This window comes from Triticum aestivum, chromosome 4A (assembly GCF_018294505.1).
Source record: "Triticum aestivum cultivar Chinese Spring chromosome 4A, IWGSC CS RefSeq v2.1, whole genome shotgun sequence".
NCBI lineage: Eukaryota > Viridiplantae > Streptophyta > Magnoliopsida > Poales > Poaceae > Triticum > Triticum aestivum.
In genome coordinates, this window is record NC_057803.1 from 530334248 (window position 1) to 530406336 (window position 72089).

The 72089-nt window shown below is 43.5% G+C and overlaps 2 protein-coding genes and 1 pseudogene across 2 annotated transcripts; 2 read left to right on the forward strand and 1 right to left on the reverse strand.

Moving 5' to 3' along the window:
- Positions 1–19171: 19171 nt before the first annotated feature.
- LOC123086727 (cysteine-rich receptor-like protein kinase 40) lies at positions 19172–29383 on the forward strand. The gene is made up of 7 exons (XM_044508502.1): positions 19172–19421; positions 27142–27287; positions 27366–27627; positions 27746–27968; positions 28058–28208; positions 28292–28468; positions 29199–29383. Exons 2-7 carry the CDS (start codon positions 27150–27152, stop codon positions 29223–29225), a joined length of 978 nt encoding a protein of 325 aa, XP_044364437.1. The 5' UTR covers positions 19172–19421; positions 27142–27149; the 3' UTR covers positions 29226–29383.
- On the reverse strand, positions 19555–25628 carry LOC123086728 (uncharacterized). Its single transcript, XM_044508504.1, has 2 exons — positions 23741–25628; positions 19555–19931 (listed from the first exon to the last, which is right to left on the reverse strand). The coding sequence occupies exons 1-2, from the start codon at positions 24483–24485 to the stop codon at positions 19771–19773; spliced, it is 906 nt and encodes a 301-aa protein (XP_044364439.1). The 5' UTR covers positions 24486–25628; the 3' UTR covers positions 19555–19770.
- Positions 29384–40895: 11512 nt separating the features above from the next.
- Positions 40896–43551, forward strand: LOC123086729 (cysteine-rich receptor-like protein kinase 8; annotated as a pseudogene).
- The last annotated feature ends 28538 nt before the right edge of the window (positions 43552–72089 follow it).

Consider the following 72089-nt stretch of genomic DNA (forward strand, 5'->3'; position numbering starts at 1 on the left):
CTTTCGAAAGCCGTGCCCGCGGTTATGGGCAGATGGGAATTTGTTAATGTCCGGTTGTAGTAAACCTGAAACTTAACTTAATTAAAATGAATCAACAGAGTCTGTGGCCGTGATGGTCTCTTTTCGGCGGAGTCCGGGAAGAGAACACGGTCTCGAGTTATGCTTGAACGTAGGTTGTTCTAGGATCACTTCTTGATCTTAGTTTCTCGACCGTGCCTTTGCCTTCTCTTCTCGCTCTCATTTGCGTATGTTAGCCACCATATATGCTAGTTGCTTGTTGCAGCTCCACCTTATACCTTTTACCCTTCCTATAAGCTTAAATAGTCTTGATCGCGAGGGTGTGAGATTGCTGAGTCCCCGTGGCTCACAGATTTCCTTCAAAACCAGATGCAGGGACCGATGATACCGCTCCAGGTGATTCGACTGAGCTCAAGTGGGAGTTCGATGAGGACTCAGGACGATACTACATTTCCTTTCCAGACGATCAATAGTGGAGCCCAGTTGGGGAGATCGGGGACTTTGTCGCATTTGGGGTTGTTTTTTATTTTGGTTCCATAGTCGGACCCTGATTGTAACTGGATGAATGTATTGACATTTATGCTATTGTGTGACGTGGCGAGTGTAAGCCAACTATGTATCTTTTTCCCTTATTAATTACATGGGTTGTTGTGAAGATTACCTCATTTGCGACATTGCTTACAATGCGGTTATGCCTCTAAGTCGTGCTTCGACACGTGGGAGCTATAGCCGCATCATGGGCGTTACAGTGGTGAACCCCATCCGAGATGGTGTCTAGATTGGATCTGGTGGTTCTGGACTCTGCGGTGGCTGGATGAATATTTCGTCAACGCTTCGAGGGTTTCTGAAATATTGGGGTATTTATAGAGCAAAGAGGCGGTTCAGGGGGGCACCCGAGGTGGGCACAACCCACCAGGACGCGCCTGGGCCTCGTGGCACGCCCTAGTGGGTTGTCCCCTCCTCGGGACTCCCCCCCAGGTGCAACCAGGGTCCAACATGTTCCTTATGGTCCATAAAAAATCTCTGTAAAGTTTCGTGGCATTTGGACTCCGTCTGATATTGATTTTCTGCGATGTAAAAACAGGAACTGGCACTTGGCACTATGTCAATAGGTTAGTGCCAAAAAATGATATAAAATGATTATAAAACATCCAAGATTGATAACAAAACAGCATGGAACAATAAAAAATTATAGATACGTTGGAGACGTATCAACATCCCCAAGCTTAACTCCTACTCATCCTCGAGTAGGTAAGCGATAAAAACAGAATTTTTGATGTGTAGTGTTGTTTATCATGTCATAACATATTATTTTCTTTATAGCATGGACAATTGGACTTTTATGTGATTCAAAGCAATAGTCTAGTTTTGACATAATAATTTAGATACTCAAGCATATCAACAAGCAAGCATGTCTTTCAAAATATCAACGCTAAAATAAGTTATCCCTAGCCCATCATGCTCAAACATTGATCCATTCATGAAACACACTCGAATATTAGCTACACCCAATACCTAAGTACGATCATATTGCCTCCTAGTTGGTGCTTTTATGAGAGAAGATGGGCACTAAAATTCAAAAATAAAAATTGCATAAAGTAAAGGAAGGCCCTTCGCAGAGGGAAGTAGGGATTTGTAGAGGTGACAGAGCTCAGAGCGAAAAAAATTAGAGATAAAAGCATTTTGGAAGGTGTATCCATCCCACCAACAAAAACGACTTAGAGTTCCCAACACTTTCCAAACAGAAAATAAAGTTTATTCCTTTTTCCACCATACTTTCACTTTCCATGGCTAACCGTATCCACGGGTGCCCTCCATACCAACACTTTCCAAGGAATTTATTATTTGACAACATAAAGTAAACTCATTTTTGCATTTCGGGTCTGGGCATCCCTAAGACCTTTGCCTTACTCTCGTGCAATGACAAGTGAATAAACACTCATCGTGAGAATAACACATCTAGCATGGAAAATATTAGCCACCCATTATCGTTCTGCAAGTGAAACAAACACACAAAATAGAAGTTTATTTTGAAAATTAGAGATGGCACATGCAAATTTGCTTAGAACGGCAAAAGAATACCGCATATAGGTAGATATAGTGGACTCATGTGGCAAAACTGGTTTAAAGGATTTTGGATGCACAAGTAGAGATCATACTTAGTGCAATATGAAGGCTAGCAAAAGATTGGGAAGCGACCAACCAAGAAACGAATAATCTCATAAGCAAGCATTAAGCATAATTAACACCAAATAATGCACCATAAGTAGATATAATTTTCATTGCATGACTATTGACTTTCGTGCATGCATAGGGAATCACAAACCTTAACACCAATATTCTTACTAGAGCACAATTACTCATCAACATAACTCAAATATCACATCATCATATCTCAAAACTATTACTAAGAATCAAGCTTATTTTGTCCAATGATCTTCATGACATTTTTTCTTTCTTTATCCTTCTTGGATACTTATCACTTTGGGACTACTTTTCATAAGCTCAATCAAATGTAAGTGAAGATCATGAGCATAACAAATTTTCTTTCTCTCAAAATAATTTAAGTGAAGCAAGAGAGAATTTCTTCAAAATAACAAAGCACACCATGCTCAAAAAGATATAAGTGAAGCACTAGAGCAAGTCCTAGCTCATAAAAATTTAAGTGAAGCATAAAGAGCAATTTCAACAAGTCATGACATAATTTTGGCTCTCTCAAATAGGTGTGTTCAGCAAGGAGTGATGACATAAAACACAAAATAAAACAATCAAAGGCAGATATCATACAAGACGCTCCAAGCAAAACACATATCATGTGATGAATAAAAATATAGCCCAGAGTAAAATACCGATGGTTGTTAGAAGAAAAAGGGGATGCCACTCGGGGGCATCCCCAAGCTTAGTTGGTTGCTCATTCTTGGATAATATCTTGGGATGTCGTGGCATCCCCAAGCTTAGGCTCTTCTATCCTTCTTTCATCCATCGTAAGATAACCTAAAACTTGAAAACTTCAATCACACAAAACTCAACAAAACCTTTGTGAGATCCGTTAGTATAATAATAATAAATCACTACTATAAGTGATGTATCAAACTAATTCATATTTTGTTTTTGTATTATATCTACTGTATTCCAACTTTTCTATGCCAAAAACTCAGCAAAGAAAACCATAGAGCCATCAAAATAAGCACACAACACAAAGAAAACAGAATCTGTTAAAACAGAACAGTATGTAGTAATATGACTATTTCGAATACTTATGTAACTCCAAAAATTCTGAAAAATTAGGACGACCTGAGAAATTTGTATATCGATCTACTAAAATTGGAATGGGTATTTTATCGCTCTCTGGTAAAGGATGATAAATATTTTGGTGAGCGTAAAACTTTCTGCTTTTTCAGCAAGATTAAACAACTATCACCCAAGAAGATCCTAAAGGCTTTACTTGGCACAAACACTACACAAAAAAACACATTCATAACAGTAGCATAATTGTGCTAACACTTAAGAACAGAAAGAAAAAAGCAAAAAATAAATTTTATTCATTGGGTTGCCTCCCAACAAGCGCTATAGTTTTACGCCCTTAGCTAGGCATAAAGCAAGAATTTAAGTTTTGTCATCTTTGGTTAGAGATCCATAAGATGCCCTCATTATTAATTCATAATGTGGCTTAATTCTTGTTCTAGGAAATTGTTTCATACCATTCCTCAAAGGAAATTGGAACTTAATATTGCCTTCTTTCATATCAATCACGGCACCGATAGCGCGTAAAAACGGTCTACCAAGAATAATTGGACAAGACAGATTGCAACCAATATCAAGAACAATAAAATCTAAGGGCACATAATTCCTATTTGCAAGAATAAGAACATCGTTAATTCTTCCCATAGGCTTTTTAATAGTAGAATCCGCCAAGTGTAAATTTAAAGAGCATTCTTCAATATCGGTAAGACCAAGCACATCACATAAATATTTCGGAATTGTAGAAACACTAGCACCCAAGTCACACAAAGCAAAACACTCATAATTTTTAATCTTTACTTTGATAGTAGGTTCCCATTCATCATGCAATTTTCTAGGAATTAAAACTTCTACTTCCAGTTTTTCTTCAAAAGCTTTCATCATAGCATCAACAATATGTTTAGTAAAAGCTTTATTTTGTTCATAAGCATGGTGTGAATTTATCATGGATTGCATCAAAGAAATACAATCAATCAAAGAGGAACTATCATAATTAAAGTCTTTGTAATCCAAAAGAGTGGGTGCATCACTAGTTAAAGTTTTGACCTCTCCAAACCCACTTTCATCAATTTTCTCAACAAGATTTTCACCCTCCGAAATATTGGGACGCCTTCTACCTAAAGTTGACTCTTCTCCAGTCCCTTTTTCATCAATCTTAACTTTACTAAACAAGGAATCAATAGAAGAAACACCAATCATTTTAAGATCTTCATCACTTTTGCCAAAGAAATCACTAGAAAACGCTTTTTCCAAAAATTCTCTTTTAGCTCTATGCATAGTAGTTCTTTTCTTACTTTCATCCATAGAAACATAAAGAGCTTTAATTGATTCATCTACTTTAGGCACAAAAAAATTCATCTTGAGATTTTCCACATCATGAGCAATTCTATCAATACTTCTATACAAATCATCAATCTTATTCAACTTTTCTTTTATGGAAGTGTTGAAAACTTTTTGTGTGTTGATAAATTCTTTAATATTATTCTCAAGATCAGAGGTGTTCCTATTATTATTATAAGATTGATTTCCATAGGAATTACCATAATTATTAGAGGAATTACTAGGAAAAGGCCTAGGATTAAAATTACCTCTATAAGCACTGTTATTGAAATTATTGCGAGAAATAAAATTCACATCAATGGCATCACTATTTTGCTAAGTCAAAGTAGACAAAGACATATCATTAAAATCAATAGGAACACTTTTACTAGCAAGCAATTTCATAAGAGTATCAACTTTTTCACTCAAAGAAGAAATTTCTTCAACCGAATTAACTTTTTTTTACTAGTAGGAGCCCTTTCAGTATGCCATTGTGAATAATTTTCCATGATATTATCAAGAAATTTGGTGGCTTCACCCAAAGTAATTTCCATAAAAATACCACGTGGCGGAATCTAAAATATTACGAGAAACAAAATTCAACCCCGCATAAAAAGTTTGTATGATCATCCAAAGATTTAACCCATGAGTTGGGCAATTCCTTAGCATCATTTACATCCTTTCCCAAGATTGTGCAACATGCTCATGTTCAGGTTGCTTGAAATTCATGATCTGGGTTCTAAGGGAAATAATTTTTGCGGGAGGAAAATACTTAGTGATAAAAGCATCTTTGAACTTATTTCAAGAATCGATACTATTACGAGGCAAAGAAGAGAACCAAATTTTTGCAGAATCACGCAAAGAAAACGGAAATAATTTCATCTTGACCACATCATTGTCCACATATGTTTTCTTTTGCATATCGCATAATTCCACAAAGGTATTAAGATGGAACGCGACATCCTCATTGGGAGTACCGGAAAATTGGTCTTTCATAACAAGATTCAGCAAAGCAGTATTAATATCACAAGTCTCCACACTAGTGGCGGGAGGAGCAAGCAGAGTGCCAATAAAATCATTGTTGTTGTTATTTGAGAAATCAAATAACTTGGTGTTCTCTTGAGTCATGATGACCACACAATAAGATTGCACTCAAAAACAGACCCTACAAGAAAACAGCGAACGGAAAAAGAGAGGCGAATAAAATGGCAATGTTTTGTGAAGTGGGGGAGAGGAAAATAATGTAAATTGCAAGGAGATGAGATTTGTAATTAGGAACCCGGTATATGTTGAAGATCCTCCTCGGCAACGGCGCCAGAAATTTCTTTTGATCGCTCTCTAACTATAGCGCCAGAAAAGCTCCTGTCTGCTAGGACTACGTCGGTATTTCCCCAAAGAGGAAGGGATTATGCAGCACAACGACGATAGGTATTTCCCTCAGTGAAGAAACCAAGGTTATCGAACCAGTAGGAGAACCAAGCAACACAACGTAAACAACACCTGCACACAAATAACAACACCTCGCAACCCGATGTGTTAAAGGGGTTGTCAATCCCTTTCGGGTAATGATGCCAGAAATTGGTAATAGATTGAAATAATGGATCGCAAATAAAATAAAGTGCAGCAAAATATTTTTTATTTTTGGTTTAATAGATCTGAATAAAAATGCAAAGGAAAATTAGATCGCAAGCAAATATATGAGGAAGAAGACCCGGGGGCCGTAGGTTTCACTAGTAGCTTCTCTCGAGAAAGATAGAGAACGGTGGGTGAACAAATTACTATTGGGTAATTAATAGAACCTCAAATAATTATGACGATATTCAGGCAATGATCATTACATAGGCATCACGTCCAAGATTAGTAGACCGACTCCTGCCTGCATCTACTACTATTACTCCACACATCGACCGCTATCCAGCATGCATCTAGTGTATTAAGTGCATGGAGAAACGGAGTAATGCAATAAGAACGATGACATGATGTAGACAAGATCCATTTATCTATTGCGTAGATATAGATCCCATCTTTTTATCCTTAGTAGCAACGATACATACGTGTCGGTTCTCTTTCTGTCACTGGGATCAAGCATCGTAAGATCGAACCCACTACCGGGCACCTCTTCACATTGCAAGATAAATAGATCAAGTTGGCCAAACAAAACCCAAATATCAGAGAAGAAATACGAGGCTATAAAAGATCATGCATATAAGAGATCAAAGAAACTCAAATAACTTTCATGGATATAAAAAGATATGACTAATCATAAACTCAAAGTTCATCGGATCCCAATAAACACACCGCAAAAGAGTTACGTCATATGGATCTCCAAGACACCATTGTATTGAGAATTAAGAGAGAAAGATGAAGCCATCTAGCTACTAACTACGGACCTAAAGGTCTACAAAACACTACTCACGCATCATTGAAGAGGCACCAATGGAGGTGGTGAACCCCATCCGAGATGGTGTCTAGATTGGATCTGGTGGTTCTGGACTCTACGGCGGCTGGATGAATATTTTGTTGACGCTTTGAGGGTTTCTGGGATATTGGGGTATCTATAGAGAAAGAGGCGGTCCGGGGGGCACCCGAGGTGGGCACAACCCACCAGGGCGCACCCGGGCCTCCTGGCGCGCCCTAGTGAGTTGTCCCCTCCTCGGGACTCCCCCCAAGTGCAACCAGGGCTCAACATATTCCTTCTGGTCCATAAAAAATATCCGTAAAGTTTCGTGGCATTTGGACTCCGTCTGATATTGATTTTCGGCGATGCAAAAAACACGGAAAAAACAGGAACATGCACTTGGCACTATGTCAATAGGTTAGTACCAAAAAATGATATAAAGTGACTATAAAGTGATTATAAAACATCCAAGATTGATAACAAAACAACATGGAACAATAAAAAAATTATAGATACGTTGGAGACGTATCAATCCTCCCGGCAACGGTGCCAGAAATTGGTGCGTGGCCGGGAGACTATCTTGACTTGATCCTCCCCGACAACGGCGCCAGAAATTCCTTTCGATGTCGCTTGAAGCTATGTCGTTATTTCCCCAAAGAGGAAGAGATGATGCAACACATCGGCGGTAGGTATTTTCCTCAGATATGAAATCAAGGTTATCGAACCAGTAGGAAAACCAAGCAACACAATGTAAACAGCACCTGCACACAAATAACAACTACTCGCAACCCAACGTGTAAAAGGAGTTGTCAATCCCTTTCGGGTAGCGGTGCCTCAAGATAGGCAAACGAACGTGAGAGAGTTGTAAATATTAATAGATCGAACGCCAAACAAAATAAATTGCAGCAAGGTATTTTTGTATTTTTGGTTTAATAGATCTGAAAATAAAAGCAAAGGAAAATAGATCGCAACAAGAACGATGACATGATGTAGACAAGATCTATCTATGTAGATATACCCTATCGTTTTATCCTTAGTAGCAACGATACATAAACCCACTACAAAGCACCTATTCCCATTGCAAGATAAATAGATCAAGTTGGCCAAACAAACCCCAAATATTGGAGAAGAAATACGAGGCTATAAGCAATCATGCATAAAAGAGATAAAAGAAACTCAAATACTTTCATGGATATAAAAAAAGATAGATATGATCATAAACTCAAAGTTCATCGGATCCCAACAAACACACTGCAAAAAGAGGTACATCATATGGATATCCAAGAGACAATTGTATTGAGAATCAAACGAGAGAGAGGAAGCCATCTACCTACTAGCTACGGACCCGAAGGTCTACAAAGAACTACTCACACATCATCGGAGAGGCACCAATGGAGGTGGTGAACCCCATCCGTGATCGTGTCTAGATTGGATTTGGTGGTTCTGGACTCTGCGGCTGCTGCAATTGATTTTCGTTGACTCCTCTAGGGTTTCTGAAATATTGTGGTATTTATAGAGCAAAGAGGCGGTCCGGGGGGCACCCGAGGTGGGCACAACCCACCAGGGTGCGCCTGCGCCTCCTGGCGCGCCCGGGTGGGTTGTGCTCTCCTCGGAGAACCCCCCAAGCGCAGCCTTGGCACATTAGGTGTCTTCTGGTCCAAAACAATCTCTGTAACATTTTGTTCCATTTGGACTCCGTTTGGTATTGATTTCCTGCGATGTAAAAAACATGTAGAAAATATCAACTGACACTTGGCGCTATGTTAATAGGTTAGTACCAAAAAATGATATAAAATGACTATACAATAATTAGAAAACATCCAAGATTGATAATATAACAGCATCGAACAATAAAAAATTATAGATACGTTGGAGACGTATCAGACCTCCACCGACTTCAACTCCAACTCCATATATTCACGTTCAGGGAGAAAAAATCAGAGAGAAGGATTCATCGTATTTTACGATACGGAGCCGTCGTCAAGCTCTGTTCTTCCTCGGGGGGGGGGGGGGGGGCAGATCTGGAGTCCGTTCTGGGCTCCGGAGAGGGAATCCATCGCCATCATAATCATTAACCACCCTCCATCACCAATTTCATGATGCTCACAGCCGTGCGTGAGTAATCCCATTGTAGGCTTGCTGGACTGTGATGGGTTGGATGAGATTTACCACGTAATCGAGTTAGTTTTGTTAGGGTTTGATCCCTAGTATCCACTATGTTCTAAGATTGATGTTGATATGACTTTGCTATGCTTAATGCTTGTCACTAGGGCCCGAGTGCCATGATTTCAGATTTAAACCTATTATGTTTTCATGAATATATTTGTGTTCTTGATCCTATCTTGCAAGTTATAGTCACCTACTATGTGTTATGATCCGGCAACCCTGGAGTGACAATAGTCGGGACATTTCCCGGTGATGATCGTAGGAGTTCATGTATTCACTAAGTGCTAATGCTTAGGTCCGGTACTCTATTAAAAGGATGCTTTAATATCCCCTAGTTTCCAGTAGGACCCCGCTGCCACGAGAGGGTATGACAAAAGATGTCATGCAAGTTTTTTTCCATAAGCACGTATGACTATATTTGAAATGCATGCCTACATTATATTGATGAATTGGAGCTAGTTCTGTGTCACCCTATGTTATAACTGTTGTATGATGAATGTCATTCGACATAATTATCCATCATTTATCCATTGCATACGAGCTTTTCACATATTGATTTTTGCTTCATTACTTTTCCGTTGCCACTATTACGATTCCTACAAAACTGCTAATGTTATTTTTGCCACCGTTATCGTTATTTCCATACTACTTTGCTACTAAATACTTTACTGCAGATATTAAGTCTTTCAGGTGTGGTTGAATTGACAACTCAGCTGCTAATACTTGAGAATATTCTTTGGCTCCCCTTGTGTCGAATCGATAAATTTGGGTTGAATAATCTACTCTCGAAAACTGTTGCGATTCCCTATAATTATGGGTTATCTCTCTCTCCTCCACCTCATCATTTATCCTACGTGACATTCTTAAGATAGAACTATTGTACATGCCCTAACCATCTTGTGTTGTAAGAATAATGAACACCGAAACTTTGTCACCATTTGTTTTAAATTTCATTTTCTTTTTTTAGAGTAATATAAATACTCCTTCCGTCCCACAAAGTAAGACGTCAGCTTCCAAAAATGTCTTATATCGTGAGACGGAGGGAGTACCTGTACTCAATTCATTCTACCTTAGAAAAACATATGTTTTTATTTTGTTCGGTCCTTGTATTTATTTTAGTTGATGTTTTTGTTTATTTGCAAAGAAAAGAAAAACAGATTGATTTGTAATTTCAGCTATTTGTTTTGCGCCGTGAAGAGAAATAAAAAGAAACATATTATTAGCTCATTTACGGAATATCCAATTCGGCTCCCAAACTCATCTACACCCTATGAAAGGCAAATTGAAAACAAATACTAGCAAAATTTAAAAAATTCCAAAAGAAATGTGGTGAAAGATGCTTGAGTGTGTGATGTCCGTGCCAAGTTTCAGATCATTCGTACTGATATGGTCATAACTAATAGGCATGCTAATTATTGCATCGGCAGAGATCTTGTTGGGATGAAAGAAAGAAAAGAAAAGGACGTGGCGCATGCAAATTCTGGAAGAGACTTGCTAGATGCAAATCAGCATGAGGACGTGGCCTCACATGCGGTATGGAAAAATAATACTCCTCATTTATGTGCTAATGCAGCATGGAGATCAGTCAAGCATTCTTTTTGTTTCAAAGGAATGCACACACATATTTTTTGGGATGAAAGGAAGGAGAATTGCTTTGAACGGAAGGAGATCAAGATGTTACCTATCTTTCTATTTTTACCAAGGAAAGAGAAGGATCAGTCTTACACGTGTTTTGTATGGGATCTGTTGTGTTTAAAGGCTGTTGGGTGGGGTCCACCTACACGCATATTGCACGAGAAAGAGACGCCACGACCAAAATAAGGAGTCTAGTTTGTTATCAGGTTGGCGAATATTTAATTAGTTAATTCTTTGTTAGTTAGGATAAAAGTAAGAGTCCACGTGAGTTTAGCTTTGTTTCTAGGCCGGCTACTACTATAAAGCCAAGTTATGCGTCCCATGTAATGCAGGTTATATTTTGATATGAAATAGACAGATGTGTTTTTAGGGGTAGACACCCGTATCAAGTTTTTGAGGTAGCTTTAGAAAACCTCTTTGTTGCGATTTCTGTGAGGAAATTGTTTTGCGCATGAGGTGCTGTCGTCCAGATTGTTTCTCTCGTGCTGAGCCGCAAGGTTCAAACCCTCTACTTCGGGTACATCGCGTGCGCGGGCGAGAGATTACTGCTCTGAAGGTGGAGTACCGTGAAAGATCGGGCCGCAATAACAGATCGGATCTCGCCATCGAGGTTCGGTGAATATCAGTTGGTATTCAGAGCAAAGGTTGTTCACGGTACAATATTTTTCTTCGAGTTCTATTGAATTTTTTATCATGAGGAAAGATTATAGCTCGCAAATGATGATGTCGGTGGAAAAGGATCCATTGCGTGCCTTGCCGTGGTACCAATGCTTTACGCGCGTGCGTGTCGGGCCGGCGAGTTGTGCAACTTTGATGAATTGTTATTCGAGTATGAATTTAGTAAGTAAGACTATGGTTGATGCTTTGAACCTGTTGTTGATTGAACATCCAGAACCTTACGAGCTTTGGTGGAAGGACAGGTTTGTCAATATCATGCATCGAATCGAGGTACGGTTTACTCTATGCGGATATGGTGATCGGGTCATGTGTGATGTGCTTCCTGTGCACATGCATACATGTTCGATACTGCTAGGAAAACCATGGACAGATAAAAGGCAGTTGACATATCATTCGGTTGGTGAATTTTCTTTTGTTCATGGCGGACAGTACGTACCACTTGAGTTGTACACATCAGAGAACTATATGGCTGATCGTCGAAAGCGAGATATTGCTCAAGCTGCATCAGAAGTGAACACAAAGAAGGTTGAAGCCGCTGAAATTTTTATGGACATTGTTCCGTCTGTAAATAAAAGTACTACAGAAGAGAACGAACCGAAACCGAGGACGGTTTTGCTTCAAGGGGGAGAGGATGATATGGTCATAACTAATAGGTATGCTAATTATTGCATCGGCAGAGATCTTGTTGGTATGAAAGAAAAAAAAGAAAAGGACGTGGCGCATGCAAATTCTGGAAGAGACTTGCTAGATGCAAATCAGCATGAGGACGTGGCCTCACATGCGGTATGGAAAAATAATACTCCTCATTTATGTGCTAATGCAGCATGGAGATCAGTCAAGCATTCTTTTTGTTTCAAAGAAATGCACGCACATATTTTTTGGGATGAAAGGAAGGAGAATTGGTTTGAACGGAAGGAGATCAAGATGTTATCTATCTTTCTATTTTTACCAAGGAAAGAGAAGGATCAGTCTTACACATGTTCTGTATGGGATCTGTTGTGTTTAAAGGCTGTTGGGTGGGGTCCACCTACACGCATATTGCACGAGAAAGAGACGCCACGACCAAAATAAGGAGTCTAGTTTGTTATCAGGTTGGCGAATATTTAATTAGTTAATTCTTTGTTAGTTAGGATAAAAGTAAGAGTCCACGTGAGTTTAGCTTTGTTTCTAGGCCGGCTACTACTATAAAGCCAAGTTATGCGTCCCATGTAATGCAGGTTATATTTTGATATGAAATAGACAGATGTGTTTTCAGGGGTAGACACCCGTATCAAGTTTTTGAGGTAGCTTTAGAAAACCTCTTTGTTGCGATTTCTGTGTGGAAATTGTTTTGCGCGTGAGGTGCTGTCATCCAGATTGTTTCTCTCGTGCTGAGCCACAAGGTTCAAACCCTATACTTCGTGTACATCACGTGCGCGGGCGAGAGATTACTGCTACTGAAGGTGGAGTACCGTGAAAGATCGGGCCTGCAATAACAGATCGGATCTCGCCATCGAGGTTCGGTGAATATCAGTTGGTATTCAGAGCAAAGGTTGTTCACGGTATAATATTTTTCTTCGAGTTCTATTGAATTTTTTATCATGAGGAAAGATTGTAGCTCGCAAATGATGATGTCGGTGGAAAAGGATCCATTGCGTGCCTTGCTGTGGTACCAATGCTTTACGCGCGTGCGTGTCGGGCCGGCGAGTTGTGCAACTTTGATGAATTGTTATTCGAGTATGAATTTAGTAAGTAAGACTATGGTTGATGCTTTGAACCTGTTGTTGATTGAACATCCAGAACCTTACGAGCTTTGGTGGAAGGACAGGTTTGTCAATATCATGCATCGAATCGAGGTACCGTTTACTCTATGCGGATATGGTGATCGGGTCATGTGTGATGTGCTTTCTCTGCACATGCATACATGTTCGATACTGCTAGGAAAACCATGGACAGATAAAAGGTAGTTGACATATCATTCGGTTGGTGAATTTTCTTTTGTTCATGGCGGACAGTACGTACCACTTGAGTCGTACACATCAGAGAACTATATGGCTGATCGTCGAAAGCGAGATATTGCTCAAGCTGCATCAGAAGTGAACACAAAGAAGGTTGAAGCCGCTGAAATTTTTATGGACATTGTTCCGTCTGTAAATAAAAGTACTACAGAAGAGAACGAACCGAAACCGAGGACGGTTTTGCTTCAAGGGGGAGAGAATGATATGGTCATAACTAATAGGTATGCTAATTATTGCATCGGCAGAGATCTTGTTGGGATGAAAGAAAGAAAAGAAAAGGACGTGGCACATGCAAATTCTGGAAGAGACTTGCTAGATGCAAATCAGCATGAGGACGTGGCCTCACATGCGGTATGGAAAAATAATACTCCTCATTTATGTGCTAATGCAGCATGGAGATCAGTCAAGCATTCTTTTTGTTTCAAAGGAATGCACGCACATATTTTTTGGGATGAAAGGAAGGAGAATTGGTTTGAACGGAAGGAGATCAAGATGTTATCCATCTTTCTATTTTTACCAAGGAAAGAGAAGGATCAGTCTTACACATGTTCTGTATGGGATCTGTTGTGTTTAAAGGCTGTTGGGTGGGGTCCACCTACACGCATATTGCACGAGAAAGAGACGCCACGACCAAAATAAGGAGTCTAGTTTGTTTTCAGGTTGGCGGATATTTAATTAGTTAATTCTTTGTTAGTTAGGATAAAAGTAAGAGTCCACGTGAGTTTAGCTTTGTTTCTAGGCCGGCTACTACTATAAAGCCAAGTTATGCGTCCCATGTAATGCAAGTTATATTTTGATATGAAATAGACAGATGTGTTTTCAGGGGTAGACACCCGTATCAAGTTTTTGAGGTAGCTTTAGAAAACCTCTTTGTTGCGATTTCTGTGTGGAAATTGTTTTGCGCGTGAGGTGCTGTCGTCCAGATTGTTTCTCTCGTGCTGAGCCGCAAGGTTCAAACCCTCTACTTCGTGTACATCACGTGCGCGGGCGAGAGATTACTGCTACTGAAGGTGGAGTACCGTGAAAGATCGGGCCGCAATAACAGATCGGATCTCGCCATCGAGGTTCGGTGAATATCAGTTGGTATTCAGAGCAAATGTTGTTCACGGTACAATATTTTTCTTCGAGTTCTATTGAATTTTTTATCATGAGGAAAGATTGTAGCTCGCAAATGATGATGTCGGTGGAAAAGGATCCATTGCGTGCCTTGCCGTGGTACCAATGCTTTACGCGCGTGCGTGTCGGGCCGGCGAGTTGTGCAACTTTGATGAATTGTTATTTGAGTATGAATTTAGTAAGTAAGACTATGGTTGATGCTTTGAATCTGTTGTTGATTGAACATCCAGAACCTTATGAGCTTTGGTGGAAGGACAGGTTTGTCAATATCATGCATCGAATCGAGGTACCGTTTACTCTATGCGGATATGGTGATCGGGTCATGTGTGATGTGCTTCCTGTGCACATGCATACATGTTCGATACTGCTAGGAAAACCATGGACAGATAAAAGGCAGTTGACATATCATTCTGTTGGTGAATTTTCTTTTGTTCATGGCGGACAGTACGTATCACTTGAGTCGTACACATCAGAGAACTATATGGCTGATCGTCGAAAGCGAGATATTGCTCAAGCTGCATCAGAAGTGAACACAAAGAAGGTTGAAGCCGCTGAATTTTTTATGGACATTGTTCCGTCTGTAAATAAAAGTACTACAGAAGAGAACGAACCGAAACCGAGGACGGTTTTGCTTCAAGGAGGAGAGGATGATATGGTCATAACTAATAGGTATGCTAATTATTGCATCGGCAGAGATCTTGTTGGGATGAAAGAAAGAAAAAAAAAAGGACGTGGCGCATGCAAATTCTGGAAGAGACTTGCTAGACGCAAATCAGCATGAGGACGTGGCCTCACATGCGGTATGGAAAAATAATACTCCTCATTTATGTGCTAATGCAGCATGGAGATCAGTCAAGCATTCTTTTTGTTTCAAAGGAATGCACGCACATATTTTTTGGGATGAAAGGAAGGAGAATTGGTTTGAACGGAAGGAGATCAAGATGTTATCTATCTTTCTGTTTTTACCAAGGAAAGAGAAGGATCAGTCTTATACATGTTTTGTATGGGATCTGTTGTGTTTAAAGGCTGTTGGGTGGGGTCCACCTACACGCATATTGCACGAGAAAGAGACGCCACGACCAAAATAAGGAGTCTAGTTTGTTATCAGGTTGGCGAATATTTAATTAGTTAATTCTTTGTTAGTTAGGATAAAAGTAAGAGTCCACGGAGTTTAGCTTTGTTTCTAGGCCGGCTACTACTATAACGCCAAGTTATGCGTCCCATGTAATGCAGGTTATATTTTGATATGAAATAGACAGATGTGTTTTCAGGGGTAAATACCCGTATCAAGTTTTTGAGGTAGCTTTAGAAAACCTCTTTGTTGCGATTTCTGTGTGGAAATTGTTTTGCGCGTGAGGTGCTGTCGTCCAGATTGTTTCTAGCCGCAAGGTTCAAACCCTCTACTTCGTGTACATCACGTGCGCGGGCGAGAGATTACTGCTACTGAAGGTGGAGTACCGTGAAAGATCGGGCCGCAATAACAGATCAGATCTCGCCATCGAGGTTCGGTGAATATCAGTTGATATTCAGAGCAAAGGTTGTTCACGGTACAATATTTTTCTTCGAGTTCTATTGAATTTTTTATCATGAGGAAAGATTGTAGCTCGCAAATGATGATGTCGGTGGAAAAGGATCCATTGCGTGCCTTGCCGTGGTACCAATGCTTTACGCGCGTGCGTGTCGAGCCAGCGAGTTGTGCAACTTTGATGAATTGTTATTCGAGTATGAATTTAGTAAGTAAGACTATGGTTGATGCTTTGAACCTGTTGTTGATTGAACATCCAGAACCTTACGAGCTTTGGTGGAAGGACAGGTTTGTCAATATCATGCATCGAATCGAGGTACCGTTTACTTTATGCGGATATGGTGATCGGGTCATGTGTGATGTGCTTCCTGTGCACATGCATACATGTTCGATACTGCTAGGAAAACCATGGACAGATAAAAGGCAGTTGACATATCATTTGGTTGGTGAATTTTCTTTTGTTCATGGCGGACAGTACGTACCACTTGAGTCGTACACATCAGAGAACTATATGGCTGATCGTCGAAAGCGAGATATTGCTCAAGCTGCATCAGAAGTGAACACAAAGAAGGTTGAAGCCGCTGAAATTTTTATGAACATTGTTCCGTCTGTAAATAAAAGTACTACAGAAGAGAACGAACCGAAACCGAGGACGGTTTTGCTTCAAGGGGGAAAGGATGATATGGTCATAACTAATAGGTATGCTAATTATTGCATCGGCAGAGATCTTGTTGGGATGAAAGAAAAAAAAGAAAAGGACGTGGCGCATGCAAATTCTGGAAGAGACTTGCTAGATGCAAATCAGCATGAGGACGTGGCCTCACATGCGGTATGGAAAAATAATACTCCTCATTTATGTGCTAATGCAGCATGGAGATCAGCCAAGCATTCTTTTTGTTTCAAAGGAATGCACGCACATATTTTTTGGGATGAAAGGAAGGAGAATTGGTTTGAACGGAAGGAGATCAAGATGTTATCTATCTTTCTATTTTTACCAAGGAAAGAGAAGTATCAGTCTTACACGTGTTCTGTATGGGATCTGTTGTGTTTAAAGGCTGTTGGGTGGGGTCCACCTACACGCATATTGCACGAGAAAGAGACGCCACGACCAAAATAAGGAGTCTAGTTTGTTATCAGGTTGGCGAATATTTAATTAGTTAATTCTTTGTTAGTTAGGATAAAAGTAAGAGTCCACGTGAGTTTAGCTTTGTTTCTAGGCCGGCTACTACTATAAAGCCAAGTTATGCGTCCCATGTAATGCAGGTTATATTTTGATATGAAATAGACAGATGTGTTTTCAGCGGTAGACACCCGTATCAAGTTTTTGAGGTAGCTTTAGAAAACCTCTTTGTTGCGATTTCTGTGTGGAAATTGTTTTGCGCGTGAGGTGCTGTCGTCCAGATTGTTTCTCTCGTGCTGAGCCGCAAGGTTCAAACCCTCTACTTCGTGTACATCACGTGCGCGGGCGAGAGATTACTGCTACTGAAGGTGGAGTACCGTGAAAGATCGGGCCGCAATAACAGATCGGATTTCGCCATCGAGGTTCGGTGAATATCACGTACATCTGACTAGCTCTTAGAAAAAAAAATCAAGTCTGAACAGTGCAAAACAGTAAACATTTCTCATAGATCCTAAATTTGTCTTCTTTGCTGAGATCCCATCAGATGTTCAAATGTGCTGAATTTTTGCATGGACAGCACAAACTCAAGCATCTTTCATCACATTTTTTTGATTATTTATTTTTTAAAACATTTTTTGACGAATTTACTGTTCACTACTGGGCTCAGATGAGCCTGAGAGCTAAAACGCCTCGTCCGCTCATTTACCTTCTAATAAAAGATGTTGCTGGTGATGTTGATGGAGGATGACAGATTGGCGGAAATCCTGAATCGTTCATGGACCAAGTCGATTAGATATGAGATCTTGTTCTTCTTCGCTTAGTCATTCGACCCAAATACTTTCTCTGTAATCTAATAGTATAACAATCTGTGTGTGTTCCCATTTTGTTGGTTCATGACATCGAGACCACATCGGTGCCTTTTCTTTTTCTGGGTGTTCTGAGTGGGCTCGTCCGAGGGCGGCACAAACATCAGTTTTTCTTCTTCTGGCGCCCCGATTTTGTTCTTCTGATGATTTTCTTATCGTATTTCTTATGCACCGGATGAGGGCTGATTCTAGCCAGGTTGTTACGAAAAAGGTTTTCGTCCCGCTTTATTATTAAAGCAAACCACCACCACATCCAACAGATACAATAAGGTTCACATCCACATACACAGAAAACGAAACAAGACAAGCAGTACGGGTTCTACTAAGGATATAGCTCAACAAGCCCAAAAAACAAAAACAAAATCACAACAACGCGGGCAAGCCGCTTACCCTCTAGCATTCACTTCTTTCTTCTTTTTGCCAAAAGAAATGTGATTCAGGTACCAGAGACGCACTAAATTCGTCGATCTCAATATGTTGTACCGGCTTAGAATTTTGGAGGTGTTCACAGGAACAAGAATATGATGTGCCTGTGTGTGATTATAGGGGTGAATGTATATATGCGTTGTGACTATCTGCGATTGTATTGTGTTAAAAATAAATTAGCCTACTTCATGGGTCACAAGGCTGTGAAAATAATACTTTTATATTTAATACCACTCCCTCCGCTCCAAGATATAGTGCTTTCTTTATTTCCGTGCTTCAACTTTGATTATAAATTTAACCAACGAGATCGACTGCGGCGCGAGCAAAAGTTATACCAATGAATTCGTATTCAAAAGAAGTTTTTAATTATATAATTTTTCTCCCGCCGCAGTCGGTCTCGTTGGTTAAATTTATGATCAAAGTTGGACCTTAAAAAACGCGGGCATATTATATTTTGGAATGGAGGGAGTGCCTCTGTAACAAAATATAAGACGTTTTTGCAGTTAATTTGGTACAGAGGTAGCAGTGACCTAGGTACGAAGACTTCATTTTTGTATATCGCCTAAATTTTGCGTTTTCATTTGAGCCACGCGCTGCGAAGCTCAAAAAGAAATAAAAGAATCTAGCGCGCTCCGCGTCCAGCGCGTCGTCAGATCTGACCCCAGACCCAGACCAGAGGCCGAGGCAAGGTCACGCTGGAGGTCCTCACGCGCCATACGCGCTAATAGATCCCCCGTTTTCTTTTGAAAGAAAGACTTGAGGGAGAGTCAAGTCAACTCAATCCAGATCTCGTTGGGTTCATTTATATGCACCTTCGGCTATCAACGAACCATTCAACTCACAATCCTCATCCCCATTTCGCTGTTCCCTTCCCAGCATCTATAGCAGCATACCTCAAGTGTTCCATCTTCTCCAGGTCAGTGCTTTCTAATAAGAACCTTCTTGTTTTTCAGATGATTGTAGGCTTGTAGCACAACCCTGTTTATAGTTTTTTTTTTAAAGAAAGGGGTTGCCCCCCCCCCCCCCCCCCCCCCCGCCCCAACTTTATAGATCGAAGCAGCACAAGTAGTTCCAACAGCACCTAAACAAAGAAATAAAACAACTACTTCTAGGCGACTACGCTGCCTAGAATCTCGAGAGCAGAAGTTCTCTCCAACAGAATATGAGAATGAAACTGAGTACTACTTATTACAGAACCAGGTCAGAAGGAAAGGGAACAAAGAAGATTTCTTCCACGCGCGTCTTTCATGCTCCCCTCCCACACCTCACTTCCAGGCTATCCGCATCAGCTCTCCACGTCGCTTGTCCAACAGGAGGATACACCTTTGCAACAGGCTTGCTTGAGCATCGTCGCAGAAACATTCCACTGATGCAAATAAGAGCTTAGTCTTGCAAGAATGCAGTTCACGTTTCTCCATTTTTGCCCCTGAAAACAGAAACTGTTTCTTAGTCTCCATAAGCTCCATAAGGAAGCAGCAATAACCATGTTAAACACATGTTTCTTTTTATGTATTCGCCAAAAAGCAAAGATATCGTCAAAGCTAGCAATTCTATCAATCTAAAAGAAATCGGATACAAATCCCCACACATGTCTAGCAACTACACAGTCAAACATCAGATGCTGTACAGATTCGAGCTCTGCACAAAAGAGACAGGAAGGGTCCTCCACCTCCCTCCTTTTAGACAGATTATCCCTAGTCAGAATTTTATTATAAGCACACAACCACAAGAATACATGTATCTTGTGAAGGCAAACAATTTTCCAAAGATCATCTTTGATAGCAGAAGCTATCCCTCCAAAGTTGATGTTTTTATAAAAAGATTTCACAGAGTATAATCCATTAGGTTCCAAGGACCAGTTCAGCATATCAGGTTCATCTGATAAGATACATTGTTGAACAATTCTCAACAACGAATCCCATCTGTCAAGCCCACTTTGGTCTACACATCTCCTAAAGATAGCTTAAGTTCTTGTCCATCCCATACCTGAGCCACAGAACATTCCGTTTGGTTGCAAATACTATATAAGTCCCATAATTGTACCTTCAGGGAACATTCCCCGACCCAGGTATCGTGCCAGAAACTAATTAACTCACCATTACCCAACTTCCATCTATAGAAGTTTTTAGCAGCAGCTAACGCCCAAGTGATGCTCTTCCAAAAGGTAGAGCCACCATCTCCTTTTGCCCAAAGAAGGTTAGGAGAATTTACTCTATACTTGTAATGAATGATTTTTTTCCAGTCTGCATCAGATTCATCAAAGAACCTTTTGCCCTAGAAAGCCAGCAAGGCCATATTAAATTCTTTGATATTAGGAATCCCCAATCCACCATATTCTTTCCACCTAGTGACAAACCCCCAATTAGCTAAATGGTATCTGTGTTGATCCCCAATATTTCCCCAAAAGAAGTGAGCCATTTGTGAATTAATGGCATTAATAGCCCACTTGGGAAACTTAATGACAGACATGAGATAGGCAGGTATGCTAATCAAGCATGCACACAGCAAAACAATTTTGCCTCTATAAGTGAGATATCTCCCAAGCCATCCAGAAATGCCCTTAATAATTCTATCTATAATGGGCTGGAGATCCTCCATTTTCAACTTGTCATAGTGCAAAGGCACGCCTAAATACTTAATTGGAAAACATCCTTTTTTGCAACAGAAAATCTGGGCAAAATCATTGGCCACTTCCTCATCAATATTGATGGTCATCAGGTCACTTTTATGAAAATTAATTTTCATTCCTGAAAGAGATTCAAAACATGATAAAAACCACTTAAAATTCCTGGCTTTATGAGCTGAATTCTCCAGGGAAAGAATAGTGTCGTCTGCGTATTGTAGACTCACCACACCTCCTGGGATTATATTGGGCAGAAGCCCAAAAATCAGGTTTTGGGAAGCTGCTTTTTTAAGCATTTTTGTAAACACATCAGCTACTAAGTTAAACAACAAGGGGGAGTGGGGGTCCCCTTGTTTAAGTCCTTTCCCACCAACAAAATAGTTCCCATTAGTATCATTAATTCTCACAGCAAATGTACTATTAATTAATGTATTTTTAATCCAAGCAATCCACTTGGGGAAAAAACCCCTAGACTGAAGCATTTCAAATAAGAAATCCCAGCTAACCCGATCATAGGCTTTTTCATAATCTAGTTTAAGCACTAGACCCTGAGCACCAGATTTCTTTACCTCATGAATCACTTCACGAGCCATGACAACACTTTCTAAAATATATCTCCCCTTAATAAACGATGTTTGGTTAGAAGAGATTAATCTACGACCAATAGGGGAAACCCTATTGGTCATGGCTTTAGAAAAGATTTTAATCACACAGTTGCTCAAACTTATTGGCCTAAATTTCTTCAAATCCTTGGCGCCAGGCTCTTTAGGAATAAGGACTATCAAAGCAAAATTCAACCTCTGCAAATCTAGCTTGCCTTCTTCAAAATCTCTCACTAATGCCATAAAATCAGTTTTGATAACATCCGAGAAGGTTTGATAAAAAAGAAATGACAGCCCATCTGGTCCAGGTGCACCATGTGCATATGACCCAAATATGGCCTCCTTAATCTCCTCCTCAAAGAAGTTACTTTGGAGACGTTCATTCTCTTCTTCGGTAACCAGATCATCCTCCTCCCAAAAGGAAGGTCCAAGATGCACATGAGGTTTATTTTCAGCTCCAAATAAATTCTTATAAAAGATAGTAGCAACTTCCAGCATCTCGTTGGTACTATAGACAGGGCCATTGTCCCCATTAAGTTCAGAAATGTGATTCTTTCTATGCCTATAATTAGCTAGCGTTTGAAAATAAGCACTGTTCTTGTCACCATCTACAATCTTACGATCTCTGGACCGCTGCCAGAAAGCAGTTTCTTCTTTACTCCAAATACTATTAAGCTCATTTCTAATCTCTTCCATCCTATGTCTATCCACTTCATTGACTTGATTCCTTTCCGAAAAGACATCAAGGATATCAAATTCGAGCAGAAGCTCTCTCTTCCTCTTCTTAATACCTGCCTCTATATTAATGCTCCAGCGTTTAACTTTCTTCCTAAATAGTCTACTTTTATTCAACCAGATATCTATGGCCGTCCTGCCAGGGACGGGGGTGTTCCAAATCTTGCACACTAGATCTTTGAAATCAGGTTGGTCAAGCCACCACTTTTCGAACTGGAATATCTTGGGGGAGGTAACCCTCTGCACACCCGTGTCAATAACCATAGGGGCATGATCACTCCCAACACGTGGGAAAGCTGTCACAACAGACAGAGGAAATTTGGTATCCCAAGAACCCGAAGCAAAAACCCTATCTATAGTAGCAAAAATAGGATTATTCTGATTATTACTCCAAGTAAATTTCCTATTGTCGCTCTTGATCTCCACAAGGGACCATTTATTGATCCAATCATTAAACAAGTAGGAAAACTGGTTATTAATAATCCCATTATTTTTGTCGTCAGCCGATCTGACCAAGTTGAAATCCCCTCCCACCAAGACTGGGTAAGTGAGGGTATCCATAGTATCATGTAGTTCAGCAATGAACTCAAGCTTCTTATCATTGTAAGAAGTGCCATAAACAGTCACTAAGTGCCAAATAAAACCATCACATTTATTCTTAACCGTAGCCACAATACAAAACTCTTTATTAATAAAACCTATCACCTCAAATAAGTAACTCTTGAGACCCACAAGGATCCCCCCAGCAGTGTTCACAGCCGGTAAAAAATGCCAAACGAAATCCTCCTTTCCAGAAATGTATCTAAGCACACAAATATCAATATTTTCTTTCTTAGTTTCAAAGAAACACACAAAATCCAGACGATTATTATTAATAAAGTCACTTAGGCACTAATTTTTCCCAGTTTGGCCCATTCCCCGAATGTTCCAAAAGGCCCCTATCATTTAACCTTAAACGGGTGCGACAAGCCACAAGGCTTTTTTTTGTGTTCAAGACAGGGCTTTCCATTAATGGTCCAGCAGTGCCATCTGAGCCATTAATGTGAAGGTCGTTGTTATTAGATTCAATCTCATCACCCCCTATTTCTAAGTCAAGATTCTCAACGAGAACAATCTCTGGATTATCATCCGCAAACTTAAGGCAACGGTTTTTCTCCTCATCTATCATATCCATGACAATATCTATTTGTTCTTCAATGTTATTCCCAATGCATAAATCAATTTTACTAGTGTTAGAAATCAGAACATCAGGGTTAAGGACAACAAACGATTTACCTTTGAAGGTAGTAGGAATTTCCAGATTCTTCTTCTTCACGTACGCAGCTGCTTTGTCCATGATCCTAACGTCCCCATGATTCCTGGTATTTGGTTTGTTTGTGAGAACTGCCCCCCAAACAGGAGAGTTTTTGACACTTGGTTTTTTCTTCTGCACCGATTCCACGCTCTCCAGAATTTCCAGTAAGGATCTCTTGACAGATCCCATCGCCAAAGCCAAATCATCAGGTAAACATTGCATTTCATCCACTAATTCTTCCTCTTCTTCATCAGTCTCAGCCATTTCAAACTTGCTTAGTTGTGTAGAGAAATATTCCATATGAGCTGACAAGGAATCAGGTCTTCCAGAAGAAAAGGTTTTTGTAGGTGTGGATTTTTCACTTTCTGCCTCTTCCCTCTTCTCAGGAGTTTTGCATCTAATTTCTTCCACAAAGTCCTCATGAATTGTGTCCAGCATGTTGGGAGGGTGAAAATCCACTGCAGAAGCAGTTCTCTGTGATTTTGGCTGACTAGAGCTTGTAGCCAGATTATTCTTGGAAGGAAAATTAGCCTTGTCCAGCTCATCAATAGGTTCCCCCATGTCTTCTTTCTGAGTTTTATCCTTGCTAGGCATGTCTTCATTGTTATCTTCTTCCTCTTTCTCCATACTGTCAACATCTGGGTCTAGATCATCTCCATCAGAATCCTCCCCCAGTTGTTCAAAACCCTCAACAGTGAAGAACAGAATGTATAGCTTCCTTTTCATTTCCACTAACCTCTCAAAAGGGATTTTCCTGGGGTCTCTACAAGCCACTTTCACTCTGATATTCTCATAAAAACTCTTGAATATACCATTCCAGTCTACATCAACCAGGATCCCTAAGCAAGTTGTAATCTGTGCAAACACCTTCTAGGCACACCACTTTGGAGGAATCCCTTCAATTTGAACCCAGGCCTCAGTAAGTCCTCCAAATTCATCCAACATCCCAACCCATTCACAAATCTTGACAGAAACACCATCAATTGGGAGCTCAAATGCAGGAAACTCAATCAGGTCTTCCACATTCTTCCAAGGTGGAAATCTCAGCAAGAATTTCTTCTCTCCCAAGTCCCTAATATGCCAAGGCCATTCCTTATTTTTACAAAAAATTCCCATTGAGCTGAATCAGTAACTCTGAGGCAGAAACTTCACCCTTCACAATTTTGAGAACTGCACAGTTCTTGTAGTTGAGCCAGTTCAGTTCTGATGCAGTAGGAACATCAATGTGGTAAAAACCTAGACCAGCTGCTACACTACCAAAGTACGTCGCTGTAGGGTGTGGTTTCGCCCAGGCAGCACAGTTATTGACGTTATGGCCTCCCATGCAAATAAAGCATTTCTTCGGCTCAATGCAGTTCCCCACATAATGCCCTGGCCAGCTACAGTTAAAGCAGATCATGTCTTTGTACCTGGGATCCAGTGCTTGAACTATAACAACAGGAGGAGGAGGAATTGGAGCTGGGACTGTCGCATCGGCTATTTGCTGCTGTTGGATCCCCCGCGACGCCTGCTTGGGGGGTTGCTGCCCCTGCTTGACAGCACTTGCCACCATAGCCGCACCTCCGGCCGGCGGGCCCGTGGCTTTCCCATCCTAAGGCGCCGACTTCTTCCCTGGCAGTGGACGGTGTTGCCGCTGCCCTCCCTGCCCTCGCTCCATCCCTCCCTTGACCACCTCAACAAACGATCTAGGAAAATCTAGCTTCTCGGTGGAAATTTTAAAGATGGTAGGAGTCGGATCAAATCTACCCACTGCCCGAATAGGGAAACAATCTTGAGCAGAGAAATTTCTATCCCTAAATAGATCTTTTCTCACCCAAAACAATTTGGGAATCGCAAAGCTAGGGTTCGGCGGTGACCGCTTCTCTTTTTGTAGGCGCTGGCGGCGGCTGGGGGAGGGAACCACCCATAGATGGCCATAGAACTCCGTCACTTCCTCCCCGTCCCCGCTAATAGAGGTAGAAAGCGTATTCTTACGGCACGTTTTCTTCCCAACCACACAACCCGAAATCAACGGTGGTGGTTGAGGGATCGGTCCTGGTTGTGGGACCAACGAATTCGAAACCAGTCCCGCCCCTCCCGCAAAAGCGAGCTCGTCGGCGGCGGACTGGCTCGCCGGAATCACAGATTCATAAGAATCTCTCACTGATTCAGGGAAAATAGAAGTAGATTCACACCAATTCTCACAAGGGACAACCCTATCTTCCTTAACACTCAATTCAACTCCAAATCATTATCAGATCTCGAACAAACATGCAAATTGGGTCTGGATTTCCTCACCTTATCAGGGAGATGTGGTATCTCCCCGTGGTCGCCCGGCCATGGTGGAAGGTTGAGGAAGCGCGCCTCGCTCCTCCCATGCCGCGCCCGCAGGTTGGAGAGGCCCCGCGGGGCGTGCACGCCGGGCATCCCACGATTCAGGGGACCCGTGGCAGGACGGTCCCCGGCGGCAGGTACTCCGGGGGGATGCTGGCGATCTGCACCACCGACGGTGGCCGGATGTTGAGTCGCGACGGATTCCTTGTCCTGAATCTCGCCCACTTTGCCGCCTGCCTTGGATTCGCTGACTCCGCCTCCTGGATGGCCCAGAAGATGAGCTCGTAGTCCATCCCTCCATCGTCGCCGGCGAACCGCGTGCGTTCCTCGAACGTCGTGTGCTGGATGACCTCGATGAAGATCGTTAGCCAGTTGTCGCGGTTCGGAAATCGCTCCTCCACCACGCGAACCATCTCCGCATGTGCCTCTGGCGATCCCCGCTCGGTCACCGGCAGTTGCGACACCGGCACCGGTGGCGGAGGAGCCATCGGCGCCGCCACCTGGTGGTTGGGGCGCACCCGCCGCGCCCTTGCACCCCTCCGCGGCCCCCCACCATCTCTCTCACTCAACTGGCCCGTGGGAGCTGACGATGAGAAGCCGCCAAGGGAGGAAGACGATGTGGTGAGGGGGGGGGGGAAGGACTAGATAAGCCCGCGCGGCCATTAATGGCGGCTGCGGCGCCATTACTCATGGTAGGTGAGACGAGCGGGCGTGTGGTAGGTGAGGAAGCTTCCATTAATGTAAATAAAGTTTGTTAAAAAGAAATATAAGAAATGTTTGTTCAAAACATCATGGCTTACCGACATGAAATATAGGTTTGTTAAACACTAGCACTCCCCCTGTTTATAGGTTTGTTAAACACTAGCACTCCCCCTGTAAATAAAGAAATATAAGAGTGTTTGAATCACTACTTTAGTGATCTAAACACTTTTATATTTCTTTACAGAGGGAGTATATGTTATGGCTTTACTCATGTTTCTCATTTCTTAAAAAGGAAGATTTTGTTCCCCTTGTTTTGATATATCCGTAGCCTATAGCAATTCACATCCATTACTTCTCATATCATCAGCATCAGAAATGAATACTGAAGATGACAAGCAGACTGTTCTAAGCACGTTACCCAAGGACCTACCTCTAGACTTCTTGAAGACCATCACAGATCAGTTCTCAGACAACCGGGTTATCGGTAAAGGTGCATTTGGAACAGTTTATACGGTATGTTCATGCCTTACATTTTCTGCCATTTCGAAAAGTGGTGCATATTTCTGAATAAGTGTCTGTGTGGCTGAACAGGGAACTATGCCTGATGGGCAAACGATTGCTGTGAAGAAGCTTGCGGAAAATGCGCCGATTGCACGCGATAGAATATTTAATAACGAAGTTCAAAACATCATGGCTTACCGACATGAAAATATAGTCAAGTTGGTTGGGTTTTGCCATGAAGGACAGAAGAAAGTAGTACTGAACAATGGGCGATATATTGTCGCAGATGTTTACGAAGGTCTACTTTGTTACGAATATTTACCTAAGGGAAGCCTTCAGAGGAACCTCTTTGGTATGTGACGCTTCTGATATAGTTTTTATCTTAGTTTCATCAAATATTTATGTTCTTCTGTTCTCTTCCTTGAGCTATTAAATCTTAGGTACTGAAATAACTTGCTCCCTAACTTCAGATAAACCCATCGATATGGCATGGGACGTCTGCTTCAAGATAATTAAGGGGATATGCGATGGTTTACATTTTCTTCATAGCATTCCTCTTATCCATATGGATTTGAAGCCTCAAAATATATTGTTGGATGATAACATGACGCCGAAAATATCGGATTTCGGACTTTCCAGGCTATTTGGCAAAGAACAAACACGTGCGAATACACAGAATGTTGTGGGATCATAGTAAGCTAACTGGAGCTGTCATGATATTCTGTGGTTAATTGCATTTTCACCTTCTAGTAATGCTTATTATTACTGCCAACTGTATGCAGCGGATACATAGCTCCAGAATACCTATACAGAGGTGAAATCTCCACTCAGTCAGACATTTACAGTTTAGGCTTATTAATCACCGAGACTACCACTGGCGAGAAGAATACCCCCAAACAGAACGAACCATCAGCAAGGGAATTTATTGAAAGAGTAAGAAAGAATACTAGATGTTGATTTATGTGAGAGTTTATTTTTATAGTCACCTAGGATAACAGTTCGAATTCTTAACATAGGTACGTCAAAATTGGACAGAAGGGCACATAGCATCCATATACCAGTTAAATCCAAATGCCCTCCAGGAAGTAACAGTATGCATTGAAATTGGTCTAGAGTGTGTGGACGTTGATTGGAAGAAGAGACCTTCCATCGAAAGCATTGTTGAGAGGCTCGGTAGATGCTGTGCAAACCTGGTATGAAAATTAACTGTGGACTGGATCAAAGGCTCTGTATAGTTTCTTGCAAGTGAATAGGAGGAACTTCTGTCTTCTGATTTCTTTCAGTAGTTTGGCTACTTTTGAGAAACCTACCACTGAAATTGTTCGCTTGATGCCTATATACTAAAGTTTCAAATGGCGGAATTCCACAAAAGTCCATGTGTACATTTTGAAATCTAGGTAGTTATTATGTACCCTCCAAAATATATATTAATTGTTCAAATTGGACTATGGATGGGATCGAGATGGATCGTGACAATCCGTTTGTCTAGCCAGCCAGCCAATTTTATTCAATTTTTGCGGCTAGTTTTTCACAACGGATAGTAAAATACATTCACCACAACAAAAAACAACCGCACAATCTGAGCATTAAGGTTCTGCGAACTTTTTCTCGTGATGTTACCTGATGCATTCACATTATCTGCCTGTCATGGCCAGTTAGGTTGCATTAGGCTTTCAAAGAATAGATTCTCGTGATTTGCAGCCCAAAATGCTTCGATTAAGATATTAGTAACCCATATTTTTCTAGGAGGGAACATAATCACATGTGCATGCTTCGTTCCTTTGGTTTTTGTCGGCTATCCATATTTTACTTATAGTGTAGATTTTTCACTGTTACTATGTTTTTTACCATGTTTACATAATTACATATAGCTTATGTTGCATTTAAGCTATTGTTGGTAACATATCCTCTACAAAAATTCAGGTCTCCACCACTTCCATGCGAACGTGAAACTAGGGTCTTCTATTGATGAAAGAAGGGCAACATGGAAGAAAAGAACTTTCTTCGTCATTACTATAATGAATTTATTTCTGAAAGAATCATTTGTGTTGTCACGTCACCGTGGAACTTGTTAAATTTATTATGATAAATGATATTCCATTATCTCCTATAGTCCATTGTTTTATACTCCAAACAAATGCAATGTTGTTTTTTCTGTTCAGTGCGGTTTGAAATAAGAATTGAAATTTCTCCAGTTGATCAAACATGAGATCCCTCTGATCGATCAAACATGAGATCCACCTCGGTATCAACGTCTCCATAGGCAAAGAAGAAGGGCATATTCTGGCTAGCCTCATGGCTTGGTAGGGCTCCTTTACGGGCCAAATTCCCTAGCTTGTTTGTGATTTGCTTGGACCCAATGCTTTTGGTAGCCTCTGGCGCCTACAATTGGGTTTGGAACATCCTGTTCCGACGAACATTTGGCCCTGAGGAAACCTCGGCCCTCACAACGGCATTGTCAGGATCTTTGGATGTTGTGTCTTGGCACCTGCCCCATTGGCGTTTTTCTCTACTGGTTCGGCACATTGGGCCTTATGTGGTCTGCCAAACCTTATGTGGAGCATTCTCTTGTGGAAAGCATCACTTCTGATGAAGATCAAGATTTTCGTATGCTAGCTTCTGCGCGACAGATATGGAGGTGGCCAAACAGCATGGACCCGACGATAGTCTGTGCCCCTTTTGTGGTGTCCCCGATTTCGAGGCTAACATTTTCTTCTCTCGTCCCGTTGTTCACTTCCTTTGGAGCGTTTCCATGATGGTCTGGGTACTAAGTGGCAGGCTCTGTACTTGGGTGAGTTATTGGAAGCTCAAACCAACTGTGCAAGTAAGAGGAGGCATCTCTTCTGGCTAGTGTCCGCGGCAGTGACCTGGACCCTTTGGACTACCCATAACAAGAAAAGTGTTCCGCCTTAGAGGGAAACAACTGCGCTCACTGAGTGGTTTAACCTTTAAACAAAGTAGGAAAGGGATTTGTGTCTGAAAGCTTTGACCAAGAGTTTACCTCCAAAATGAATTTTTTTCACTGTGGGCAGGCAATGTATATGTGTTTTGCTTGATCCCCAACTTCCTCGAACTGTCTTGACCCCTCCTAATAGTGTAGATGTTCTATGACTCAAATTAAACGGAAAGACCTTCAAGTATTCAAAAACTGATGTCTTTTTCCTTTTTGAAATAGGGGGTCAAACATGTGCGTAGAAAATCACCTAGAGATTGATAGACGACTTTAGTTCACTTTCAATCACCAATGGTCATGTTGACATATTTTCAACTCTGTCCAATATCCTTTTTCTGGCCATGGCAGCATGGACATTGAGGAGCCCCATGATTTGTTTCACCGCAAACCCAGCAAGGACCCTTCTCTGTGTTGCTCCTTTTTCGGTCATTCTTCCTTTTGAAGTTGGTAGTTGGAGACTTTGCTCTTTCTCTTGAACTTGTGGGAATGTATGTGCACCACATTGGTAACAACATGTCCCTCTACTCCTTAGGTCGTGTATCATTTGCCCTTACCTTCTCTTCAACATCCAAAGATCCAATGAGGCTCTCAATAGAGAAGTGGAAAAGATCCTTCAAGGAGGAAGCTTAGCAACAATGCTCACATCAACAAAATTGTTGGTAACACACACTTAATGAGCTCGGATTCCTTTGCCACCCACTGCAGCTCATGAATTTGTTCGACCATGGAACAGTTCTCAACCATTCTCTATGCCATACTGTTCACCACCGACATCAGTGGAGCCAAACTTGGGTTCAAATGCAAACAACAACTTTTTGACACCCCACGTATGCAAATATGCATCAACTAAGTTGTCACCCACCACATTGGTGACAACACACACGCAAAGATTACAATGGCCCCAAAAAATGCTTTGTCCTATTCAAGAGTAAGCGGCCCTCTTAGAGTGCTAGCCAAAACCTAGTACATGTTCATTGCAACGAGCCACAAGAAGGTTTCGGTCTGCCTTCTTTTGAAACAAGCACCTGTAAACGGGCTCAGTTTCACCACATGACATATGTGGTAAGCAATTCAAACTATTCCAAAAATGGGCTCAGTTTCAAAGCAACAACAAAGCCGGTCAATGTTAGGAAATTAACCAGTTTTTGGTTAAGCTTAATCCATATTAGCACCAACACAAGATTACTTACATAACAAATCACATATGACAAACTAGGAACATCCAACATATACTCATATGGGCCAAAGGCATGATACGTCTCCAACGTATCTATAATTTTTGATTGTTCCATGCTATTATATTATCTGTTTTGGATGTTTAATGGGCTTTAATTTACCTTTTTATATTATTTTTGGGACTAACCTACTAACCAAAGGCCCAGTGCAAATTGTTTTTTTCCTATTTCATTGTTTCGTAGAAAAGGAATATCAAACGGAATCCAAACGGAATGAAACTTTTGGGAGAGTTATTTTTGGAACAAACATGATCCAGGAGACTTGGAGTGGACGTCAAGAAATAAGCGAGGAGGCCACGAGGCAGGGAGGCGCGCCCAGGGGGTAGGCGCGCCCTCACCCTCGTGGGCCCCTCGTAGCTCCACCGACGTACTTCTTCCTCCTATATATACCCATATACCCCGAAAACATCCAGGAGCACCACGAAACCCTATTTCCACCGCCGCAACCTTCTGTACCCGTGAGATCCCATCTTGGGGCCTTTTCCGGCGCTCTGCCGGAGGGGGAATTGATCACGGAGGGCTTCTACATCAACACCATAGCCTCTCTGATGATGTGTGAGTAGTTTATCACAGACCTTCTGCTCCATAGTTATTAGCTAGATAGCTTCTTCTCTCTCTTTGGATCTCAATACAAAGTTCTCCTCGATTCTCTTGGTGATCTATTCGATGTAATTCTTTTTGCGGTGTGTATGTCGAGATCCGATGAATTGTGGGTTTATAATCAAGATTATCTATGAACAATATTTGATTCTTCTCTAAAATCTTTTATGCATGATTTAAATATCTTTGCGAGTCTCTTCGAATTATCAGTTTGGTTTGGCCTACTAGATTGATCGTTCTTGCAATGGGAGAAGTGCTTAGCTTTGGGTTCAATCTTGCGGTGTCCTTTCCCAGTGACAGCAGGGGAGCAAGGCACGCATTATATTGTTGCCATCGAGGATAAAAAGATGGGGTTTATATCATATTGCTTGGGTTTATCCCTCTACATCATGTCATCTTGCCTAATGCGTTACTCTGTTCTTATGAACTTAATACTCTAGATGCATGCTGGATAGCGGTCGTTGTCTGGAGTAATAGTAGTAGATGCAGAATCGTTTCGGTCTACTTGTCGCGGATGTGATGCCTATATACATGATCATGCCTAGATATTCTCATAAGTATTCGCTTTTCTATCGATTGCTCGACAGTAATTTGTTCACCCACCGTAGAATTTGCTATCTTGAGAGAAGCCACTAGTGAAACCAATGGCCCCCGGGTCTATCTTCCATCATATTATTTTCATATCAATTTGCTATTTCTATTACCATTTATTTTGCAATCTTTATTTTCCAATCTATATCATAAAAATACCAAAAATATTTATCTTATTATCTCTATCAGATCTCATATTCGTAAGTGACCGTGAAGGGATTGACAACCCCTTTATCGTGTTGGTTGCGAGGTTCTTGTCTGTTTGTGCAGGTACTAAGTGACTTGTGTGTTACCTCCTACTGGATTGATACCTTGATTCTCAAAAACTAAGGGAAATACTTACACTACTGTACTGCATCACCCTTTCCTCTTTAAGGAAAAACCAACGCATGCTCAAGAGGTAGCAAGGCACATGTCAACAAAGAGAGGTTCAGATCATACAAGTTCGCCAAAACTCGGGTACAACAACATCGTCGGCCATGCATGGTGGTGAAGACAAGGTGGTCGTCCGCCGTAGAGGAGGTAGTAGAATCAGGCAGATGGACAACGAGGACATAGTCGATTAGAAGCAAGCAGTGGTGCCGAGACGGTCCCCAAAAACCTTATGGCCTCTCACCCGGTTCAGGTTTTCTAGGTACGCGATTTTGGAGGCCTTCTCTCTTGGATGAATGTGCATGGAGTTTCCGAGATGGTTTCACCGGAGAAGCAACTTAGGACAAGAAACTAGCCCAGTGTGTGTGTTTGTTCTAATGCTATGTCTTCTCTGTAGCCTCTCTCCACGGTATTGCCTCTACATAGAGTGGACGCGTGGGAGAGTGGAGAAATGCAACTCATGAGTGGTGAAAGAAAATTGTGGATGTAAAAATTGTGTCCATGATGTGCTCGATTATTGACACGTACACTTAAGAGTTAGGCAGTGCACTACCATGTCAAATTTTAGTTCTTCCAACAAGGCACATAACATTAGTTTGAACTTAAACTTGATTCACAAAATGTGATGCGTGTGTGTTGCATGGCATGAAGTGAGCGATTGAGCATGCACTTTATTGCTCTATTTTCTCATGCACAAGGAGTACTGGAACAATCCACCTTACATGTTGGTGTTTCTTCAACTCAACTAGCAGTATGAGACTAAACTTACACACAAGTCATGTATTTGAATGAGCCTCTGAGATTTTTGTATTTTTTTGCAAAAAGAGATTTCAAAACTTAAGTTGGGCCGAGATACAAGATTTAGTTAGATGAGATCCATAAAATTTTAAAATGTGTCCACCAACATGCTTTTGTTGGGCGACAAGCTGGCGGTGTTCTAGCTCTGCACTCTTTCTTCCCTTTGGCAAAAACAATGCGGCTCTGAATTCCTTCGGCCAAAACAATGTGGTTCTATGAGAACATCTCCAACAGATGATGAAAAAAATCATATGTTCGCGAAACGGTCGTTTAGGGCATTTTGGGCCCAAAACAATGCTCTAGCAGATGATATATCTTTAAATGTTGATGATTTTCTGGGGGAGGGGGGATAACCCAAAATTTTGGCTCATGTTGTTGCATATTACTGAAAAAGGCTTTCGTGCCGCTTTATATATAAAGAAACCTACCAGATCACAAGGTTCGACAAACGTTCACACCGCACACACACACACAAAAGTACCAGACAAATAGAGTACACATGGTTCTGCTGAGGGCACAGCTCAACAAGCCTTATAAGAAGATGAAAAGAAAAGCGGCGGCACAGGCCTCGAGGCCGCTAATACGGCTCAGGTGGTGATGGAGGAAGCGACAACGCCAAGCGGGCAGCCATCGAGCGAAGATCTGCAATGATGATGTTGATGACGTCTTGATCCTGGGCCGGCTAAGTGGCCACCAAAGCTGCAAGTAACCACACATTTTGAAAATAACGTCAGTAACATGTCGTAGAGGAACACGATGGATCATAAGTTTATTACGCACGGTCCAAAGAGTCCAAGCAAGGACCCCAATACACAACCACCTAATATGGCGGTCATGCTAAGGGGTGGCCTGGATTTCCGCAAAGAGGTCGAGGAAGTTGTTGTTGCATGATATCTACTACACAACCTTCTTCTTGTAGACGTTGTTGGCCCTCCAAGTGCAGAGGTTTGTAGGACAGTAGCAAATTTCTCTCAAGTGGATGACCTAAGGTTTATCAATCCATGGGAGGCATAGGATGAAGATGGTCTCTCTCAAACAACCCTACAACCAAATAACAAAGAGTCTCTTGTGTCCCCAACACACCCAGTACAATGGTAAATTGTATAGGTGCACTAGTTCGGTGAAGAGATGGTGATACAAGTGCAATATGGATGGTAGATATAGGTTTTTGTAATCTGAAAATATAAAAACAGCAAGGTAGCAAATGATAAAAGTGAGTGAAAATGGTATTGCAATGCATTGAAACAAGGCCTAGGGTTCATACTTTCATCAGTGCAAATTCTCTCAACAATAATAACACAATTGGATCATATAAAAATCCCTTAACATGCAACAAAGAGTCACTCCAAAGTCACTAATAGCGGAGAACAAACGAAGAGATTATTGTAGGGTACGAAACCACCTCAAAGTTATTTTTTCTGATCGATTTAATATCTTTCGTGAGTATGATGGAAAGGAAAATTGTGCCAAAGTGTTAGAAGAAGAATGCATTAAAATGTTCGGCACTAAATCTTTGAATGATGAGCATGATTGCAATGTTGTTAGTATGAATTCTTTGAATATCCATGATGCTAATGATATGCAAAGCAACAACCTTGGCGAAGCTATCTTTGATGAAGATGGTATTTTTTGTCTCCCAAGTTTTGATGAGCAAATTTATTATGATGATAGCATGCCTCCTATTTATGATGATTATATTGATGAAAGTGGGTTTGGAAGAGTGTCAACTTTAGGAAGTGAAGATCCCACTATTTTGGAAGATGTTGAATCTTCTTGTGATAGTTATAAAAGTGGATTTGGAGAGGTCATGATTTTATTTAGTAATGATTCCACTATCTCGGAAGAGGTTCCAATTGATTATGAGAATAAAGTTGCTATCTATGATGATTATTGTGATGACTTGTATGCTATTAAGAATAATGATAACCATCAAACTTGTCATCATGATTTTAGTTTTCAATTGGATTATGCCTCATATGGTAATTATTTTGTTGAGTTTGCTCCCACTATTATTCATGAGAAGAAATTCGTTTATGTGGAGGGTAATACAATTTATATGCTTGGGGATCATGAAAAGAATGCTTTATGTGATAGTTATATTGTTGAATTCATTCATGATGCTACTAAAAATTATTATGAGTGAGGAATAAGTGCTTGTAGGAATTGCAATAATACCAAGTTTCCTCTCTATGTGCTCAAAATCTTGAAGTTATGCTTGTTTTGCTTTCCTATGCTAGCTGATTATTGTTCTCATAAATTTTTTGCTCATAAAATACCTATTCATAGGATGTGGGTTAGACTTAAATGTGCTAGTCATATTCTTCGTGATGCTCTCTTCATGTTTCAGTTCTTATCTTTTATGTGAGCGTCATTGAAATCATCATGCCTAGCTAGGGGCGTTAAACGATAGCGCTTGTTGGGAGGTAACCCAACTTTATTTTTATTCCTTGCTTTTTGCTCCTGTTTAGTAATAAATAATTTATCTATTCTCTGTTTTGCTTGTGTTTTTGTGTTTAATTAGTATTTGTGCCAAGTAGAACCGTTGGGAAGACGTGGGGAAAGTCTTTTTGTTCTTGCTGTAAAAAACAGAAACTTTAGCGCTCACGAGAATTGCTGCCATTTTTATTTAGATAGTGCTATTTAGTTAATTATTTTTGCAGATGATTAATATATAAATTCCTCACGTCCATCAATGTTTTTTAGAATTTTGGGGGTTCCATAAGTATTCGAAACCTACATATTACTACAGACTGTTCTGTTTTTGACAGATTCTGTTTTTCGTGTGTTGTTTGCTTATTTTTAATAGATAAATTCTTTATTTTGATGAATATATAGTGTTAAACCTACTATATTCCAACTTTTCTATGGTTCATAAACTCTATTACTAGCCATAGATTCATCAAAATAAGCAAACAACACACGAAAAACAGAATCTGTCAAAAAAAGAACAGTCTGTAGTAATCTGTAGGTTTCGAATACTTATGGAACCCCCAAAATTCTAAAAAACATTGATGCACGTGAGGAATTTATCTATTAATCATCTGCAAAAATAATTAACTAAATAGCACTATCCAAATAAAAACGGCAGCAATTCTCGTGAGCGCTAAAGTTTCTGTTTTTTACAGCAAGAACAAAAAGACTTTCCCCACGTCTTCCCAATGGTTCTACTTGGCAAAAACACTAATTAAACACAAAAAACACAACCAAAACAAAGGATAGATAAATTATTTATTACTAAACAGGAGCAAAAAACAAGGAATAAAAATAAAGTTGGGTTACCTCCCAACAAGCACTATTGTTTAACGCCCCTAGCTAGGCATGATGATTTCAATGACGCTCACATAAAAGATAAGAATTGAAACATAAAGAGAGCATCACGAAGAATATGACTAGCACATTTAAGTCTAACCCACTTCCTATGCATAGGTATTTTGTGAGCAAAAAATTTATGAGAACAATAATCAGCTAGCATAGGAAAGCAAAACAAGCATAACTTCAAGATTTTGAGCACATAGAGAGGAAACTTGGTATTATTGCAATTCCTACAAGCACTTATTCCTCACTCATAATAATTTTTAGTAGCATCATGGATGAATTCAACAATATAATTATCACATAAATCATTCTTTTCATGACCCCCAAGCATATAAATTGTATTACTCTCCACATAAGCGAATTTCTTCTCATGAATAATAGTGGGAGCAAACTCAACAAAATAATTACCATATGAGGCATAATCCAATTGAAAACTAAAATCATGATGACAAGTTTGATGGTTATCATTATTCTTAATAGCATACAAGTCATCACAATAATCATCATAGATAGCAACTTTATTCTCATAATCAATTGGAACCTCTTCCGAGATAATGGAATCATTACTAAATAAAGTCATGACCTCTCCAAATCTACACAGACGAGGAGGATTATTGGCGCCAACAGGGGACCCAAAAGTGGGTCCTCAAAGGTGATGCCAATACAGCTTACCTCCAGGCCATAGCTAACGGCCGGAGACGCTGGAACACCATCCCTCTCCTTTGGGATGGCGACCGCCTCCTCCAGCGGCCGGTTGGCATTCGCACCCACGTTGATGGCATCGACAAAGTGCTCTTCTCCGCCTCCCCTAGGGGAGGGGCGACCTTGGCCCTGGACATTTGGGCTGATCACTGGCATGTGTCGACGGCCTACAATGAGGCCCTTATGGCTCCATTTTCCGAGGAGGAGGTCTAGATGGTCATCAAGGGCATGAATCCAACATCCGCCACGGGGCCTGATGGCCTCCCGCTGAAGTTCTTCCAAACTTTCCGGGACATCGTCAAACCCAAGGTGATGGCGATCTTTGAGGAGTTCTACGTGGGCTCCATTGACCTGCCCGGCTTAACAACGGGATCATCACTCTCATGCCCAAACTGCCGGGGGCCTCAGACATTCGCCAATTCCGCCCAATCACGATGATCAATGTGATCTTCCGCATTTTGGGGGAAGGGGGTACGCCAATAGGATGACCCAGTTTGTAGAACACATCACCCATCCGAATCAGTCGGCCTTCATTAGAGGAAGGTACATTCTCGATGGGGTGTTGGTGTTCCATGAAGTCCTTCATGAGGTACGCCGAGGCAACTGAAAGTGGTATTTCTGAAGATTAACTTCCATAAGGCCTACGGCACTGTTCACTGGCCCTTCTTGCGGGAGGTCCTCCTCCGTCAGGGCTTAGACGATAGATGGGTTATGCGCGTGATGCATATGGTATCTTGCGGTCGCACTGTGGTTAACATCAACGGGGAAATCGGGCCCTTCTTCCCCACCCTATGTGGGGTCAGACAGGGTGACCCCTTCTCCCCATTCTTGTTTAACATGCTTGCCGAGGCCTTGGCCACCTCCTTGATAGAGCTAGGACCGCGGGCCATATCCACGGTGTGGTGCCCCATCTGGTAGATGGAGGAGGGGTTTCCCTCCCGCAGTATGCCGACGATACCATTATCATGTTAACCGGCTCAGCGGAGGACATCAGCCCCCTCAAATTCCTCCTCCTATGTTTCCAACAAATGTCGGGTCTCGCCATCAACTTTGACAAGGGTGAAGTGATGGTTATGGGCTACTCGCCTGATGATAACCAGAGCATCGCCGATCAGCTTAGTTCATGCATATTTGCAGCGCCACTATGATTACCACAAAAAACCAAAATGCATGCCCCAACTTGCAACTGCCCATGAATTTTTTCTAGCCTCCAGCCGCGTCATCACCCTCCAGCACCACCATCGATTCTGACTGTTCCCACTCCCCAACTGCCACGATGCCGCTAAGATCCATCCCTATTTCAACCTACCTCGAGTTGCATCCCCGCATCACCCGCAACAGCCGCCGCCCATTACCGTCCAAATTCAGCCTCCCCCATTATCGTCGTCAATGGATTCATTGCCCCCATCCGCGATCTATCGGTTCCAGCTGTGGGGTGGTCGATTCGCTGCCACTCCATTGGGATTCGCTCAACGTCACCTCCAGCTTTGTTTCTTTCAAAATGCCGTTGTGCCAGCCGCCGCCGCCTCCGTGCAAAACCATATCGCGGCATTCACGTCTATAGTCTTTCAGGCAATCGGCTAGAGATGCTCTAATGAAAAAATTAACTAAACCCTAAACCCTAAACCCTTAGGAGTACTCTCAATTTACGTGGACTTGTCGATGGCCAAGCCTAGAGTGTGGAAATATACTACTCCTATTTAGTACTCTACTGACCTACTAGGTACCGAAGACCCCGTTTTTTTACATAAGCTAGTCAAGTACTATCGAGGCAGACGTACACCAAATATGGTTTTTCCCTTTGGAGACACGAGCGACTAGAAAGCCTAGCAACCCTCCGCCAATGACCTCTCGGTCATCGATGGTAAGGGGGTCGCTGGATGCCGCGCGTGCAGATCGTTTGGCTTTATGTTTAGGCCCTAGTAGCTTAGGTTTTTGGGTCCTTCATCATCTTGACTTCGGTGATGGCGATGGCGGCGCTGAATAAAGAAGCTTCAAATCCTTCCCTGACGAGGCGATTGTCCCATGGTTATAGATGGATTTGGAAATCAGTATGTTCAAGTAAGGATGGTGTGGCGACAACATCCTCGTGGTGGATTTGTGTCCTCAGACTCCGTCGTTGCGAGGAGGTTTGCTCCAACGCCGACGAGAGCTTGGGAGGTAGTCCAGGAGCAGATGCAAATTGTGGTCTGCATCAGTGGCATATTGAAAATAGCGGATCATGTGATGGGTTCGTAGTTCGTGGTTCGTGGCTGGTAGGTATGGCTTCCTCCTCTGAGGTCTTAGTCGTGCGGGGTGTTAGATCTGGAGTTCAATGGCGTGTCCGTTGTGTTTCCCCGGTCTGATTCGTTCAACGGCGATAGCTTCGCCTTTGGTGAGGTACCTTGAAGGTCTGCAAAGCTGCATATCAGCGATGCAGTCGCGTTGAGCTTGGGTGATGAGGTGATTCGTCATTTTTCTCTTTGGTGGTGCCGGAGGCAGGTGACGGACGTTGGTGTCAAGCTCAAGGAATTTTTCGGTCCTGATTGTAATTTTCTTTCTTGGCTGATGTTTCTTTGTGCAAAGACTAGCGTTTTGCTCTCTTTTCAGTTTTGTCATATCGGTGTATACGTGACTTGTAGTATGGTCTTTATGATATACTAAATGAGACATGTATTATCATGAAAAAGAAATAGTCAAGTAGTGCTACCTAAGCAAACCAACATGTTGTTGGATGGTTAGAGGGTCAGTGGTATCCACATTCTACTAGGGTTCAAGTCTTGTTGCTCGCATCCTCGGCAATGCGCTTTTAGTGGCGGAGATGTTCCCGTCGACGACGAGACGCTCACGGTGACTTTGTAAGAGATATGTCGTCTTAATCTCTTGAAGGTGATCATAAGGATAAGATATGCGTGTGTGCCTTCATAGGGGTGAGTATATAGACATATGTAAGAGCGCTTGCGTCTGTACTGTGTTAAAAAAAAGTAGTAGTACCTAAAATTTGTACGTACTATTTTCTTTTGAGCAGTATAATCCAGCGCGCACCGCGTCCAGCCGGCTCGGTCCAGCGCGTCGCCGGATCTGGCGGCCAGCGGCTAGCGGTCCTCACGCGCTACAGATCCCCCGTCTTCTTTGAAAGTAAGACTTGAGGAAGACTCAAATCAACTCAACCCAGATCTCGTTGGGTTCATTTATATGCGACTCCGGCTAGCAACGAAACCATTCATCTCAGAATCCTCATCCCCATTTCGTGCTTCTGTTCCCAGCTTCTAGCATAGCTCAAGTGTTCCACCTTCTCCAGGTCAGTGCTTTTCACTAACATGCTTGTTATCTTCAGATGCTCGTAGCAAAACTATGTTTATAGCTTAGTTCAAAGGAAGGTTTTGTTCCCCCTTGCTTAGATAAATCCATATCCATAACTTCTTATATACAGTACTATATATATCGTCAGAAATGAACACCGAAGGGAACGGGCAGAGTGTTCTAAGCACATTACCCAAGGAACTACCGTTAGACTTCTTGAGGACTATCACAAATCAGTTCTCAGAGGACCGTGTTCTTGGTACAGGTGCATTTGGAACAGTTTATACGGTATGTTCATCCCGTACCATTCTCTACCATTTGCAAAGTTGCAGAAAATGCCAGTAGTTCTTGAAGAGGCTTGCCGAAAATGCTCCCCTCCCACGTGACAAAGCAATTACCAATGAGGTTCAGAATATCATGGCTCTCAAACATGACAACATAGTAAAGCTGGTTGGGTTTTGCCATGAAGGACAGAAGAGAGTGGTACTGAACAATGGGAGGTATATTGTTGCAGATGTTTTTGAAAGCCTACTCTGCTATGAGTATTTACCCAAGGGAAGCCTTCTGAAGAATCATTTTGGTGTGTGACGCTTTCCGATACATTTCTATTTTAGTTTCATCAAATGTTTGCAATGTTATAGCGGATTGCATGAACCTGTTCTATGTTCCTTCAACTGTTAAATCTCAGACACTGAAACAACTTGATCTTTAACTTCTTCAGACAGATCCAATAGCATGGCTTGGGACACACGCTTCAAAATAATCAAGGGGATCTGCAATGGTTTACTTTTCCTTCATAGGATTCCCATTATCCATATGGACCTCAAGCCCGAAAATATATTGTTGGATGACAACATGAACCCAAAAATCGCGGACTTTTGACTTTCCAGGCTCTTTGGCCAAGAACAAACGCGGGCGAACACAGAATGTTGTGGGATCATAGTAAGCCGGTTACAACTGTGATAATATTTTGTAGTAAATTGCATTTTCATCTTCTACTAGTGCTTATATTGAATTATTACTGCTAATTATATGCAGCGGATACATAGCTCCAGAATATTTGTACAGAGGTGAAATCTCCGCCCAGTCGGACATATATAGTTTAGGCCTACTAATCATCGAGACTACCACTGGTGAGAAGAATCAACCCAAACAGAACGAACCGTCAGCAAGAGATTTTATTGAAAATGTAAGAAAAATATTACATGTTAAAATCTGGAAGCTTATGTTGGAGTTTACTTTTATATTATCAAGGATAACAGTTTGAAATTCTTTTACACAGGTACGTCAAAATTGGACAGACGGGCGCATAGCATCCAGATACTCAACGTTAAAAGCAAATGACCTCCAGGAAATAAAAGTATGCATTAAAATTGGTCTAGAGTGTGTGCAGATTGATCGGAAGAAGAGACCTTCCATTGAAAATATTGTTCAGAGGCTCGACGGACGCTGTGCAAACTGAATGGCAAACCAGGTATAAGATTAACTGTGGGCTGGATCAGGGGCTCTGTATTGAAATCACTTAGTTCCATGCAAGTGCACAAGGGGAACTTCTAATCTCTTTCAGTAGTCTGGCCGCTCTGGAAAACCTACCGCTGAAATTGTTAGCTTGCTTCCTATACACTAATGTTTCAAGTGGCAAAGTTCCACAAAAGTCCATGTGTATATATATTTTGAAATGTATGTAGATATGGTGTACCGTTCAGAATTCTTTATTGATTGTTCAAATTAGACTATGGATGGGGTCGAGGTGGATGGTGATAATACATTTGTCTAACTAGCCAGTGGATTTTATTCATTTTTTGCGGTTAGTTTTTCACATCAGCTAGTTTTTGTAGAGTACATTCACCACAACACAAAACAACCGCATTCTATTCTTTGTATGCTGCAAACTTTTTCTCGTGAAGTTACCTGATTGCACTCAAACTATCTGCCCGGCATGGCCAGTTAAGTTGCATCATGCTTTCAAAATAATAGATTCTTCTCTCACTTGCACCCCAAAATGCTTGGATTAAGATATTAGCAACCTATTTTTCTAAAAGGAGGGAATATAATCGTATTTACCTACTTGGTTTCATTTATTTTTGTTGACTATCCATAGTTTATTTATAGAGTAGATTTTTCATTGTTATTATGTTTTTACCTTGTCTATATATTTTACATCTAGCTTATGCTGCATTTAAGCTGGTGTTCGTAACATATGCACTACAAAATTTCAGGTCTCCAACGCTCCCATGCAAGCATGAAAGTAGGACCTTCTCACAAAACAAGGGCACCATGGAAAGAAAAGAACTTGCTCTGTTATTACTATAATGAATTTATTTCCGAAGCAATAAGCTGTGTTGTCACGTCACCGTAAAAAAAACTTATGTTGCATTATCTCTTGTAGTCCATGGTTTTATACTCCAAAGGCAATGTTGTTTTTCTATTTAGTGCGGTTTGAAATTTCTTGATGCAATGATATTCATTATCTCTTTCAATGTCAGTTTGAAGAAAGAGTTTTATTTTTCTTCAGTAGATGATAGCATGGGTATATGCGTCGGAGCCTTATCGATCAATCATTTTCCAATATGTAGTTTTATTGATCAATTGAACAAAGTATATCCAATAAGAGGCAATTCACCACAAAAGTTTTGTTGGGTCCAATTTTAATCTTTATTAGCTGAAGTGATGTGATACAAAACATAGGATGTGACATCTGATAGGCGGTCAATGGGCACCAGAAATGCCATATGGTTAAGTGGACTGATATCTGTTTTTGTAAGGACCTAGGCAGTCTAGGTATTCTGTCGCCACGCTAGATATGTGGCCCTTATGCTGAGATGGGTGTGGCGGATTCTCAAGGATGAGGAGGGCCTATGCTTGCCGATTATGAAAGCTAAATACCCGTAGGTCCGTCCTCTCCTCGACTATTATCGACGGGAGGGTTCCCAATTCTGGAAATCCCTTCAACTGATCAAACATGATATCCCTCTTAGTATCAATGTCTCCATAGGCAAAAGCGAGGGGGCTGATTCTGGCTGCCCTCATGGCTTAGGGTTCTTTTATGGGCCGAATTCCCTAGCCTTTTTGCGATTTGCTTGGACCTGATGCTTTTGGTTGCCTCGGTCGCCTTCAATGGGGTTTGGAACATCCCGTTCCGATGAACATTTGACCCTAAGGAAACCTTAGCTTAGGCTGATTTGCAAGCTGATAGTGCAATACATTGGGGGTGGCCCATCGGCTAGGAAGCCCGGTGTTGAGTTGGCCTCGGGGCCAGGAGCCCTGATGGCAGCATGGCTCCAGGAGGCACTCCAGGGGCCGGCTTGAAACAAGAAGTTTATCTTGGTGTGCAAGCCGAGAAGCCACCGGCATGAAGTCGATTAGGGACCCTGTAAACCTTACCTCTCGCCCCCTATATAAGGTGAGGCTAGGGGTAGCCATTCCAATCTATTCCATAGACCACATTGTCGACAGTGATATCCATCATCATCTTGTACCCCCCCCCCCCCCGCACGAGGTGCTCCCACATCAATACCAAACAAAGCAGGACATGGGGTTTTGCCTCACCATGAGGGCCTGAACCTGGGTGAACTCCTTGTGCGAACTCCCTTTTGGTGCTTCTGGCCATGTTCGCCACCCTACCGAGGGTACTGGCGGTTTTTTGTACCGTCAGTTGGTGCGCCAAGAAGGGGATGCGTCGGTCCAACCAACTCTCAATCGTATCTTCCATCATGTCTGGGTACTTCACGCTAGGAGAGAGCTTGACCTTCGGATCCCTTACCTTCATCATGGACAGGGCATACCGGTTTGACATCAACTCGACGCCCTCCCCTGCTCGCACCACCTTCTTCAGGTCACTTGCATTCATCATCGACCTCTACAGTGATCTCCGACTCTGTGTTCCACCGCCTTGTTGGGCCATGGATGAGGCCCCATTGAAGCTCGTCTCACCTACACCATTGGCCTCCTACTTGAAGGAAGACGACCCTGTATCAACAACCCTTGCGGTCGAAGCCTGTATTCTGACCTCGAGATCGGAATGCTGCATCGATTTCCCTAATCAAGGAGGTCTTCTAACTAGGCAAGGTTCTTCTCCTAGAAGGGAGGAATCCCATTAGCGGAGATACATAGAGCAAAGCTCTCTCAAGATCTATTTTATGCCTTTCTTACCCTAGAATGGAGGAGGATTATAGTTTATATAGTTTAGCCACGAAGAGGTAGGTGGGAGGCGAAAACTAAACGTGCCCGCGGCCGCCTTCACTACGAGTAGGAAGATCGGGCATTCTAACTTAAGTCAGACGTTCCGAGGTGTCTACCAATTGGGCGAAATGTCCATTGCAGTCCATAGAGCTTCTACATAGGTCAAACATTTGGTTGGAAATTTGGGCCGGACATTTGGACAGAATGTCCAACATTTCCGCACTTGTCTCTCTGGTCGTCATCTTCTGGTTCCTTCCCTGCTTCCATGCTTCCCTCACGCAAGGTGTAGGCATTCTCTTGTTCTTGACCGTCATTTGGCTCAAACCTATAGGTGCAAGGGCTCAGTGGGTCAAGTAGAATACCACCCAAGAAAGGACCAAGAAGACACGCATAAAGGATATAGTTCACCTTAGTATGTGCGATGTGAAGGAAATATGCCCTAGAGGCAATAATAAAGTTATTATTTATTTCCTTATATCATGATAAATGTTTATTATTCATGCTAGAATTGTATTAACCGGAAACATGATACATGTGTGAATACATAGACAAACAGAGTGTCACTAGTATGCCTCTACTTAACTAGCTCGTTAATCGAAGATGGTTATGTTTCCTAACCATGAACAAAAGAGTTGTTATTTGATTAACGGGATCACATCATTAGAAGAATGATGTGATTGACATGACCCATTCCATTAGCTTAGCACCCGATCGTTTAGTATGTTGCTATTGCTTTCTTCATGACTTATACATGTTCCTATGACTATGAGATTATGCAACTCCCGTTTGCCGGAGGAACACTTTGTGTGCTACCAAACGTCACAACGTAAATGGGTGATTATAAAGAAGCTGTACAGGTGTCTCCAAAGGTACATGTTGGGTTGGCGTATTTCGAGATTAGGATTTGTCACTCCGATTGTCGGAGAGGTATCTCTGGGCCCTCTCGGTAATGCACATCACATAAGCCTTGCAAGCATTGCAACTAATGAGTTAGTTGTGAGATGATGTATTACGGAACAAGTAAAGAGACTTGCCGATAATGAGATTGAACTAGGTATTAAGATACCGACGATCGAATCTCGGGCAAGTAACATACCGATGACAAAGGGAACACCGTATGTTGTTATGCGGTCTGATCGATAAAGATCTTCGGAGAATATGTGGGAGCCAATATGAGTATCCAGGTTCCGCTATTGGTTATTGACCAGAGACATGTCTCGATCATGTCTACATTGTTCTCGAACCCGTAGGGTCCGCACGCTTAAGGTTTCGATGATAGTTATATTATGAGTTTATAAGTTTTGATGTACTGAAGGAGTTCGGAGTCCCGGATGAGATCAGGGACATGACGAGGAGTCTCGAAATAGCCGAGACATAAAGATCGATATATTGGACGACTATATTCGGACATCGGAAAGGTTCCGAGTGATTCGGGTATTTTCGGAGGTACCGGGGAGTTACGGGAATACGGGGAAGAAGCAATGGGCCTTAATGGGCCTTAGTAGGAAGGACCAGGAGGTGGCGCGCGCCCCTCCCAAGCCCAGTCCGAATTGGACAAGGGGTTTGGGGTGCGGCCCCTCTCTCCCTTCCTTCCCCTCTTCCCCCCTTTCCCCCCTTCTCCTAGTTGGACTAGGAAAGGAGGAAACCTACTCCAACTAGGAGTAGGAATCCTACTCCCCTGGCGTGCCTCTCCTAGGGCCGGCCTCCTCCCCCCTTTCTCCTTTATATACGGGGGCAGGGGGCACCTCTAGACACACAAGTTGATCTTCATGATGGTTCTCTTAGCCGTGTGCGATGCCCCCCTCCACCATAATCCTCGATAATATTGTAGCGGTGCTTAGGCGAAGCCCTGCGACAGTAGAACATCAAGATCGTCACCACGCCGTCGTGCTGACGGAACTCTTCCTCGACACTTTGCTGGATCGGAGTCCGGGGATCGTCATCGAGCTGAACGTGTGCTAGAACTCGGAGGTGCCGTAGTTTCGGTGCTTGATCGGTCGGACTATGAAGACGTACGACTACATCAACCACGTTGTGCTAATGCTTCCGCTGTCGGTCTACGAAGGTACGTAGACAACACTCTCCCCTCTCGTTCCTATGCATCACCATGATCTTGCGTGTGCGTAGGAATTTTTTTGAAATTACTACGTTCCCCAACAGTGGCATCTGAGCCTAGGTTTTATGTGTTGATGTTGTGCACGAGTAGAACACAAGTGAGTTGTGGGCGATATAAGTCATACTGCTTACCAGCATGTCATACTTTGGTTCGGCGGTATTGTTGGATGAAGCGGCCCGGACCGACATTACGCGTACGCTTACGTGAGACTGGTTCTATCGACGTGCTTTGCACACAGGTGGCTGGCGGGTGTCAGTTTCTCCAACTTTAGTTGAACTGAGTGTGGCTACGCCCGGTCCTTGCGAAGGTTAAAATAACAGCAACTTGACAAACTATCGTTGTGGTTTTGATGCGTAGGTAAGAACGGTTCTTGCTCAGCCCGTAGCAGCCACGTAAAACTTGCAACAACAAAGTAGAGGACGTCTAACTTGTTTTTGCAGGGCATGTTGTGATGTGATATGGTCAAGACATGATGAGATATAAGTTGTTGTATAAGATGATCATGTTTTGTTGAAGTTATCGGCAACTGGCAGAAGCCTTATGGTTGTCTCTTTATTGCATAAGATGCAAGCGCCAAATAATTGCTTTACTTTATCGCTATGCGATAGCAATAGTTGCAAGAGCAGTAGTTGGCGAGACGACCATGTGACGACACATTGATATAGACCGAGATGATGGAGATCATGGTGTCATGCCGGTGACGATGGAAATCATGACGATACTTTGGAGTTAGAGATCAAAGGCACAAGATGATGATGGCCATATCATGTCACATATTTTGATTGCATGTGATGTTTATCTTTTATGCATCTTATCTTGCTTTGATTGACGGTAGCATTTTAAGATGATCTCTCGCTAATTATCAAGAAGTGTTCTCCCTGAGTATGCACCGTTGCGAAACTTCTTCGTGCTGAGACACCACGTGATGATCGGGTGTGATAGGCTCTACGTTCAAATACAACAGGTGCAAAACAGTTGCACACGCGGAATACTCAGGTTATACTTGACGAGCCAAGCATATACAGATATGGCCTCGGAACACGGAGACCGAAAGGTCGAGCGTGAATCATATAGTAGATATGATCAACATAGTGATGTTCACCAATGAAGCTACTCCATCTCACGTGATGATCGGACATGGTTTAGTTGATTTGGATCACGTGATCACTTAGAAGATTAGAGGGATGTCTTTCTAAGTGGGAGTTCTTAAGCAATATGATTAATTGAACTTTAATTTATCATGAACTTAGTCCTGGTAGTATTAGCATATCTATGTTGTAGATCAATAGCTCGCGTTTAGTTCCCTGTTTTATTTTTGATATGTTCCTAGAGAAAACTAAGTTGAAAGATGTTAGTAGCAATGATGCGGATTGGATCCGTGATCTGAGGTTTATCCTCATTGCTGCACAGAAGAATTATGTCCTTGATGCACCGCTAGGTGGCAGACCTATTGCAGGAGCAGATGCAGACGTTATGAACGTTTGGCTAGCTCAATATGATGAGTACTTGATAGTTTAGTCACCATGCTTAATGGCTTAAGAATCGGGACTTCAAAGACGTTTTGAACGTCATGGACCATATGAGATGTTCCAGGAGTTGAAGTTAATATTTCAAGCAAATACCCGAGTTGAGAGATATGAAGTCTCCAACAAGTTCTATAGCTAAAAGATGGAGGAGAATCGCTCAACTAGTGAGCATGTGCTCAGATTGTCTGGGTACTACAATCACTTGAATCAAGTGGGAGTTAATCTTCCAGATAAAATAGTGATTGACAGAATTCTCTAGTCACCATCACCAAGTTAGTAGAACTTCGTGATGAACTATAGTATGCAAGGGATGACGAAAACGACTCCCGAGCTTTTCATGATGATGAAATCGATGAAGGTAGAAATTGAGAAAAACATCAAGTGTTGATGGTTGACAAGATCACTAGTTTCAAGTAAAGGGACAAAGGGAAGAAAGGGGAACTTCAAGAAGAACGGCAAGCAAGTTGCAGCTCAAGTGAAAAACCCAAGTCTGGACCTAAGCCTGAAACTAAATGCTTCTACTACAAAGGGGCTGTTCACTGGAAGCGGAACTACCCCAAGTAATTGGCGGATAAGAAGGATGGCAAAGTGAACATATGTATATTTGATGTGTACTTTACTAGTGTTTATAGCAACCCCTCAGTATTTGATACTGGTTCAGTTGCTAAGAGTAGTAACTCGAAACGGGAGTTGCAGAATGAATAGAGACTAGTTAAGGGCGAGGTGACGATGTGTGTTGGAAGTAGTTCCAAGATTGATATGATCATCATCGCACACTCCCTATACTTTCGGGATTAGTGTTGAACCTAAATAAGTGTTATTTGGTGTTTGCGTTGAGCATGAATATGATTTGATCATGTTTATTGCAATACGGTTATTCATTTAAGTAAGAGAATAAATTGTTGTTCTGTTTACATGAATAAAACCTTATATGGTTACACACCCAATGAAAATGGTTCGTTGGATCTCGATAGTAGTGATACACATATTCATAATGTTGAAGCCAAAAGATGCAAAGTTGATAATGATAGTGCGACTTATTTGTGGCACTGCCGTTTAGGTCATATCGGTGTAAAGCGCATGAAGAAACTCCATACTGATGGACTTTTGGAACCACTTGATTATGAATCACTTGGTACTTGCGAACCGTGCCTCATGGGCAAGATGACTAAAATGCCGTTCTCCGGTAATATGGAGAGAGTAACAGATTTGTTGGAAATCATACATACTGATGTATGTGGTCCGATGAATATTGAAGCTCGTGGCAGGTATCATGATTTTCTAATCTTCACAGATGATTTGAGCAGATATGAGTATATCTACTTGATGAAACACAAGTCTGAAATATTTGAAAAGTTCAAAGAATTTCAGAGTGAAGTGGAGAATCATCGTAACAAAAATAAAAGTTTCTACGATATGATCGCAGAAATAAAATATTTGAGTTACGAGTTTGGCCTTCAGTTAAAACTATGTGAAATAGTTTCACTACTCACGCCACCTGGAACACCACAATGTAATTGTCGTGGATTTGTCATGGCAAATGTCCTAGCGAAAGGACTTAGTCGTGGAGCCATCGCTACGAGTTTACTTGAAGGGGTTAAAGCGGACACAAAGACACGAGGGTTTATACTAGTTCGGCCCCTTCGATGAAGGTAAAAGCCTACGTCTAGTTGCAATGGAATTGATGTGGTCTCGATGGCTAGGGAGCAAACAAGCTTCGCCTATACTCGAGTTGTCGTTCTCCTCCTGAACCGCCGCCGGGTCGTCCCCTTATATACACGGGTGACGCCCGTCGGTCCATAGAGTCCCAACCAGTCCATACTCGTATCCTGGTTGGTATCTCTCTGTTCCTAACTTACAATACAAGTTGCACATCAGGCCGGTTTACGGCTACAGGTTCTAAACTGGCTACAGGCCTTGGGCCTTCATCTGTTCATACCACTAATGAAGTTATCCCGGCCCAAGCAGGCCGGTTCACGCCTAGTGGTAATATCCCCAACATTAGGCCCCAGATTGATTTGAACTGGTTCATGTCAATCCCTCACAAAATCTGGTGTCTTGGACATCTTCGGGTAATTGGTAAACCGCCGTGTCGTCATCATTTCTGGTTGCTGTAAGCCGGCATGACGTCATCATGAAATTTTATCATTTATAACGCCCTCTTTTAACAATAGCTCCTGGATCCGCGCGCTTGACCTAGCTCTGTTGCCTTATAAATAAGACCGAAGGGTCATTTCTTTCCCTTTCCCTTCGTCCCTTCTTCTTCGTCTTCCTCGCGTCGCCAGCCTTGGAGCTCCGCCACCGCCGTCGACCTCTGCCTCGTCTTGGGCCGCTGCATCAACCTGAACGTACCAGAGCATTGCGGCATCTTTCCGCATCTTCTCCGTTCCCGGTAAGCTTTCTCCTCTTCTTGACCTAGATCTGTTCTTAGGGTTCCATGTTCGTGCTGTGTTCGTCGCATGCTCATACCTGTTTTCTGACCTTGAATGAATCTGTGAATCCCTGCTGCGTTTAGTAGTAGTCTTTAAGCATCCACCTGTAGTTTCTCATCTAAGTCCATATATCTCTCGCACATACCCGCTCAATGGTTCACTTCTGTTTCTGCCTTACTCTTCGGAATATTTTCTGTTTTTGTGAGCTCGCGGTAGATCCGCGGCTGTGATAAGATCATGTGAAACTTGTTTCTGCATACCTAGTTATCCATAGCTTCAATTTCTTCCGATGCTTAGGTCAGGCGGTTTAACTTATCATAGAAAAAAGTTACTAAACCGGTATATACCATTAGTCCCCTGGTTGAACCGCCAGAATCCACATGATGCCGCATTGTGGAAGACCGGTTTATAGGTACTGTCCCCGGTTTATCGTAGTTTAGATCAACACCTTCTTTTACCCAGCGTGTTCTTGAACCGGATCACCTATTTCTTGTAGATCTCGCCATGGCCAAACAAGTGTATGAGTGCAATTGGGTTCCTTCTCGCGTCACGGAATCACAGTTGGACGATCTAGTCTTGATCGGCGCTTTAGACAGTAAAGATACGATCCACTGGAGGGTTCCTGGAAATGAATGTCCTCCCACCCCCCAGGAAGGAGAGGTTGTGGTCTTCGCAGATCACTTGGCTCGGGGCTTCAAACCGCCCGGCTCTAAATTTTACCGGGATGTGTTAGCCAATTTTCAGCTCCGTCCACAGGATATTGGCCCCAACTCTGTTACCAATCTATGCCACTTTCAAGTGCTCTCTGAGGTATACTTTCAAGAGGAGCCTTCAGTTGAGTTGTTTAGAGACCTCTTCCATTTAAACCGTCGCACTGAATTCACCGATGGCCCCAACACTGAATTGGGCGGTATGGCCATTCAGAAGAGGAAGGAGATCACTTATCCCCACGTCAAACTCCATACTCACCCCAAGGAGTGGAATGCAACTTGGTTTTATTGCAAGGATACCTCCCCTGACAATGAAAATCCCTTGCCTGGCTTCCGTCCGGAACGGCTCAGCAACACGCACCCTTTTCCACAAAGACTAAGCGCCAAGGAAAGAATTAAATACGCTCCGCAACTGTCCAAGCTCCGAGCTTTTATGGCCAACGGCTTAACGGGAATAGATCTTGCACGCTGTTGGATATCATGGAGCATACTGCCTCTGAGCCGGCGCTCCAGTTTGATGTGCAAGTATACTGATAGTGTCGATGACCCACTCCGACACACTAAAATCCAACTCCCCGATGATGAAGTCACAGAATCTGTAAAAAAGATGCTGAATGAACCGGAGCACCTCTGTGCTCAAACCGGTCTGCCTCCTTACTGCACCACCAACAAACCGCCAGCGGTAAGATTTTAATTGCTCTATTGTTGAACCGGTTACTGCTTTATCTGTTTGACATTTAATTACTGCTGATCCAGGGCGATAATCCGTTTTGGAGCAAGAAGCTTTCTCAAGACAAAACGGAGAAAGCAGGGCGGCCAATCCGTCCCAAGACCAAGGTTATCAAGAAGCCAGCTCACAAGAGAAAAACCACCGCTTCATCTGATCCAGCTATTGATGACGATGTGGGTAACCCGGACCTTGAGGTAGAACTTGACTCGCTTGGCTTATTTTTTACACGCCTTATTGATGATGATGCTTGTCAGGACGACGCTGAAGCCAGCAATGCGGAATTCGTTGAGGTAACTATTCTCTCTTCCGATTCAGAAATCTTGCCTTTGCCAAAATTTCGACAGGCAAACCGGAAAGTTAAATTTTCTCATCCTCTTGCTTATTTGGATCCTAAATTTCTTATGAAGACTCAGCAACATGAAGCTCGCCGCACAACCCGGCACAGTGGCCAGGTAGTTACCTCCACCGGTTTACCAAACAGTCCGGTTCGAAAACGCCGCTCCGAGGTCTCTGACCTTTTTGTTGATTTACATCCTAAAGCGGGTTTCTTCCGTCAACCTCTTAACCCATCCGACTCCGATTATCAGGTTACTTCTCATTCATCTTCTGGTGAATCGTCGGCCACTCAGCTGCCACCGTTAAAAACGGTTCTTGGGTAAGCTAAGCTGAACATATGCTTCCAGTACACTATGTAATGGCTTATGCTTTTCCTTGACTCTTTGATTTTCTTTCAGGGCCAAACCTAAACCGAGCAAGAAAGCCCGCCTGGATAAAGCGGCTGAAGAAGATGTAGCCCCAGAACATGACAAAACGCCAGATCTTGAAGCATTTGCTCCTGAGGATATTCCCAATGATCCTCCTTTACAAGACGATGCTATCCCCGAAGAGAGGCCTATTAATACTTCAGTCTCTGCTGACCCGCCTGTCAGCTCCGTCCGGATTGAGAAATCCCACAGTCCTGCTGACAAACCGATCGCACTAACACAAACCGGCGAGTCCAAAGATGATGATGTTGTGATTACCGGTGTAGGCCGCTTTGAACCCGGGAATCCTGTCACCTTAACCAAGTATACCATAAAAGAGGATTTTTCCGCTCTGAATAAAGAAAAATGGGATGTTGAACTGGAGACATATGCTGCTCTGAGTGCCCAAGATCTTCATTCCGGCTATCTAAACCGGCTTTATACTAGCCGTGACTGTGAAGCTGGTCTGGTAAAAATGATGAGGGATAAATTTGAGGTAACTTCTTTACTGATTGCCTTTGCATCAATCCTCCTAGTCCCCAAGGGTCGGTTTGTAGCCTTCGTCAAACCGGGACTTGAATATGATCCTCAACACTTTTGAAATCCATTAATATAGCCCCCAAGTGCCAAGTTGAATACCTGTATTGAGCTTGGGACTTTGCAATCTAGTAACTTTTGAAAACTGAAGGTTCATTAGCCCCCAAGTATCAGGCGTATAACTTTGTTATGTGGTTGATACTTCAATTTCTTGGACCGCTTGTTTAAAGCTAAATGCTGTCTGTATGCAGGCTGAGGTGAGAATCAAGGAGGACCGGATTGCTGATTTGCAGGAGGCCTTGAAAACTCAACAAGCTGAAACAGACAAGGCAAAGGAAGAATTAACCAGCGCCTTGAGCACCGCTGAACAGCTGAAGGAAGGCTTCAAGAAAGAGCGGGCTGATTGGGCCACTGAGAAGGCCGCTTTAACCAAAAGAGCGGAAAATGCTGAAGCTGCCCTTAAACCGGTGGCGGATGAACTGACGTCCGTAAAGCGGCAAATACACTCCATGACCGCTGCGATCTTTGGTAAGCTCCTTTTAACTTTTGTGATAATTTGAACCTGCTGCAGCGTAAATCCGGTTTGAAACCGTCCCTATATTGTTGTAGGCACACGCATCGGGCACTTGGGAAACGATGTGCGGAAGAAACTGAAGGCTGCCTACACCTTAGTGGAACAATTATATACCGGAGCCCAGCGGATCATCACCACAGCCTCTCATAACAACCCGGCACCTTCTTTAATCCAGGACACTCTTAACATGTTGTCGATGCTTCCGGCCCGGATGGAGGAGCTGAAGAAATCTGCTGCTCGAACCGGAGCTATTAACGCCTTGATCCGGGCAAAGGCATGGGTGCCAGATTTCGACCCTGTGGAAGCATCTCAAGGCTATCCCAGCCTGAAGGAAGATGGCTCTGAATTCAACGAAGAGGATTTAAGGGCAATAAACCGTGCAGTGCGCCCTCTGGCTTGTCAGCTAGCTGAAGAGGCAGACTTGACGCATTATCAAGCACAATACAATGACCAGAACAAGCGAGTGCCTGCCCCAACTCTTGAAGCGGAGAATCTGATCCCTCCAATCCGTAAGCACACTTACGCTCCTGATATTGAACCATCTTCCCTGATACATGAAGAGGCTATTTTCCAAGCTTTAATGGGAATCGACTGGACCACTGTTGATTTCCAGCCAATGGGTAGGGACGAAGAAGCTGAAGCGGATGATGACGAGGAGCAGGCCTAAACCGGGAGCCGGTTTGTATAGCTGTCCTTGGAATCTTTCCAAAATAACAAATGATCTTTATTTGGGCACCGTGATGCCTTGTAATAGGATAGTTAATACTTCTATCTTCAATATGCCTTCGTGCATAAGTACTGAAGCTTTTTTTCGAAAAAACCTCCATTCATATTTCCTGCCATGTCTTGGCATGAAGCTGGTTTAGCCAAGCTTTGAAGCGGAGGTTTTATAAACCATTACCGTCAACAAGGGGGGAGAAAACAGCTCCCGTATAGACCGTACTGGGTCAATATAAACCCCCTTGTTACTCCATGATGTTAACAGGAAAAAATAAAAATAAACCGGGCATACTTCTCCGGATTAAAGGTGTTTGTTGACATAAAAGGAATCCAACAAAAAACTAAGAACAAACAAGCCATGAAAATACCATGGAAACCAAGGCAATGATAAAAACTGTTTGCAAAAATATGCTATACTGAGCTGATCAGATGGTATTACGATGGTCGGACAGGACCAAGCCCCCAATAGGAGTGACAATGATTCAAGTCAGCCAGGTCCCCAAATGATTCGTGGCATATATGCCAGATCAAGAGGCGTGGCAATGGTTCGGGTTCGACCAAGCCCCCAAGTGATTTTGTGGCCTTAGGCCGACCAAGAGGCGTGACTGGTTCAGACTTGACCATGTCCCCAAGTGATCTGGTGGCTGTCGCCTATCAAAAGGTGTCGCGTTGGTTCGGACACGACCAAGGCCCCCAGTGATGTATAAAAAGCAAATGTCAAGGGGTAAACCGGAGTCCGCTTTAAAAACAGAGCCACTCCATGTAACCACGCATGATAAGAAAGACAGAGACCCCGCTTTAGCTGAGGCTCCGGTTTTATTATATCAAAGATAATATATACACTGTCATGATATGTACATAGATAGAGCCGATGGCTCAAGTGTAGTAAGGCCGAAGATGAGCTATATTCCACGGCCTGTTAGTCTCCTCCTCTGATGTACGTGAGTCTTTATGCTCTCGAATATCAATCAGATAGTACGACCCGTTGTGCAGATTCTTGCTGACCACGAAAGGTCCCTCCCAAGGTGGGGATAACTTGTGTATATCTGTTTGGTCTTGGATGAGCCGAAGCACCAAATCTCCTTCTTGAAAAGTTCTGGTTCTAACCCGGCGACTGTGATAGCGACGAAGATCTTGTTGGTAAATCGCCGAACGGGCAGCTGCTATATCACGCTCCTCGTCCAATAGGTCCAAAGCGTCTTGCCGTGCTGTCTCATTGTCCGCTTCGACATAAGCTGCCACCCGAGGCGAATCATGCCGGATATCACTAGGGAGAACTGCCTCTGCTCCGTAGACCATGAAAAATGGCGTGTATCCTGTGGATCGGTTTGGCGTAGTATTGATACTCCATAGCACAGATGGTAGCTCTTCAACCCAACATCCTGGTGTTCTTTGCAATGGGACCATAAGCCGGGGTTTGATGCCTCGCAAGATCTCTTGATTAGCTCGTTCTGCCTGTCCATTGGACTGGGGGTGTGCCACTGACGACACGTCAAGCCGGATATGCTCTCGTTCACAGAACTCCTTCATAGCGCCCTTAGATAAATTGGTACCATTGTCAGTAATGATACTGTGTGGAAAGCCAAACCGGAAAATCACCTTTTTGATGAACTGCACCGCTGTTGCTGCATCACACTTGCTGACAGGCTCCGCTTCAACCCACTTGGTAAATTTGTCAACTGCCACCAAAAGGTGGGTTTTCTTATCCTTGGATCTTTTAAAAGGTCCGACCATATCCAGCCCCCAAGTTGCAAACGGCCACGTTATTGGGATCATCCTCAATTCTTGAGCCGGCACATGAGCACGCCTTGAAAATTTCTGACATCCATCACACTGTTTAACCAAGTCCTCCGCGTCAGCATGCGCTGTCAACCAGTAGAACCCGTGACGAAACGCCTTTGCCACCAGAGACTTTGAACCGGCGTGGTGTCCACAATCCCCTTCATGGATTTCTCTTAAGATTTCACAGCCTTCCTCAGGAGAAACACAACATTGAAACGGCCCTGATACACTGCGACGATGCAATTCACCATTGACAATCGTCATAGACTTGGATCGCCGGACTATTTGCCTGGCTAGAATCTCATCCTCTGGTAACTCCCCCCGGTTCATGTACATAAGATAAGGAACTGTCCAATCCGGAATGGCATGCAATGCTGCCACCAATTGAGCCTCCGGATCAGGAATAGCCAAATCCGCTTCACCTGGGAGCTTGACTGACGGGTTGTGCAGCACGTCCAGAAAGATATTAGGCGGGACTGGTTTGCGCTGAGAGCCCAAACGGCTTAAAGCGTCCTCCGCTTCATTCTTCCGACGGTCCACATGATCCACTTGATAACCCTGGAAGCAACCCGCAATATTATCCACTTCCCGACGATATGCAGTCATGAGCGGGTCCCTAGAATCCCAAGTGCCAGACACCTGTTGAACCACGAGATCCGAGTCACCGAAGCACTTAGCCCGGCTTAAGTTCATATCTTTAGCCATCCGGAGACCATGGAGCAAGGCTTCATACTCAGCTGCATTATTAGTGCAAGGGAACATTAAGCGGAGAACATAACAAAACTTATCGCCTCGTGGGGAAGTTAACACGACTCCAGCCCCCGAGCCTTCCAGTTGCCTGGATCCATCAAAATGAATAGTCCAATATGTGTGATCCGGCTTCTCCTCTGGTGCTTGTAGCTCCGTCCAGTTATTGATGAAATCAACAAGTGCTTGAGACTTCACCACCATCCGAGGCACATACTTCAGTCCGTGTGGCCCAAGCTCTATAGCCCACTTGGCAATCCGGCCAGTCGCCTCCCGGTTCTGTATGATATCACCCAAGGGAGCTGAACTGACCACTGTGATGGGGTGCCCCTGAAAATACTGCTTCAACTTCCGACTGGCCATGAAAACACCATAGACCAGCTTCTGCCAATGCGGATACCTTTGCTTGGATTCAATAAGCACCTCGCTGATATAATAAACCGGCCGCTGAACCGGATATTCCTTGCCTGCCTCCTTGCGTTCCACCACAATAGCCACGCTAACTGCCCGAGCATTGGCTGCTACGTATAATAATAGTGGCTCCTTGTCGACCGGAGCTGCAAGAACAGGCGGATTGGCTAACTGCCGCTTCAAGTCCTCAAATGCTTCATCAGCAGCTGGACTCCAAATGAAATGGTCTGTCTTCCTCAGCATTTGGTACAAAGGAATGGCCTTCTCTCCGAGGCGGCTGATAAACCGGCTTAGTGCAGCGATCCGGCCCGCCAAACACTGAACATCATTGATGCACTTCGGTTTAGCCAGAGAGGTGATAGCTGTAATCTTCTCCGGATTAGCCTCAATTCCTCTATTAGACACCAGGAAACCCAGTAACTTGCCTGCCGGAACACCAAAGACACACTTGGCCGGATTAAGCATCATCTTGTAAACCCGCAAGTTGTCAAAGGTTTCCTTCAAGTCATCCACCAGCGTCTCCTTCTGCCTTGACTTTACTACAATATCATCCACATAGGCGTGCACATTGCGGCCGATCTGTTTATGCAGGCAATTCTGTACACACCGTTGATAGGTGGCTTGGGCACTCTTGAGTCCGAAGGGCATAGATACATAGCAGAAGGCTCCAAAGGGAGTAATAAACGCTGTTTTCTCCTGGTCCTTAACCGCCATTTTGATCTGATGATATCCAGAGTATGCATCCAAAAAACTCAAACGCTCACAACCCGCCGTGGCATCAATGATCTGGTCAATGCGGGGGAGGGCAAAAGGATCCGCTGGACAGGCCCTGTTAAGATCTGTGTAATCCACACACATACGCCAAGTGCCATTTTTCTTAAGAACCAGCACCGGATTAGCAAGCCACTCTGGATGGAACACCTCAATGATAAAGCCAGCTGCCAAAAGCCTGGCCACTTCCTCTCCAATGGCCTTTCGCCTTTCTTCGTTAAACCGGCGGAGGAATTGTTTCACCGGTTTATACCTAGGATCCACATTAAGAGTGTGCTCAGCGAGTTCCCTCGGTACACCTGGCATGTCGGATGGTTTCCATGCGAAGATGTCCCGATTCTCAAGGATGAACTCGACGAGCGCGCTTTCCTATTTGGGATCCAAATTGGCACTGACAGTGAACTGCTTAGATGAATCGCCGGGCACGAAGTCAACAAGCTTGGTCTCAGCTGCCGATTTGAACTTCAGATCTGAATCATGCTCCGTAGTCGGCTTCTTCAAAGGAGTCATATCCGCCGGATCAACATTGTCCTTATAGTACTTCAACTCCTCCGTGGCACAGACCGACTCTGCATAAGCCGCATCACCTTCCTCACATTCCAAAGCGACCCTACGGCTCCCATGAACCGTTATTGTCCCCTTGTAACCCGGCATCTTGAGCTGCAAGTAGATATAACAAGGCCGCGCCATGAACTTGGCGTAAGCCGGCCGGCCAAACAAGGCATGATATGGGCTCCGGATCTTCACCACCTCAAATGTTAGTTTTTCCGACCGGGAGTCGTGCTCGTCCCCAAAAGCCACGTCCAGGGCTATCTTACCAACAGGATATGCAGATTTGCCAGGCACCACACCATGGAACACCGTATTAGACGGTCTGAGATCTTTGTCTGTTAAACCCATGCGGCGGAATGTCTCATAGTACAGTATGTTAATACTGCTTCCTCCATCCATGAGTACCTTGGTGAATTTATAACCCCCCACCTGAGGGTCTACCACTAATGCTAGCTGGCCCGGATTATCAACCCGGGGCGGGTGATCCTCTCTGCTCCACACGATAGGCTGCTCCGACCAGCGCAAGTAACGTGGTAAGGCCGGTTCAACAGAATTCACCGCTCGCTTGTGGAGTTTTCGGTCGCGTTTATCCAAGCTAGTTGTGAAAACATGATATTGCCCATTGTTCAACTGTTTTGGCTGGCTCTGATAACCCGACTGCTGCTGCTGCTGCTGCTGGCCGTTCTGATTATTCTGGTGATTGTGACCGCCCTGATTGCGACCTGAACCGGAAGCTCCATCGTGATCCGGCCCATGAAAACCGGATCCTGAACCGCCACCTGACCCGTGATCATACCGGAAGGCATTAGAGTTTTTAAACTCCTGCATGATATAACAATCCTTCCAAAGATGGTTAGCCGGCGCCTCCTTCGTCCCGTGCTTCGGGCAAGGCTGATTCAGCAAATAACTCAAGCGGCTTGCGTTAGGATTGGGAGCCCCATTACGATTTGCCGCTTTACCTCTGCGCCGCTGCCCCCTGTCCTGTGCATTAGTGTTGGCCACAAAGTCCATGCTGCCATCCGCCTTGCGCTTGCCTCCGTTTCCATGACCCGCCGGTTTGTACTGCTGCTGTTTGGAGTTGCTATTCTTCCTTCCCTTCCCTGCTTCATCATCATCAGTCTCGGGATCCTTGGTACTGTCCGAATCAGCATACTTCACTAGAGCGGCCATGAGGGTTCCCATGTCATTACAGGAACCGCTTCATGCGTCCCAATTTCAATTTTAAAGGCTCAAACCGGCAGTTGCCTTCCAGGGTTAAGATCGCAGAGTCAGCATTAATCCTGTCGGACGAGTGCAAAATTTCCGAAACGCGGCGCACCCAATGGGTCGTTGATTCTCCTTCCCCCTGGACACAAGCCGCCAGGTCTACTATGGACTTGGGCTGCTTACACGTATCCTTGAAATTCTGGATAAACCGGGCCCGCAACTGGGCCCATGAGCCGACAGAATTGGGCGGTAGGCTCTTCAACCAGGTACGAGCCGTGCCTTCAAGCATCATGGTGAAGTATTTTGCACACGCGGTCTCATCCACGTCTAACATCTCCATGGCCATCTCATAACTCTCTATCCACGCTTCAGGGGATAAATCAGCGGTGTAATTCGGCACCTTGCGTGGACCCTTGAAATCTTTGGGCAGGCGCACATTGCGTAAAGCGGGGATTAAACAAGGCACTCCCAAAGCGGATGCGACTCCTGGTCCGGCGAAGGTGGTAGGGCGAACCGGTGTAAGTTGACCCGCATCATCCTGTGCTGCTAACTCGGCCTCCCTCCGTGCCCGGGCCCGGTCCACCACATCCTGAGCATCGCGAACACCACCTGCCAGGTTATTGCCACGGGCCGCTTCACGGCCTCGCGCATTGCTCGATATGGCCGGTTCATCCAAGCGCCTGCTATAGCTCCGGCTTGGACGGGGCGTAGAGTGAATCCGATCACGGCTGTATGAATATGCTTCCTGCTGAATCAGCGCGGTCCGGAGAAGCTCCTTAACCCGGCGCGTCTCTATCGCTTGCGGAGAGTCCCCTTCAACTGGGATAGCCTCTAATCGCGCGGCAGCTGCAACAAGGTTGTCCATAGGATTAGAATAATGACCTGGGGGCGTCTGGACCGGCGGAAGAATCACAATGTTCTGCTGAGGAGGTTCCATCAGGCGAGGTTGGACCGTCCCCCCTGGTCCTGGTGCCTCAATCCGGTTTGTCTCCAGGTGCTGCGGCGAATTACTGGGTCCAGCTCCTGGAGTGTGAAAGAGATTCCGGGGATCAAACCCTAACGGCAGGCGTGATCTGTGCTTCCGCTTTAAGACCTCCTGTGATGCGTTCTGGTCAAGCATGAGCTTATAAGCCTGGGCGTCCAAAGCGGCCCGCTCTGCGGCCATCCTGTCTTTTTCTGCGGCCAGATCCGCTTTGGCTTGCACGATCTGCTCTCTCACCTTTGCAATTTCTACATTATGGGCCTCCTGATCCGCCGGATTATCCTCTGCCATAAGCGCGGCTAGTGCATCAAACAGATCAGATAGAACTTGAACCGGCGGGTGCACGAGGCCTCCTGCCCCTGCTGATCCGGAGAGCATCGCTGCGGCGGTCGAAGAGTGATTCGCCGCCTGTGTGCCGGCCATGAATATTCCAACCCGGTTGACCTGGCATGGGGGGTCCGGAATACTGTCGCCATCGGAACAGCCCCTAACCTGGTCGTCTTGTAACTGGTATAGTGATTCGGTCTCTCCGGTCGAAGACTCGTCGCCGGAATAGACGACGATCTCGCAACCGTGTTCTGACTCGTCCTCACACCCTCCTCCGTGGATGACTCCAACGAAGGCACGCTTCACGGCCGGTTTAGCCTGGGTAGATCTCGCACGCTGAGCTGTCTCGACGAGGTCGATGCAGATGTCCGGCTCAGGCCCCGGCTCACCGATCTTGCCGATGAAAACGTGTATGCCACCAAAGGGGACCCGGTACCCGTACTCAATCGAATCGGCCTCGGGACCCCATCCTGCGTCGTCGATGTAGATCTTGCCACGACGACTCTTGGTCATCTGGCCCACAGCATAGCCTTCGAGTCCTTTGAGCTTGCCCTCCAAGATCGTCAAACCATCGTGCGATAGCCCCACGGTGGGCGCCAACTGTCGTGGATTTGTCACGGCAGATGTCCTAGCGAAAGGACTTAGTCGTGGAGCCATCGCTACGAGTTTACTTGAAGGGGTTAAAGCGGACACAAAGACACGAGGGTTTATACTAGTTCGGCCCCTTCGATGAAGGTAAAAGCCTACGTCTAGTTGCGATGGAATTGATGTGGTCTCGATGGCTAGGGAGCAAACAAGCTTCGCCTAGACTCGAGTTGTCGTTCTCCTCCTGAACCGCCGCCGGGTCGTCCCCTTATATACACGGGTGACGCCCGTCGGTCCATAGAGTCCCAACCGGTCAATACTCGTATCCCGGTTGGTATCTCTCTGTTCCTAACTTACAATACAAGTTGCACACCAGGCCGGTTTACGGCTACAGGTTCTAAACCGGCTACAGGCCTTGGGCCTTCATCTGTTCATACCACTAATGAAGTTATCCCGGCCCAAGCAGGCCGGTTCACGCCTAGTGGTAATATCCCCAACAGTAATGGTGTGTCCGAACGTCATAACCGTACTTTATTAGATATGGTGCGATCTATGATGTCTCTTACCGATCTACCACTATCGTTTTGGGGTTATGCATTAGAGACAGTTGTATTCACGTTAAATAGGGCACCATCTAAATCTGTTGAGACTACACAATCTGAACTATGGTTTGCCAAGAAACCAAAGTTGTCATTTCTTAAAGTTTGGGGTTGTGATGCTTATATGAAAAAGTTTCATCCTGATAAGCTCAAACCCAAATCAGAGAAATATGTCTTCATAGGATACCCAAAGGAGACTATTGGGTACACCTTCTATCAATCCGAAGGCAAGTTATTCATTGCTGAGAATGGATCCTTTCTAGAGAAGGAGTTTCTCTCGAAAGAAATGAGTGGGAGGAAAGTAGAACTTGATGAGGTAACTGTACTTGCTCCCTTATTGGAAAGTAGTTCATCACAGAAATCTGTTCCTATGACTACTAAACCGATTAGTGAGGAAGCTAATGATGATGATCATGTAACTTCAGATCAAGTTACTACCGAACCTCATAGGTAAACCAGAATGAGATCCGCACCAGAGTGGTATGGTAATCCAGTTCTGGAGGTCATGTTACTTGACCACGACGAGCCTACGAACTATGAGGAAGCGATGATGAGCCCAGATTCCGTGAAATGGCTTGAGGCCATGAAATCTGAGATGAGATCCATGTATGAGAACAAAGTATGGACTTTGATTGACTTGCCCAATGATCGGCGAGCCATTGAGATTAAATGGATCTTCAAGAGGAAGACGGACACTGATAGTAGTGTTACTATCTACAAAGCTAGAATTGTCGCAAAAAGGTTTTTGACAAGTTTAAGGTGTTAACTACGATGAGAGTTTCTCACTCGTATCTATGCTTAAGTCTGTCCGAATCATGTTAGCAATTGCCGCATTTTATGAAATCCGGCAAATGGATAAACAAAACTGCATTCCCTAATGGATTTATTAAAGAAGAGTTGTATATGATACAACCAGAAGGTTTTGTCAATCCTAAAGGTGCTAACAAAATGTGCAAGCTCCAGCGATCCATCTATGGACTGGTGCAAGCATCTCGGAGTTGGAATATGCGCTTTGATGAGATGATCAAAGCATATAGTTTTATACAGACTTGCTGTGAAGCCTGTATTTACAAGAAAGTGAGTGGGAGCACTACAGCATTTCTGATAAGTATATGTGAATGACATATTGTTGATTAGAAATAATGTAGAATTATTCTGCAAAGCATAAAGGAGTGTTTTGAAAGAAGTTTTTCAAAGAAAGACCTCGGTGAAGCTGCTTACATATTAAGCATCAAGATCTATAGAGATAGATCAAGACGCTTGATAAGTTTTTTCAATGAGTACATACCTTGACAATAATTTGAAGTAGTTCAAAATGGAACAGTCAAAGAAAGAGTTCTTGGCTGTGTTACAAGGTGTGAAATTGAGTAAGACTCAAAGCCCGACCACGGCAGAAGATAGAAAGAGAATGAAAGTCATTCCCTATGGCTTAGCCATAGGTTCTATAAAGTATGCCATGCTGTGTACTAGATCTATTGTATACCCTACACTGTGTTAAGCAAGGGAGTACAATAGTGATCTAAGAGTAGATCACTGGACAGCGGTCAAAATTATCCTTAGCGGAATAAGGAAATATTTCTCAATTATGGAGGTGAAAAAAGGTTCATCGTAAAAAGTTACGTCGATGCAAGTTTTGACACAGATCTGGATGACTCTAAGTCTCGATCTAGATACATATTAAAAGGTGGAGCAATTAGCTAGAGTAGCTCCGTACAGAGCATTGTAGACATAGAATTCGCAAAATACTTACGGATCTGTATGTGACAGACCCGTTGACTAAGATAATCTCACAAGCAAAACATGATCACACCTTAGTACTCTTTGGGTGTTAATCACATAAATGATGTGAACTAGATTACTGACTCTAGTAAACCCTTTGGGTATAGGTCACATGACGATGTGAACTATGGGTGTTAATCACATGGTGATGTGAACTATTAGTGTTGAATCACATGGCGATGTGAACTAGATTATTGACTCTAGTGCAAGTGGGAGACTGAAGGAAATATGCCCTAGAGGCAATAATAAAGTTATTATTTATTTCCTTATATCATGATAAATGTTTATTATTCATGCTAGAATTGTATTAACCGGAAACATGATACATGTGTGAATACATAGACAAACAGAGTGTCACTAGTATGCCTCTACTTGACTAGCTCGTTAATCGAAGATGGTTATGTTTCCTAACCATGAACAAAAGAGTTGTTATTTGATTAACGAGATCACATCATTAGAAGAATGATGTGATTGACATGACCCATTCCATTAGCTTAGCACCCGATCGTTTAGTATGTTGCTATTGCTTTCTTCATGACTTATACATGTTCCTATGACTATGAGATTATGCAACTCCCGTTTGCCGGAGGAACACTTTGTGTGCTACCAAACGTCACAACGTAACTGGGTGATTATAAAGGAGCTCTATAGGTGTCTCCAAAGGTACATGTTGGGTTGGCGTATTTCGAGATTAGGATTTGTCACTCCGATTGTCGAAGAGGTATCACTGGGCCCTCTCGGTAATGCACATCACATAAGCCTTGCAAGCATTGCAACTAATGAGTTAGTTATGAGATGATGTATTATGAAACGAGTAAAGAGACTTGCTGGTAACGAGATTGAACTAGGTATTAAGATACCGACGATCGAATCTCGGGCAAGTAACATACCGATGACAAAGGGAACACCGTATGTTGTTATGCGGTCTGACAGATAAAGATCTTCAGAGAATATGTGGGAGCCAATATGAGCATCCATTTTCCGCTATTGTTTATTGACCGAAGACATGTCTCGGTCATGTCTACATTGTTCTCGAACCCGTAGGGTCCGCACGCTTAAGGTTTCGATGATAGTTATATTATGAGTTTATAAGTTTTGATGTACCGAAGTGTTGGGGAACGTAGTAATTTCAAAAAATTTCCTACGCACACGCAAGATCATGGTGATGCATAGCAACGAGGGGAGAGCATGATCTACGTACCCTTGTAGACCGACAGCGGAAGCGTTAGCACAACGCGGTTGATGTAGTCGTACGTCTTCACGGCCCGACCGATCAAGCACCGAAACTACGGCACCTCCGAGTTCTAGCACATGTTCAGCTTGATGACGATCCCCGGACTCCGATCCAGCAAAGAGTCGGGGAAGAGTTCCGTCAGCACGACGGCGTGGTGATGATCTTGATGTACTACCATCGCAGGGCTTCGCCTAAGCACCGCTACAATATTATCGAGGATTATGGTGGAAGGGGGCACCGCACACGGCTAAGAATATGATCACGTGGATCAACTTGTGTGTCTAGGGGTGCCCCCTGCCCCCGTATATAAAGGATCAAGGGGGGGGGTGCGGCCGTCCAGGAGGAGGGCGCGCCAGGAGGAGTCCTACTCCCACCGGGAGTAGGATTCCCCCCTTTCCTAGTTGGAATAGGATTCGGGAAGGGGGAAAGAGGAGAGAGAGAAGGAAGGGGGGGCGCCGCCCCCCTCTCCTTGTCCTATTCGGACTAGGGGGGGAGGGGCGCGCGGCCCAGCCCTGGCCACCTCTCCTCTCTTCCACTAAAGCCCACTAAGGCCCATATACCTCCCGGGGGTTCCGGTAACCTCCCGGTACTCCGGTAAAATCCCGATTTCACCCGAAACACTTCCGATATCCAAATATAGGCTTCCAATATATCAATCTTTATGTCTCGACCATTTCGAGACTCCTCGTCATGTCCGTGATCACATCCGGGACTCCGAACAAACTTCGGTACATCAAAAAGCATAAACTCATAATATAACTGTCATCGAAACCTTAAGCGTGCGGACCCTACGGGTTCGAGAACAATGTAGACATGACCGAGACACGTCTCCGGTAAATAACCAATAGCGGAACCTGGATGCTCATATTGGCTCCTACATATTCTATGAAGATCTTTATCGGTCAGACCGCATAACAACATACTTTGTTCCCTTTGTCATCGGTATGTTACTTGCCCGAGATTCGACCGTCGGTATCTCAATACCTAGTTCAATCTCGTTACTGGCAAGTCTCTTTACTCGTTTCGTAATACATCATCTCACAACTAACTCATTAGTTGCAATGCTTGCAAGGCTTATGTGATGTGCATTACCGAGAGGGCCCAGAGATACCTCTTCGACAATCGGAGTGACAAATCCTAATCTCGAAATACGCCAACCCAACATTTACCTTTGGAGACACCTGTAGAGCTCCTTTATAATCACCCAGTTACGTTGTGACGTTTTGTAGCACACAAAGTGTTCCTCCGGTAAACGGGAGTTGCATAATCTCATAGTCATAGGAACATGTATAAGTCATGAAGAAAGCAATATCAACATACTAAACGATCGGGTGCTAAGCTAATGGAATGGGTCATGTCAATCACATCATTCTCCTAATGATGTGATCCCATTAATCAAATGACAACACATGTCTATGGCTAGGAAACATAACCATCTTTGATCAACGAGCTAGTCAAGTAGAGGCATACTAGTGACGTTTGGTTTGTCTATGTATTCACACAAGTATTATGTTTCCGGATAATACAATTCTAGCATGAACAATAAACATTTATCATGATATAAGGAAATAAAATAATAACATTATTATTGCCTCTAGGGCATATTTCCTTCAGTCTCCCACTTGCACTAGAGTCAATAATCTAGATTACACAGTAATGATTCTAACACCCATGGAGCTTTGGTGCTGATCATGTTTTGCTCGTGGAAGAGGCTTAGTCAACGGGTCTGCTATATTCAGATCCGTATGTATCTTGCAAATCTCTATGTCTCCCACCTGGACTAGATTCCGGATGGAATTGAAGCGTCTCTTGATGTGCTTGGTTCTTTTGTGAAATCTGGATTCCTTTGCCAAGGCAATTGCACCAGTATTGTCACAAAAGATTTTCATTGGACCCGATGCACTAGGTATGACACCTAGATCGGATATGAATTCCTTCATCCAGACTCCTTCGTTTGCTGCTTCCGAAGCAGCTATGTACTCCGCTTCACATGTAGATCCTGCCACAACGCTTTGTTTAGAACTGCACCAACTGACAACTCCATCGTTTAATGTAAACACGTATCCGGTTTGCGATTTAGAATCATCCGGATCAATGTCAAAGCTTGCATCAACGTAACCATTTACGATGAGCTATTTGTCACCTCCATATATGAGAAACATATCCTTAGTCCTTTTCAGGTATTTCAGGATGTTCTTGACCGCTGTCCAGTGATCCACTCCTGGATTACTTTGGTACCTCCCTGCTAGACTTATAGCAAGACACACATCAGGTCTGGTACACAGCATTGCATACATGATAGAGCCTATGGCTGAAGCATAGGGAACATCTTTCATTTTCTCTCTATCTTCTGCATTGGTCGGGGATTGAGTCTTACTCAATTTCACACCTTGTAACACAGGCAAGAATCCTTTCTTTGCTTGATCCATTTTGAACTTCTTCAAAACTTTGTCAAGGTATGTGCTTTGTGAAAGTCCAATTAAGCGTCTTGATCTATCTCTATAGATCTTAATGCCCAATATGCAAGCAGCTTCACCGAGGTCTTTCATTGAAAAACTCTTATTCAAGTATCTTTTTATGCTATCCAGAAATTCTATATCATTTCCGATTAGCAATATGTCATCTACATATAATATCAGAAATGCTACAGAGCTCCCACTCACTTTCTTGTAAATACAGGCTTCTCCAAAAGTCTGTACAAAACCAAATGCTTTGATCACACTATCAAAGCATTTATTCCAACTCCGAGAGGCTTGCACCAGTCCATAAATGGATCACTGGAGTTTGCACACTTTGTTAGATCCCTTTGGATCGACAAAACCTTCCGGCTGCATCATATACAACTCTTCTTGCAGAAATCCATTCAGGAATGCAGTTTTGACATCCATTTGCCAAATTTCATAATCATAAAATGCGGCAATTGCTAACATGATTCGGACAGACTTAAGCATCGCTATGGGTGAGGAGGTCTCATCGTAGTCGATCCCTTGAGCTTGCCAAAAACCTTTTGCGACAAGTCGAGCTTTGTAGACAGTAACATTACCGTCAGCGTCAGTCTTCTTCTTGAAGATCCATTTATTCTCAATTGCTTGCCGATCATTGGGCAAGTCAACCAAAGTCCGAACTTTGTTCTCATACATGGATCCCATCTCAGATTTCATGGCTTCAAGCCATTTTGCGGAATCTGGGCTCACCATCTGTAACACCCCGGATGTAACTTTCCCAATTTCTACTCCAACTCTTCCCGTTTCCGACGTTAAGTTATTTTATTTTCTCGGGTTCGGGTATTTGTCTCCGTGTGTTGTTGTTGTCATGCATCTCATATCATGTCATCATGTGCATTGCATTTGCAGACGTGTTCATCTCATGCATTCGAACATTTTCCCCGTTGTACGTTTTGCATTCCGGCGCTTCGTTCTCCTCCGGTGGTCATTTCTAGCTTTCTTTCGTGTGTGGGGATTAACCATTTCCGGATTGGACCGAGACTTGCCAGGCGGCCTTGGTTTACTACCGGTAGACCGCCTGTCAAGTTTCGTATCATTTGGACTTCCTTTGATACTCCAACGGTTAACCGAGGGACCGAAAAGGCCTCGTGTGTGTTGCAGCCCAACACCCCTCCAATTTGTCCCAAAACCCACCAAAACCCTCTCCATCTTCTAGAGCGTTCGATCACGATCGCGTGGCCGAAAACCGCACCTCATTTGGACTCTCCTAGCTCCCTCTATGCCTATTTAAAGTCCCCTCCCGAAATTCGCGGATCTCCTTCTCCTTCCTCCCGAAAAAACCCTAGATCGTCCCCTCGCACGCGCCGGGCATTGTCCGTCCGGACCGGACGGATCCGCCACCGCCAACCGCCGCCTGCCACGTGGCAACCCGCCACCGCCACCGCCCGAGGCCCGCGCGGCCCAGCCGGGGCCCCCGCGGCCCGCAGCCGCCTCTCCGCCGCTGCCTCCTCCTCCGAGCCGGCCGCCGCCGCCTCCACACCGCCGCCGCCTCCGCGCCCGCCGCCCGGCCGGTCGCCGCTCCGCCGCGTGCTTCGCCGCCTCCGCCCGGCGCCACCGCGAGCCGTCAACCCCGCCGGCCATCCTCTACCTCGCCGCCGTCGGGATCCGGCCGAGGGAGCTCTGGATCTGCCTCCCCGCCCCCTCTCCGGCAAAGTCCCGGCCGGCTCCGGCGAGATCCGGCACCGCCTCGACTTCCGTGCTCCGTTGACTTTTATCTCGGGGTTGATTTTTCCTCCAAGTCCCAAAAATTCCAGATCCAAGTGCTCTTGTTCATAGCCTCGTAACTTTGCATCCGTAGCTCCGATTCATGCATATAGCATATCAAAATGTTCATCTCAGAGAGTACATCATTTAATCCATTGCATCATTTTCATTTGAGGTCATATTGATGCCCGAAATGCTGTTAGAAGAGGGCTACTTGAGATATTTGTCAGATCTGCTACTCCATTTAGAGTTTTGTTATTTTTGCCATGATTATTGTGTGCATGATATGCTCTGATGCTCTACATATGTTTTGTGAAGGGTTTTTCCATCTCCCCAGAGGTGCAACCCATGTATTTTTGTGATGTGTGTGGTGCCTAGTGCAAGCTTGCAAAGTGGTGCACTTGCTAATTCTGTTTTCAGGGACTTAGCATTTCCACTAAGTCCTTGAGCTGTTTTGTTCATGATGCCATATGTTCATGTTGTTTCCTAGTGATCCGTGCCTCTTTTGAGGATGATCAGTAAGGATGTTTTGTTAATCTTGTAGTTCTCTATCCATCCATGTCTTTGTTTGCAATTATGGAGCACCCTAGCTTGAGTCAATCGAGCTCTACTTTTGCTACTTTGTGAATCTGGGCAGATTGTCAACTTGTTTGCAATTTCGCCGATGATGTTGTAGTTGACCCGTGCATGCTATGTTATTGTTCTTGCCATGTCTAGCTTGCATTTTGTGTGTTCTTGATAGATGTATGCTTATCTTGTCATGACTTGCACCGTAGTGAGTGCATCGAGCTCGTAAACATGCCTACTTGATATCTGCTTTCAGCATGCTCCAGTTTTCACTAAGTCTGTGATCTGATTATGTTTTTGCCATGTTCACATGCTTGCAATTGTATTTTCTTATCCCCTTTGGCTCAAGGTCACTAAGGGACTTTTGTTAAGCTATTTGAGTAGCTCCATGCCATATTTTACTTTGTCATGTTGAGGTCCTGTAGCATGTAGTTTTGTTGCTCCAAAGAGTGCCACCTGATCTGAAATTTCAGACAAGTGTTAATTTCACTAAGTCTGAGATCTGTTTACCATATGCATTTTTGCCATGCTTGTTTGAACCTGTTAATGGATGATTTGGCCTAAGCTCAGTGCTAGACTTTTGTTAAGCATCTTGAATGCATCCCTGCCATGTATTTTGTTGCCATGTTTGAGTGTTGTAGCATGTTCATCTCATTGCAATTAGATGGCTACTTGCTGTAAATGGCAGACCGATGTCATATTTGAATCGCTTGCCATTTCCAAACCGTAACTCCGATTCCGGCGTTCTTCATATCATTTTCAAGCGATTTCATCTCATCTTTCCAGTGGCACACTTGGGTTCCCAAGTTGAGGCTAGGTTCATGCATTCCTTGTCATATCTTGCATATGCATCCCGCATCGCATCCCGCATATCATACCATCTTTGCATCGTGTTGTTTGAGTTTGCACGTGGTTAATTGTGTCCTTGTTGCTTGTTTGTCTTGTT

Bases quoted from the DNA above. Each gene is read 5' to 3' on its own strand.
- LOC123086727 (XM_044508502.1), top strand. From the start codon at position 27,150: ATGAATACTGAAGATGACAAGCAGACTGTTCTAAGCACGTTACCCAAG. The intron at 27,969-28,057 runs GTAAGCTAACTG...AACTGTATGCAG, and splicing joins CAGAATGTTGTGGGATCATA to CGGATACATAGCTCCAGAAT. The intron at 28,209-28,291 runs GTAAGAAAGAAT...TTCTTAACATAG, and splicing joins CAAGGGAATTTATTGAAAGA to GTACGTCAAAATTGGACAGA.
- LOC123086728 (XM_044508504.1), bottom strand. From the start codon at position 24,485: ATGAAAAGGAAGCTATACATTCTGTTCTTCACTGTTGAGGGTTTTGAA. The intron at 19,932-23,740 runs GTAAATCGTTTG...TTCTGTTTTCAG, and splicing joins AATTCCTACTACCTTCAAAG to GGGCAAAAATGGAGAAACGT.